This window comes from Parambassis ranga, chromosome 19 (genome assembly GCF_900634625.1).
Source record: "Parambassis ranga chromosome 19, fParRan2.1, whole genome shotgun sequence".
Lineage (NCBI taxonomy): Eukaryota > Metazoa > Chordata > Actinopteri > Ambassidae > Parambassis > Parambassis ranga.
The window spans coordinates 17,932,499-18,004,587 of NC_041039.1; the positions used below are offsets into that span (position 1 = coordinate 17,932,499).

At 41.8% G+C, this 72,089-nt stretch overlaps 1 protein-coding gene across 2 annotated transcripts; it reads left to right on the top strand.

Annotated features, from left to right (window-relative positions):
• Positions 1–3,627: 3,627 nt before the first annotated feature.
• Positions 3,628–29,075, top strand: wnt7bb (wingless-type MMTV integration site family, member 7Bb). 2 transcript variants are annotated; one of them, XM_028431775.1, is made up of 4 exons: positions 3,628–4,260; positions 10,393–10,619; positions 24,185–24,456; positions 27,709–29,075. In XM_028431775.1, the coding sequence occupies exons 1-4, from the start codon at positions 4,190–4,192 to the stop codon at positions 28,186–28,188; spliced, it is 1,050 nt and encodes a 349-aa protein (XP_028287576.1). In that variant the 5' UTR covers positions 3,628–4,189; the 3' UTR covers positions 28,189–29,075. The 2 variants fall into 2 exon arrangements, with proteins under 2 accessions (XP_028287576.1, XP_028287575.1); XM_028431774.1 differs by lacking the exon at positions 3,628–4,260 and adding an exon at positions 6,301–6,388.
• The last annotated feature ends 43,014 nt before the right edge of the window (positions 29,076–72,089 follow it).

Here is a 72,089-nt window from a genome sequence, read left to right on the forward strand (position 1 = left end):
TCAGACGAAATCCAAAGACCAAAGTGCCAAACTGACGTTAGACCTTTTCTCATATCCCCAGGCTTATTAGAGGGCAACGGAGAGTGTTCGCTCCACTGCACACAAGGTCTGGGGTCTTTGCTACAGACACAAGCCATATGTCTGTCAGATTTTATTGTGAATGTAAATGCTAGGGTTCCATTCTTTGACCACGGAGACGGAGTGCGGTTGATGTATTTCTTTCTTTTTTGTGACAACTCTCTTCTTTTGTTTTGTTTTGTTTGTGTATAATAATAATAATTTATTGTTCCTGCATTCATACTTCTATGTTTCGCGTTGTATCTAAATTATAGTAGACATTTTATTTTAGTGAAATAAAAATAAAAATTTAATTCTAATTTTTTACTGATGGTCCCATCGGCACACACGACGTTTGAGCACGGGATACCACCAATTATGTTGTCTTGTGTGTTGCTGATGGTGGCACTAAGACTACATACAGTAATTATCAAGTGTATATTATATTACATTTGTAAAAACATACAGCCACAGTCACTCATGTTTACTCATGAGCCAGGTCCAGACACATGGCACAGTAGCAGCAAATCCTAATCTCAGTCATTCTCAGGCCTCTCCAACTTGAAACTGGACTCTTTACTTTCCTCTATGTCATTTCATTCATTTTACTGAGTGTGCTGTTGAATAGAGGCTACAGCTTTGGCATAGTGTCCCAGACTGTCAGATTTGGGTAAATTGATCCTGCCTCCCTGTTCTGTCTCAGAGCCCTGGTCTGATCAGGAAAACACCCATGACAGTTTGGCTACAGGCTGAGAAGTGAACCTTATTTAAAATAGCAACATTGCAAATTAGTGTTTAAAGGTTTTAACATGAGAAAAAACACTGCTCCCTCTTTGAGCTTTGGTTCAAACTTTATACAAGCTCCGCAAGTGGTATTGGACACAACTGAGAGGGACCAACCCTCAGAAAACCTGCCTTCCATCAAGAAGGCATGGTGCAGCATTTCAGCCCGGGTTAATCAGTGTGTAAGAAACTAAGACTAGGACGCATGCAGAACCAGCCTGGCAGGTCGCTGTGTGTAGGCCTGATATATCGGGGGGGGGGGGGGGGAGATTAATCAGACCACACCCCGTTTTCATGCCACAGCTGTGACTGAACAGGAGAGATGAAAAGGTCAAACTCATTGGTCAGGATGGGAGAACTGCTGGGGTTGGTTTAACCTTTGACCTCACGGTTAGATGTACGAGGAGACATCTGACATGCGGGTCTAGAAGGTCACTTTCTCTCAGCATGCTTTTGAGATTCCTCCTCATCTGGGGTTGCACCATTTTGCAGGATCGCGCTCAAGAAGTAATTGTGAGAGCTGGTAATTGGGGGAAGTGTTAAAATCAAGAGGAACAGAGAGTTAGACTGAGATGTCTGGTGGAGATGGAATGGGGGGACTCTGTGAGAGCAATATAGCCATTTCCCCCTTCTTGCCTGGGGCCCAGTGTAGATGTGGTGGACCCAGCCCCAGACGCCACTCCGTGGTTTGGCACGCTCTACATTTCAGCCCTCTCACTGTTTCCAGCTGAACCAGCTCCCATGCAAACACATGGGCAACCGGTGGGTTTTCTTATTTAGTTGTCGGTCAAGAGTACTTAATAATATTCAAAAAGACAGTGCGACATATCATCCTGCGCTTGCCAAAATATGATCCCCTTCTTTTTCCCCCCTCCGTTCTTCCCAACATTTTCCCTTCTGCAGTTTGGGAAGAGTGCATGCAGATGAAAAGGAACAGATACACAATGGTGCAATCTTGACAAAAAAAAAAAAAAGTTTGGCTGACAGTTATTAAAGTAATACAGCAGACTGAGAATAGGGTAAGTACAGACCAAAGAGGACAGTGATTGCCTTTCAGGAGACTCAAAGTGGAAATATTTCAAATACAATGGCCTGTAATGCAGCAAAAAGCATAGGTGGTGATGTGGCGCATGACTTACTGGGATTGATATGCCCTCACTGACCCAAATGCTCTCATCCCTGCCTCAGCTTTTTGAAGTTAAATAAACAGTGTGTCACAAGATCCTCCACATACCACCCAAGTGCTACAGTGTGAGAGAGTCTCTGTGTGTGTCCGCAGCGCATGTGTCTACAGTTTGATTTGTGGATCCGTATGCACACTGCGTATGTGTGGACACTGAAGACACAAGATAAAGTCTGTTAGCGCGCCCAGAAATGTGCTCGCTGACGAGCAACTGAGGATGCGTGTGACATGTCTGTAATGACAATGGCGGGTGACAAATAACGCTGACGCACGCCGTCCCCAGTCTTGATCCTGCTTCAATAAAAGAAGAGTTGGTCCTTTGAACATTTTAATTAAACTAAACAGGACCATCCCCGCCCAGGCCTATGAGTTATGTACATTTGAAGACAAACAAGACCATCTTTTACAGGGTAGACATCAAATACATGTCTTTTTTATGTCACCCTGGGCCTGCATGTTGACTTTCATTATTTCTAAAATCCATCTGGAATTTTGATGGGCATGTTTTGAAGGAAAAGGCCTTGAAACCACAATGCAGGGATGTCTTGAAACAAAGGTCTCTGCGGTTTTGTCTGTTTCTCGTGGTGAACAACAGCCCAGCAGTCTCTGTGCTCAGATAGCTCATGTCTGTAATTTTAGTTTATGCCATCATTATTACAACACGTTAACCGTTTTTCATGTAGTTTCTTGGAAATATACAGAATTGATGGTTTATGTGTTCTTTTAAGAAACAGTACTGAGACCATAAAATTTAGGGAGAAGAGAAAGATGTTCTTTAGATTTTTTTTTAAATTAGTTGCAGAAAAATGACTTTAACTGATAGCATATTCATATTTATATCGGCCTGCAATATATTTCATTTTTCATAAAGTAATCAGCAATTTAGAAACAATATTAAAGAACAAGAATAAGTGGGCATTTGGTTCAAATCTGAATTCAAACAACTAAATAACAGACAACAAAAAGCCTCAAAGTCTGAAAAATGTTTTAGTATGTTTCTTATTTACACATTTATATATGAGCCTGGCATGTATAAAACATTTAGAAAGATCTGATCTGAAAACAAGGTTAATAAATATACAACTCTAAGCATGAAGATTTAAAGTCTTTAAATTTTAATTAAGTCTTTTAAAAATAGTTCTAGGTGCATGCTTAGTTCACTTCAACAGAGCCTCATTGCCACCAGAGGGAGTCTTCTTAGTCACAAAATCAATCCCAAAGGAGTTGACCCCATATTCAAAACATCTGCACAATATTCAGTCTGACTCTACCCTCCTGAAACGGTAAAATTGATGTTTTGTTTATGCTGTGTTGCTTATGCATCGCACCATGACTGACAGAGCCTCACTGAAATACACGTATCAGTACGCCACTTCATTATTATTAGTCATTATTAGTCATGCAGTGGTATTTTTTTATGCAAACAGCTGGAAAGCCGTTCCTTGTCTCTTTGATTTTATGGGGCTTACTGTTGTGGTGAAGCTCATCCGGGGAGCCCGCGCACTGGTGGGGCAATGCCCAGTGTTGCAAGAGCTATATAGCCTGGACTACAGGCCTATAAAAGGCCATTTCACTCCCTTCCTTTTAGTTTTCTGTACAACAACTACACGTGTTGAGCTCCGTCTGGAAGCCCGTCCCATCCCTGCATATTATCCATGCCGGAGGAGGAGAAGGAGGAGGCGTGTAGCGCTTTTGTTACCTGTATTAGACTACCTGGCTGTTGTAAGATAGTAACTGAGTGTGAGATGTCTTTAACAAATGGAGGCGACAAGCGAGGAACAAAGGTTTAAGAACCCACAGCGGGACGCGCAGGTAGTGTGTGTGTGTTTTTTTAGTGGGGATTGTTAATTAGGTTATAGCGTCAAAGTAAGGACGAACAGGAGGCACTTCCTCCAAGAACTCATTCACCTTTCAGGTCCGACCCTCTCTCAAGTTTCATTTTGGAGTTCTTTGCCACCTTTTCAGGTCGTCATCAGCATCTCACCTGTACACTAGTGGATCATGGATTTCACACGGTTGAATATGGCAAAGGAGCTTCAGCTTGCTGTCGCGGGAAATAAACGCTATACGTGCATCTGGAAGGGTTAGAACAGCTGCCAATGTGATCGGAAACGCGCGGCCACCTTATGTTACAGTGCATGGCCTCTGGACAAAGTGGGAACGATCATGCACAAGCCCCTCCGAAAGCGGAGTCTCTACGTCTTCCTCTGTTTTGGCATCATATACCTCAGACTTGGGTGAGTTTTTTTTAGTCTCTCAACACACATACACTGCTGACATGCGCAAACCTGGACATTAAATTCTTTTTTTACACTATGATAAATAAGCACTTTAAAAGAAGCGATTCAGCTGCCCTCTGACCCCGGACTCACAGTAAGCATGATGTGAAAACTCAGTTTTCATCAGGTGCATTAAAAGCTGCTTTAAACATTACATCCAAACGCGTGCACACGGGGAATGCGTCGTGCGTAAAAGTTGCAGATCAGGTCTCATGGCATTAGATTGCATAAACGATGCGTACACACTGCCTGGGAGTTATTTAGTTCACCTTATGAGACTCTTTCCCCCTTTTGTCGCACAAGATCATTTGAGCCGCTGTCTCTGTTCCAGATCCAGCTCACCCCTGCATACCTTCATTAATAGCGGCAGACTGAGTTGTATTTCCACATTCCATTGCCCAGACGGAGTTTTTTACCTGTTTTGCAATACCTCACCTTGATGCATTAACACAGAAGGACGTCTATCCATTCCTTCTCATGCATGATCATACTTAGGACCTCCGGGGGAGAAACACACAGGGACCATGGTCGTGTTTTTTTTGTCAATGGTGCTGTATAGAGTCTTAATTAAAATGTCTCTTAAAAACTTTAACTATTTAGAAACTTAGCTTAAATGAGTCCCATAGGCCACACGACACAGTGGAAGGTGCCTCTTCTAATCAGTATTCAGACATTTCATCTGATTATGCAATAAGATTTTTTTACTCTTTGCTTTCAGTTGAAACATTCACTGAGATAATTAAATTATAAAATGGCATAAAAGTTGTTATGAAATATTATTATTATATTATTTCCTTAGGTTCCCGCGACCACACTCTGAGAGCCCCACGAGCCCCCATCATGCTCATATCACATGACAGTACAGCTCCATTATGGGCTAAGAGTCACCTATCTATGTGTTTACTAATCCTGAACAGTTAGCTCATTCCTTCCATCCTTTTACTCGGGCTAAATCTTTCATGGTACCCTCTTCATTTACAATGGCGGCAGCCTGCAGGTGTTGAGTGAGAGTCACGATGCTGAAGCGATAGAAAAAAAAATCTGCTTGAGTATTTTATTTCTCTGCTCAGATCAGATAACAAGGCTGCTATTTGTAAGCCTCCACCTTTACATTCATTTTATCAATACAATGTGAGATTATTATTTTTCAGTGTTATCTTCCATCAGAACACAGAAGACAGCAGAAACACAATAGACGCCTGTATTGTTGTGTCATCACAGGAAATAATGCATAATACATCATAATGTTATGATGAAATTCATCTTCACTAATCTCTTCAGCTGTGGACTATAGATACTGTTTCTCTCCCTCACATGGACCATCATTTGGAAATGTGACAAAAACTGTCCGCCACGCTGCACAGACTCCCCGCGTTAATATGACACCGACTTGTTGATTCAAAATGACGCGTCCCGTCAGAGAAATGTGCTGATTTCTGCACATGGTGCAAACAGCCAAGGTCTATGTTTGTTTGTTTTTGGCTGGATGGTGAGTTGTGGTGGTGGTGGAGAGGAGGCGGTGGTCGTTGCAAGGGAGGTGCGTGTATGTGTGTGTGGAGAGGGGGGGGTTGATGATGAATGAAACCTCCTGCACGTCCAGCGGGGATCGGATCAGTGTCACCTTATTGTCCCGTTGTGGCAAAGTGGGCGGATAGCAGTGTCTTTCCCTGCCCAATGGCAGGCACGACTCTCATGAGAGTGGAGAGAGGCACTTTTCTGCCATGCAAAATCCCTAAAACCATCATCATTCCGGCTCGGGAACCCACAGTACTGTGTAACAGCCTCCGCTGCTGAGAGATGACAGAGCCAATCTCAGCGCACACACGGCCCTGGGAGCGTGGAGCTGCGTAGAGCCACCGCACCAAAGACACGGAGACGCACATCAAGTTCTTTTTGATTGTGTGCGAAAGGGGACTTAAAACCGGGAATTACGGGAGTTTTTTTTCTCACCCTGTCCGCGTCTTCTCACTCAATCCGAGCTTGGCCATTTGGTCAATGTCATCATGATCATCCTCTCGTCGCGCAGTGTACTGCTGTCAGTCTACTATCCGCAGATCTTCCTGATCCTGACGAGTGGCAGCTACCTGTAAGTTTCAGCCAATTAACGGGTCCATAATGAATTTAGGAGAGCGTGCGCGCTCATCCTCAGCAGCACGGCACAAAGTACAAATATCTTGGTGGACATCGGGCTCTATTATATGTTGTCCGAATGATTACACTCATTTTCTCTGTTGCTTTACGCACGTACAGATGAAAGATTCAGTGTAAGTTGGATTGTAATGGCACAGGGGGCAGGCGGAGCGGAACAGACAGATCATCAGTTCTAGTGTAGTTATCACACAGTTCTTTGGGTTTAACGTAGAATCCTATAAAGACACTCATCAGTGGAAACATATCCACACAGAAATGCACTAATTAGGTGAAAAGCTCAACGCTGTAAAGGGTCATTTCCACGCGGACAAACATGTCTTGAGAGAAAGCAGCGGCGCAAACATCTTTCAGAAAAACATCACTTTTTTAGTAACTGCTACATGGATTCATTTTGGCCACAGAGTGGCAGAGATGTTCAAGACAAGTGGATGTGGAGACACTGTCTTTTTTCCCTTTAGACGATAATTTAATACGATTTTTTTACGCATGCGAGCAGTTAACCTGTCAGAGCGTGTGAAAGATTATCACCGTGCATTACCTCATCTCTCGTTAATTCTCAGCATTTCGATGTTATCGTTTCAAGCCACATCTTAAAAATATCTTCCTGCAACATGCACGTGATTGACACTATAATGCGCTGCGGCTTTTGAATTAAACGAGAAATCTCTTGCAGGAGAACACTGGCTTTCTTAAAAGTTTCCAAAATAATTACTCACCCCATGCTCCTTCCCTTTGCTGCCCCGGAGACCCCAAACCTGATGCTGAAATAGATGTGGTTTATGGTTTTCAGTTAAAAGTGGGCTACACTACTAAGTTTAGTGATGGCTTTTACATCAAAGCTATATACCATTGTTTGTTTGGATTATGTGAGTATGTCTTCTGAATATATTATGAGGGGGCACAATGCACTTTCCTTAAACCTACATACAAAAAAAAATATTCATGGCATAAGAAAGTGTAATATTAGCAAAGCTGTGGGTGGTTGAACGAGCTGAGAGCCAAAGTATCTGTTCATAGAGCTTCAGACGTTGCTGCACACCTCGCACACAGTGAGGTCTCACACTCCATCTTCTCTGGGCCATTTTCAGGTTGCTTTGTTGACATCACACTGGACTTAACATGTGTGAGGGTGTGTAAAGGGAATTTTGTTTTGTAATAAACATCTCTAGTCTTCACCTCTTACATTTTTAAATGAGCAGCAAAAAGAGGAAAAAGTCATATTCAGCACTAACATAACATTAATTTCCTGCTCCTGGAAAAAGAAGAGCATTTATTCACTTAGTCGAGTTGTGTCTCAGGGATTTTTGTGAGTGCATTCCTTGGTAGAAGATGCGTGCCTGTGAGCTTAATAGTGTGTCAGTAAGGTTCAAAGTGTTCCATGTGATGGAGTAGGTGGCTGTAAGCACACTGCATGCCATGATGTAGAGGATAGCTTCTCTTCAGGCCACGCTGCACTGTGATGGAATCTTCTCATCACTGACACTCTGATTGGAGGTCTTTCACAGACATGTACTTACTGTCATGCCTGACAAAGGCCAACATTTCTATTACACTTATTATGCTGGCTGTCTTGTGATTAATATATATTAACACATGGGATTGTTTAGAAGTGACTAAATGCACAACACTGACCTATAGCTTCCACTTGGTATGGACTGTGTGCAAGCTACAAACTAGGCAAACATTTGTTCAACCTGCTGCTTTGCAACCAACACAGAAATGCCTCTTATCTCCCTGCAACATCACTGCCAGTGCTGCATCACTCTGTGCATGATGCGTCTTAATACACAGTATAAGAATTATGTTCCGTATAACTCCTCATCAGACTGTTCGGCTCTGTTGACATTCTATCTGATGGGAGATCTGTGTGACTGTGGGCGAGCTGTCCCCAAGCCGCTGGCATACACACAGAGTATACGCTAAGCAAACAGAATCGCATTTGTGCACTTTGATGATGCAGGGATTTAAAAGCTTAGCTGTGGAATTCCCTGTTTGGTGTTGTCTGATGGTTTGGGTTGCCTGTTGTAGACAGTGATTCTGTCAATTAGCAGGTGAAGGACATGAGAAAGACTTTAGGCACTGCTCTGTAGGCTCCTTTTTAGCATTGCACTGAAATACCATAGATATAAAAGGCATTTTATTGCATTTGGATTTATAGAAAAAATATCCTTAGCATGCATTATGCAAGAAAAGCAAACTCCTCAAGCTGAACATTACTCGTCTTAATGAGCCTGCCCTTTTGGTTTGTACAGACTGGATGTCATCGTTGCCATGAACAACCACATATACACCAGAGGGTCACAGAGGGTCAGAGGAGTTCAAGCCTCTTTAACAGCACAGAGAGCAAAGAGGGGCTGAAAGCAGCAGCAGGCTGCAGAGTGTTCACTGTGGGTATGGAATGCACCTGATGAATGTCTTGTTTTCAGGTTTTAGGTACAATCACACTTCCTGTCCAGTCAACACCTGGTTTATAATGTTTGAAGATAATCTCAGCTATTTTTAGCATCTTTGCAACCAATTATAATAGTGTTAATGAATATAGTGCCGGCCAATAGTAGTTAACATAATGGTGCTTCAACGACTACAAGAACAAGAGCATGTGCAGTTCTTGGTCTGGTTGGAACTTATGTGTTTGCAATTGAGATTTTTGTTGGTTTGTGTTTGTGGAGAAACTTGAGCAACAATTGGAAAGATTTGAAACATGGTTGTCTGAGAGTGATTTCTAATCAACAATCATGTCTTTGGTCTTAGTCAGGGGTCTATGACTAGGAGTACTGTGAGCTACATCCACAGGGCTGCTTCTCTCTCTCTCTGTCTGTTTCTCTCCCTCACCCCTTCTGCGCTGCTGTCGCTTTTCGCCGACACACAACTTGCCTGCGTTAGTTTGCCCCGTTTGTGGTCAAGATTTTGGAAGGTCGACGTCATTCTTCAAAGGCGGTGTTTGCCTCCACGCTCATTTATGGCTCCTTGTCCCTGACATGTTTGAAAAGTATGTATCTACATGGTTTGGAGGGCTATAAACAGAATCTTGGAGAAAGTCAGTGCTTTGTTTAGTTGTAATAGGTTTTGGCTTCCTCAGTGGTTGCAAATCCATCTCAGACATACAGTATGTTTTTATATTATCACGCTGACTGATCAGATGTGCTGCAGTCTCTCTGAGGAGGACTGAGAAGGCAGTGTGTCATTTACTATACAGCACATTAATACTCTACGAGTCAGGGGCGACCAGTGTTGAAAACCGTACATATTTTCCATGCAAACCAGTCTTAGGATGTGGCTGAAGTAAAAACAGTCTCTCGTGAAATTTATAGGCAGCACTTTACACCATGAGTAAGTTTCAAACACATAATTACACAAATCATGAGAAATAATATTTTGTGTGACATTTGTATAAAAAAGGGACTCTGCATGTACAGCAAAAGACACAGAGCAAGTGTATGTACATACGGTATTTACATAAGAGCCTGGCTACTATTCACACCACTACGTTACCTAACAATTAACACAAAAACCCCCAACTCAAACTCTCATCATCCAAACCAAAGTGGAATGGCGTTGTCAGGAGTCAAATAAGCATCTTGTTTTCTCTCTCCGGGCTGCAAGTTTCCTCATCTTTTAAAAGTTTTAAGTTGGATTAAGTTTTCAGGTTTTAGTTTTACCTCCATTAATCCATTAAATAGTAATACTTACGTGCAGCACAGCTCTCACTTCACTACGGAATGTACATCAATCACTGGTTGAATTGAATTCTGTTCTGGAGAGCCTCACATAAGTGAGTCAGTTTGACCATCCTCTGGAAGTTCTAACTGAGTTTGTGTGTGTGTGTGTGTGTCTCTCTCTCTCTTTCTGTGCTTGCATGTGTGTCCACTGATGTATGTATGAATGCGTGTCTGCCTGTGTGTGTGTGGTGATGCTGGTGCGTTTCTCTTACTTTGGCAGGGCCCTGTCCTCGGTGGTGGCTCTGGGTGCCAACATCATCTGCAACAAGATTCCGGGGCTGGCACCTCGCCAGCGGGCCATCTGCCAGAGCCGGCCAGACGCCATCATTGTTGTGGGCGAAGGCGCCCAGATGGGCATCAATGAGTGTCAATACCAGTTCCGATATGGACGCTGGAACTGTTCTGCGCTGGGGGAGAGGACAGTCTTCGGTCAGGAGCTGCGAGTAGGTCAGTCTGGGTTCTTTAACAGAAGGGAGAGGGCACAGTGTGAGCTTGTTGTCCACATTTGTGTGCTCCTGTATGGATAATCCTTGTGTGACATTTTTGAGGTTTTGCTGTTGGAGCTACGAGGACATTTTTTTGCAAAGTGATGTCATTTGTGCCACTACTTGTTTCCTTAATGTGCAAGATTCATTTAGTGTCAACCTTTGGAGGTGGGTTGCAGTTAGGTTTATTCCGAGCTCGGCTTTGATTCAGAGTAAACCTCTTCTGCACCCTTCAGGACTCTTTAGTCAGATGATCATAACATCCATCACACATCCCCTATTGCTGATGGACAGTTAGGTTCATAAGTAATAGTTGTGTGTAAGCATAAACTGAAATAATCAAGAGTTTAAGGTGAATGCAGGAAGGGGCCTACTAGACCTAACTAGAAAATGAACCTAAATAAAGGGATATTAAATGTTTTGACACTTGTTTTGACAGAAACTGGGTTTCAGAGGGTTAACTAAAGTATGTGTGTGTGTGCTAGCTGATCATCCTGAACACTGAAAACACGTGACAACAACAGGATTACAGCTTGGATGCTGTGTGATGTTAAGCAGAGGGTAGTGTTTCTTTAGCAGCCTGTAATGGCTGATATCCATTTGGTAATGATAATGTAGCTGACAATGATAATACCATTGACTCTGTTATTGAAAAAGGAAAAAAAAAGTTAGAATTACATAACATCTGTCTCGGGCCATCTTATTGTCTCACTTTTATGAAATGGTACCAGAAGAGTATCAAAAACGTGGTACCAGCCCTCGACCCGCTGAACCCCATGAAATATGGCTCTGCACAAGCCAAACCCAGGCTGCACACATCACACAGTCAAAACTCAAACCAGTAGCACGCACACACACACACACACACACACACACACACACTCTTTGACTCTGTATTGTGTAACCATTCATGTTGGTATTGCTGTAGAGGACTTCACATAGGCTACTGCCGATTCCACCCCATCTTATTTGTCCCTATTTCAATTGACAATGTTGAATTTCTCCAGCATGATCTGTTGATGTGGGCTGTATTGGTTAGCAGTATGTCGACTATTGCTGGTTATGTCAAAATTATGGAAAAGCTACCGAAACCCTCTTCAGCTCTAATGAGGAAAACGTATGGTTGAAAAATGATATCGCAAATGAGGAGACAACTAATGGTGTTATTGCAGAGAACTCATGTCGAACCAGAATAGATGGACACATCTGTTGTTAATCGGGCTAAATTGGTTGTGTCCATGCCTGGCTGGTCCATGAAAGTGTACGCATACATGCAGAAAAAGGGCCCAAAGCAGGCAAACATTTACATTTACGATGCTTTTGTTCGAGGAACTTGGCATTCTGTGGATCTCTTTTGCATCGCCTTTGTTTTACAGTGACTTTTATATATTTCCTTTCATTTGGGAGATGCTTTGTTGCCATTACGTTGTGGTTGGGCTGTGCATTTAAACCAGTGGCTCTGTTAACAATCATTCCTCTTAAGGAGTAGCTGAATTAGCTCCAGCTCCCTTTACAAAAGCATTTTTTTTTCTTTGTTGTGAATGTGGCGCTTTCTTTGTAATGGAACTCGTGTTGTTTTCCTCAACACTTAACATACCCTTTTCACTTCCTTTTGGTTTCTTCTTTAATTGATGCTTTGAAGCACTGAGGACTGATATTCGACAGTGGTCCATGTGAATATGTGAATAACCCCTCTAAATTTCTGTGTGAACATTTTCACGATCTTGTAGTATTAAAATTTACATTTAGTAGTTTGACTAGTAATTGGAAAGCGTTGTTGTTTATCCTTTTTGTACTCAATGCTACATGTCCGTCCCTTTCAACAATGCCGTCATGTGAATTTCGTGCTCGTTTTTGCTTTTCGTGTTTGGTTTCCATAGTAGATCTGCACAAATAAATGCTTAATGTGCCCGCACTGAGCACATCGCTGTTGGTGTCCAGTTATGGTTAGAGAGCGATGACTGCTGGGCCTGCCATGATTGTCCAATAATGATGGGACTACATAAAGTATCCCAAAGATGACGTCTTTCTTTAGACCAACATGAAAGTTGTGTTCAGGTTCCCAAGGTTTTTTTTTCTTTTATTAAAATAAAGAAGATAACTAGCTGACGAGGAGCTTATTTTTTATCGGCTTGTTGTTCTCATATCTAAACCACCCATGAAGTGAATTGCTGTGAATAGACTGTGGAATTGTACAGTGATTGTCTGATCACAGATTGCTCTTATAGCCAAAAATGTCATGTTTTATGGCCTCATCTGTGTGTCTGTGCCTGGTGTGCTTTCATTCTGCCTCTCTGGACACGTTTGTGAAAGCTGTTATCATGTTTCCTCCTCTTGTCTTCTAAACAAAAGGGAGAAAGTGTTGCATCATGTGTGCATTGTCCGTCTGGTCAATAAATCTGATGCTTGTGTTGTGTTTAGTTTGTGGATTTTAAAAGTGTTACTTGCACTGTTACTTCTGCATCTGGAGAGAAAAGAACAATAACAATACAATATTTCATCAATTTAGTTTGAAGACATCCAATCCAATGGGAAAAATAGCATTACTGCATGCCGAAACAACATGTCGCCATGACAACAATATCAACAAGCCATGTTTACTTCAACGTCATTAAAAAGGTATTGATCCATATAGAAAGGTAACAGATCATAACACATAATTGCTAAAATATCATTAATGTACTTAATTATTTGCATTATTATTTATTATCTATTTATTATTATTTCTTGATCAGAAAGTGCAGAGAAATTAAAGAACAAAATTAAGAAAAGCCCCAAAACACAGAAATCCTACTGGATCTCTGTTTATAGAGATTTTAGACATTATAAAATAGAATGAATTTACAGGTGAATTTGTTACTTTACAAATGAAAGACCTGTCAGATTTACATTAAGATCACAGATTATTATTACAAATTACCAGATGTCACTAGGTTAAACTAGTTCCATGCAAATAGGGCTTACATTATTATTATTACATTATGATCTCTCATTTTGAAGTGGAAAAGGCAGCTCTGTATCTGGGTCTCTGTCCACACCTTTAAGAGAAGTGGTTGTTTATCAGAGATGATTAATGTAGTGTGCAAGCATTTGTTTTAGATGTACTTTGGCTTTGTGAATGAGTGTTCTGATGTGTTTTATGTTTTAAACTAGTCTTTTACTAGTTTGGTGGTAACAGTTTTTAACCACAGCTCAGACCGAGCTTCTTCTGAGGTTATTGAAACCAGGATGGAATGGAGCAGCTGAACGCAGTGACAAAGTTCTGCTGCATACAGGTGTTGCATATATGGAGTAGATGAGATCAGGCTTTCCGCTACTGTAATGCTACTGGATGTGATCTGGCTGTGCTGGTTTGGTTTAGCACTGTCCCACTAGGTCATCGTGGGAGACCACAGACACCACAGCTACTGCAGAGCTCCTCTGCCATTTAGAAAAGGGGGTGACTGCGTTTCCTCTCAACACCTTAAATTTGAGCCGCCATCAGCCTGCGATAGTTTTCCAGTGTTTGTTGCTCATGATTGAAGATGTAACCATGTCTCCTAACCATGTCTGTGTGTATTATGGAATTCTTTAGCATGGCATATGAAATCATGGAATACACCCCTTCAACAAAATGTTCCAATCCCTTCTTCAAATCTGCAAATTCCCACATCATCATAATCAAGTGCAGGGGAAAAGCTGTTCACGTTCCACTCCCATTTAAGTTTTTCATTCAAATCCCCGAAATTATGAGCACTGTGATCCACTCTTAGTTTTGGACGGAGGGGAGGAGATGTCGGCATTTTCTCAAGAACTAAAGATCAGCCAACCGCAAGTCTAATGCATTCTCTCTGTGCTGCCTGCACTTGGAGGCAGTCTTTCTGTTCTGGAGCTGCTCCATGGTATTACATTTGCTTTCCAAGGGAGCACACATTAATAGTTGGGTTATTGAGCATTACAGAGCTGGAGATATCTTAATTCAGCAGAGGTGATTCAGTTTGAAGCTGAATCACCTCTGAGATATCTCGAGGCAGGCCACTTGATATTTATTTCACTTCTCTACTGTAAACAGAGGAGGACATTCAGTTCGGAGGATGGCAGATCCTGCCGGCACCTCCTTAGCTGCCCGACACTCCGCTGAACACAGTGCTTGAACTTGAAAACCTTGCAGCTCCGTCTCTCAACAGTTGCCCTGTTTTGTGCAATGCCTGCTGGCTCCCCTATTATACTCCTAACTGACAAATTGGACAACAACACTATAAACTCGCAGCGAGATTTGAAACTGCCAATTTAAGTGTGTCTGTTTCCTCTGCAAAAGCAGTTTTAGCATTCTTCCCCTTGTGCCCTGCTTGACTGTTGGCATGAGTTGGTACCTTCAGTGTGTAAAAATGTGGAATGAATTATCCTGCGCTAACAGAAATGGGTGTTATTGAGTGACTTGTTGGAGTCTATTAAGAGGTAATAATAAAATTAGAGACAGATCCATCAGCAGGTCAGGAGGAAAAGGTTTCAGGATGAGATTGGCAGACTGGGGTTATACCCTTCCATCATAATCCCTGGCTTGGTTTCTGGATGAATCGTACTATTTTAAATATTCCTGTCAAGACTGATCCCATGGCTGTGGTTTGTTGATGCCATTTTATTGTGTATAGTTAAGCTTGTGTATCTGCGCGTGAAGTGCATCGAAAGCTCCATGTGGATTTTGTTACACTTCGCACATAATAACTTGGTTTGAGCCTGCGAGTGATCTTTGCCTCATACCTCAACTTTAACACACATATTTACAACCTACTTTTTTTGCTGTTGGATTTATAAGGTTTTGGTATATTATCAATGACGTGGTATATTTACACATTTTTTTTCCTTTTTTAATGACATGTTTTGACTTCATCCTGTGAGCAATCAGGCATTCCTTCAGCTAACCATCTGTAATAGAGATGCCCTTCACTTAAAAGACCTGCCAATGCACACCTTACTGCTCTGTTCAAATTGCAATGCACTTGAAGTCAGCGATTAGAGCTTGAAAATGGACACCTTTCAACGGCTACACTCAGCATCAAAGGCCAACACTGGCCCCCTTGTCATAAAATGGCCTGCTCTGGTTACCTCCCTGTTTGACTTTCCAGCCAGTTTGTCACCGTCCTGATTCATGCTTTTCATCTGAAAGAGGCTTCTTGTTGTCCTGGCAGTGAAATATTACAAAAGTTCAATCATGCTGCCTCTGGCTCATTGCACAAGAATAGGTGCAGCACTTGAGCAGGTGAGCTGCTTAAGGAATAGTGCAGTGTATTTTTTTCATAAAACTGTGAATTTATCTGCCATTTAAAGATGACCTTTATGGCTAAGGTGATGTTTATGAATCTGCTGGGAAACAAGAGGACTTTAAAAGATGCAAAGACTCCTTTTCCCACTCTTGCTCTCTTTTGACACACAGTTGTTGCTCTGGGTTACCAAAAACAAATGAAAGTGTGGCTGCGTGCAGGTCACAGAATAGAGTCTTTTCCCATCGTCCTTTTATAGTATCACCTTCCAGCTAGTCTCTTCCTCCACCCTGAATGTGGTGAAGACAGTGGTCAATCCACCTGCCAGGACTACAGGCAGGGCTGCAGGGGCCAGATCCAGCATCCAGTCAGATAAAGGATGTTTAAGTCAGCAGGTTCATTGAAACCCACTTGTGTGGAAAGAACTCCCAGACAGGCACATACTTGATCGGGAGCTGGGGATCCTTCGAGCTGAGCTCCCTCTCAGAGGAGGGGAAAGGTCACTACAGACAGATAGAGCCAGACATAACTCAGAGCTGAGGTTGGTTTTTGTATTCCCAGTTTAAACAGCGGAGGAGGATAAGTAAGTGCAAAGAGGATGTGGTTGATTGAAGTTTTGGCTTATAGCATTCCCTTTTATAAGACCTGCTTTCATTGACTGGAGGCTGCAGTATGTCAGAGACAATATGCTGTGGATTGAACTGAATATTCAGGAGAGAAAACCTGTGCATTTGTAGTATAAGTTTAAATGGTGGTATTTGATGATTCTTGTGGTGTCCATAATTATTAATTATTGTCATACCCACATTTTATTTGCTGTTCAGGATTTGAGGTTACAGTCATTATCCCCCGCCCCCACACACACACACAAATCTAGTATTTCCCCACTTTCATGCACAGCACTACAAGCTCCTGCAATGAGGACGTCAAAATACTTGCAGATTATAAATGCACTGGCGGAGCTCCTTCCCCTTCTCGGAATCAGTTGATGGTCATTTGTGGTGAAATCATATCCCCGCAGAATGCAAGCACAACATCACAGTCCAACCTAAGTCTAATAATGAAAATCTGTTCAAATGACAGTGTGGTTCCAACCGTGCTTTGTTTCCTCGTCTTGACAAAGTAAAAGAAAATGCAAGTTGAAATATTAATTTTGACCAGCTGAACGTTTTTCAACAAACTGCCTTTAAATCATGTAGTGATGCCGTCTTAAAAATAGACAGACGAGTTAAATATCAGCTACAGGATAAACATTCTTTCTCTGAAAGCAAATAAGTCAGGCCTGCAGTGTAATTTTAGCCATCTACATTGTCAACCCTGTGATTATTCAAAATTTAAAAAAAAAAAGAAATAACATGGCATTACATGAATTTATACTCGCATCTCATATTTTGAAAGGGCATCATTGTTTGAGGAGTGAAACATTGCAGTTACATTCTTGCTACAGTGTTACTGTTACCCTATTTGACATGTGAGCTTAGCCAGTTCCCAATAAGTGCCCTGGACAAGCTTAATGAAGACATTCAAAAACTCATTCTTCAGATCTAGGGTTTTCTTTTCCAAGGGCACACAAGTGGATTCTTTGAGACTGGTGAACTCTCCGAAAATATCATCAATCGTCTCACTGCCGCCTTACCAGGATTAGTTTTTTGTTGTTCATACACCCCTTAAGGCTATGTCAGACATGTAATCACTCACCCAATTCTGTTATCCTATATAGATAAAACAACATTATCTTAAAAGGATCAAATAGATAAAATATCTCTGATCTATACTAAGCTGCCAGCAAAACTGCAGATTCACTTTCGGGCAGCCAAGTACTTGACACCATGCGGATAACTTCGTGGAAATGACGCGTGCATTGTGTTATGGTGGAACGGTGGTGGATAAAAGGCCTATTTTTCAGCCCATCATCATGTGGGTAGCAGTAATCCTCTCTGCCCTCCTCCGTGTGAGTCCAGAGAAAACAGAGCGGTCGTATATATATTCTGTGTGTGTGTGTGTGTGTGTGTGTGTGTGAGGACGTGTAGGATCTTTCCCCTAACTTTATCAGATAGGGGAGTGTGATGCTTTGTTGTTCTACAGTGTGTGGGCTGTGGTCATCATGGCTCAGTAAAGGTCATCTCTTACTCTTTTCTCCCAATGATTCGCCTCACATCTTCTGCCCACAACATGTGTCTGTATCTAGGGTGGGGCCTCTTGTCCTACGTAATCAAACAGCACTATCGTTTCCAGGCCCCTACGCTTGTTCCTTCATCAGCTCTGCCTCTGTCTCAGACTGAATGGGTGCGTTGGGAGCTGGGGTGTTTCTCATTTCCCTCACTCTCTTTCTCTCCTGCCCACCCACTGTCTGTCTGCTGACTTGGCCCAGGGTCGTTCTGGGCCCTGGCCCTCGGGCCCCTGTGTGTGTGTGTGCATATTGTTCGCCCCTCCCTTCCCTGTAGCACTGTGTTATCGGTGGGATCTGCATCTGTCTGTGTCTGCCTCTGCTGCTAGACGCAGGAGGAAACAGGATGCGAGAGGATCAACTGTAATCTCATAGTGCGCTTTGTTCCACACAATCCCAGGCCGATCACTGTATTCTCTACACGCAGGGCCGCCACTGGACATTTACATGTGCCAACAATCACACCGCTACCGACCCACTTAGGTGAAAGCTCAGAGAGAGAGCGAGAGGGAGAGTTACTGGGTTTGAGGCAAGAGCGAGAGGATGTTAAGAGACCTTGAGTCATGAATATCAGCAGATATGGAAATGTTAAGCCTGGTTGGAAGTTTCTTTTGTAATGAGGAAGGAAACATGTCATCAGTTGCATATTTGACTCACTGATTATAGTGATGATGATAATGATATCTTCAATGATATGATGTGGGATTGATATGTATCTCAGTAAACATGTTCCCATTGAAGATGAAACAAAGTCAAATGGAATTGAAATTGAGGAAAATCCTCAACACTGTCCTCAGTTGAACTCGATGATTATCTGGTACAACACACACAGGCCTACATTTCTAGATCTGAGCAGGTGAGGTCCTGATTCGGTGTCATTATTAGGATGAAAGGATGGAAAGGAGGATTTGCGCTTGTTTTAGCAAGTCTCGGTATTCAGTCGAAAAGCTTCATCTCCACCTCAGGGAGATCAGAGAACAATTTTCTATGCCTGGGAGGCAGCTTACTTAAATTCTCAGCATTTAATACTGCACCGGCAACTCTTAAATACTCTCATAATTGTTTTAGCTTTACTGCTCAAATCTCTCCTTATTATAAGAATCAAACTCAGGACCCTACAGTGGGTGGCTGTGCCAAAGTGTGTCACTTCTCCAGCTCTATGATGTGAGTTCTCTGAGAATGTGGAGCCTAGTTCTGGTAAAACAATATTATTTTATTGTACAGGAACACGGCTGTGCTAATTCCTCAAGCTGCAAACCTCACGAACCACAACTTTGTCTATAATTTGCTGGGAGCATATGTTCATAGCAACGGTACATAAAGCGGAACGGAAAACAGTAGTAGAGAGCGCATTAGGCAGTTCAGTGATTGGTATACAAAGCTAGGGGTTTTCCTCCAACTTTCTTCCCCTTCCATGGGGCCCTGGAGACACAGTTCCAGCACCGGCATGGCTTTGGTTAGAATTTATTTTCAGACGTTTTGGTATCATAACTTTGTTATATATGTACAGCATTTTTATGAACGTCTACTTACAAACATGTTTCCATTCCCTCCTTTGCAGATATATATTTTTTTAAATTTACTGTATAATGCTGTGTTTCCCAGTGAAGCATAATAGTGACTTTCTTGGTTTCACTGTTGTGATTTTATTTGAATAACAGCAGCGTGGTAATGCACATTTCATCATCATCAACCTCATCTCAAGTGTAAAGACTGCTGGCCACCAGCAGGTGACACTTTCCCCTTTGTTCACCCTGGTGCCATTTATCTGTGACAGGATGTTCTTGTGCTTCATGGATATGAAGTTTTAAACTGGAGTGTATCGCTGTGTTTTTTAAGATGTAATTTCTTATGCAATCCAGCCCTCCTGTGTCCCTGGGGGTGTGAGAGCATGTCCGGGACTGAGGGGGGACTTTAAAAAGCTTTCCCCTTCACTGCTTCCACCAACAGGCTTGGCTTGTGTGGAGAGTCAATTCAGCTGCACTGCTGGACTCTGCCAGTCACTTTGTGTGTGTGTGTGTGTGTTTTACTGTTCTTGGGTGAGACCCCCAGCAGCAGCTTTCCATCCTAACTACCTCTCTCTAAAAGGGAAAAGAGTCATCTGCAGAATGTCTTCCTCCATGTTCTCACTTTTCTCACCTTTGCAGTAATTAAGTCATGTTGGTCCTTCAACAGATTTGTCTGCATGTTTCACTGCACCTCGCTCAAACCTTCCTGAGAATAAACCCGAATAGTCAGAACTAAGTTTTATGGACAAGTCTTTAAATTTCAAAGTAAAGTGGAAAACCGTGTAGAGTTGCTGTTTATTTTACGTAGAGACAGACGAAACAACACTGACCATGAGCTTGTTTTCGGCCTCCACAGACAGTCCTTTGTCCAGAATCTTCAGTATATCTTTTCTCTTTCCTCTCCTGTCAGCAGCAGCCTAACCGTGGCCTGTGATCAGTAAAGAAAGGCCTGTTGAGGTCAGCGGCAGTGTTACTACATCAACTCTAGTCTATACTACACCAGCGCTGTCTGTATAGTATCACCGGTTGTAAATCTCCTGTGCTGTGTCATGTGAATTTTGGCTCGCCGAGTCTCTAAACACAGATTGCCATTTCGGCGGCGAACCACTACATCCAGAGACTTCTTTTTGTGTCCCAGTTTCGGCAGATGGTCAAAAGACGAGACGGGCATCACAGCAGGGGCCGCTGTCCAAAGTGGTGTGGTCAGTTAATGTGAAGGCCAAAGTATACTGAGTCAGTAGCCTACACTACATTTCCTGTTTTAGCTCCTGACACAGGGATATGACACAGGATGTGTTCTGCTTGTTTACAAGCTTCTGTACCTGTTCTGAGTGGAGCAAAGCTGATCTTACTTTTGCCTACTTTCTTGGCTGCTGCAGCAGACACTTGCCACTAAACTCCATTAGACATCTGGTTTAATATTCCCCCCATTCTTCTTTCCTTGATGTTTCCAAGTTCATTGAGGTTTTTCTGGTCACTCCAATTTTCCACTGGCAGCTAGTGAGGCTATCCCAGGGTGGTTCCTCCTGGAGGGCTGTCAGGACTCTGGGGCCAGCCTCTTTAGGGCTTTTTGCTGCTGTTATGGGTGCTTTTTCATCAAATGCAAGGAGGCCCTTTGTTTCCTGAGGGTGAAGGAGGAAACATGTTGTTTTAACACAGGATCTGCATTGCTTATATTTCCGGCCTGTGGTTTATTTGGGAAACTTTCAATCTGTGATTTCTGCCATTTTGCACACATTCTCAATTCATATGCATTTTAACTTATGGACGCTTTTTTTCACTACAGTTATAGCTTCACATTTTTTGGAGAGGAAAACATGGAATGGATGAACAGGAGGGAGATTAAATGCTCCATACACATGGATATTTTTAAAATCTGATTTCCGATGTCTTCTTTGGTTCATTGCATGGGGAAAAAGGAGGGTCTTGATTGCCTCAATTCCGTGGCTTGTGTAATTGGCTTTCATTATGACCAGACAGAGGCATGGCAGTGCCAGACCCACCAGGGGGGTGACAACCAGTACAAGCCCCATCATTTTCCCCATGAACAGCACAATTCAATGGGCCCAGAAATGGGCATATATCTATGGCTAAGGGAACCACCCTTTTTCTGGAAACTGCCTTCATCCTGTTTTAAACATTACAGTGACGCTCTGTTTGTGTGTCTATGTGCAAACGTGTTTTTAACAGTGTGTGCGTGTGTGTGGGGGTGGAGGGTGAGTGTGAGTGTGTATTTTTATTATGTGGCCAGTCACTTGGTGTTTGTGTGCATGCATGTGAATGCGCCTACATCATGTATGTGTATGTATGTGTGTGTATGTGTGTGAGGTGGGGGCAGCAGAATGTTACCACAAGCTGGTGGGGCACAGCTCTGCTGCTGCTAACCAAAGAAGCAAGTGGTTGTGAGTCAGTCCCCACCAGGCAAACCTGTGGCCATGGTATTAGCGCCACAGCACCAGTGCCAGGATAGGAAATTAACAGTGGCTTTGGGTGAAAACATCTCTGAGAGTTCAGAAATGCCCCTGGGACTAGAATAAGAGGTGTAAAAAGTCCCTCTGTAGGAAGATGAGGAAATGAAATGGAAAACAGCTGCAAACAGCTGTACATGCTGTATATTTAGCAGTACATGAAGCACAGTGCTTTTTAAATGAAAGGTTTGTAAACAGAGACAGTATTTTACATCGTAGAGAGCGGTTAATGCTTTCTGCCATGGTCCAGCACTGTGCAGGCTCATAAATGAGGTAAAAGATAGCTTGTTAAACGTTTATTTGGCTAGGCAAAATAAAACAGCATGTCCTGTTTGTTCTGGTCAGATGTCTGAGGCATTTTATTTGTTTCCTCATTACATTCCCTCTATTGTTACACTTGGCTGCTCCAGATGTAAACATTTGCCCATTCTAGGATATTATTTCTGTTTTTGGTGGACGAGACTGTAGGTATGTCTGCACTCGGAGTCTTTTTATTATTAAATCTGGCAATTTATTCTGACTTTCAGTGCGTTACTAGATTCTAAATGGCTTTAGCTGCCATTTGCACTTTTACCTAACCTACAATTCACTGATAACATCTGACATGATACCAGTAAAATGTAGTCCAACAGAGTACACTATAACTTTGTTGGTTAATATTCACCAATAATAATTCATGAAAAATATTTTCTTCTCTAAAGATTTTACTCTCTAAATCTCTGATCATAGATGGTTTTTTATCAAGTCTAAACAGGAGACCTGTTTAGATCTAACACAATATGTGACCCTTTGAAGAAACGACAAGTCATCAAGGAGCTCTCTTAAGGGCAGAGGAAAAAAAGTAAATTTTACCTAGAGAGATTCCAATAACTGCAGCTGAGTACATTACACAACACACATCAAAAGACTTACGAAACATTCCTCTCCAGAGGCCGAATGGCCCCTTGAAACACTCTGTGGTTAGCCTCGTTTCTGATGCTCGGCCCCTTTCAGATTACTGCCACTTGAAGGGAAACCAGGGTTGTAATAACCCACAGCCTTCTTTAGACCAGGAGATGCCTTTTAAGTCAGATCCCCTCTGTGCCCATTTGGAAGATAGAAGGAAACTCAGTGATATTTAGGAAGAGGAAGGATTTGGTTATTATCATTGTCCTTCCAGCTAAATGTGCTTCCTTTTGTACTTAAATTGATATTTCAAAACTATGTTATGTGATGGCATAATAATATGAGAAAGAAGGATGCCTGACAAATTTATCCACAGAAAATAATTTACATTTGTTCAGTCAAACTTTGAGCCCTTGTTTATGAGGGCTTGTGTTTTTTGAAAATGTGATGTACTTTGGTGTGACAGTAAGAGGATCGAAGACTTCACATTTGGGCTTACTCCGCTTTATAGATTTGTTAGATTTGATTTTTACTGATGTGTCTGTGCATTATCTCAAGTAGAGAATGATCTGTAATCCGAGGAGTTGTATGGTCAAGTACAAGCATGGTATTATATTTAACCCAAATCTGAAACATTACACAGGTAAAAAACAAAAACAAAACAAAGGACCCTTTAGGTCGAGCTGTTGCTCTTATCTTGTGCCGTCCTGGCAGTATGTGGCTTAGACGAAGTGTTCGCTTTCTCGTTTGTGATCAGTAAGAGTGAGGCAGGGAGACCTGCAGACCCCAGCTGTGTGCAGTGTGGGCAGCAGTACAAGGTGCTCCTGCAGAGGAATTCAGCACTTTGGACAGCACCTAGACCAGCTCTCCCCACACTGGAATTCCAACACTGCGCTCTCACAGGCTGCGCCCGAGGACTCTGCGGTCGGAAATATGACCACATCTCTACCAAGGTGCAGGAGGGAATCTGTGCTTGAGAAGGAAGGGGAAAATGGGTGGTTCATCAAGACAATTGGAGGAATTTGGAATATTTGAAACATTTTAAAGATGTAAATTCTCTGCACAGTAGTGAAACTTCAGTGACGTCCAGTCACTTTGATTTGGGATTTGCAAAATATAAAGGCTGTCTAACCTGTTCTTTTTGTTGGCGGATCTTGTCTTGGCTCCTGCTCTGAGTTTAATCTGTATTCTGAATTGTAACAGGCTTCAGATTAGCCAAAGATAAGATTTTTCATTTCAATATCTTTTCTCTCTTTCAGGCAGTCGGGAAGCAGCGTTTACCTATGCCATCACGGCGGCAGGAGTGGCCCACGCCATCACGGCGGCATGCAGCCAGGGCAACCTGAGCCACTGTGGCTGCGACCGGGAAAAGCAGGGGTATTACAATCAAGAGGAAGGCTGGAAGTGGGGGGGCTGCTCAGCTGACATCAAGTATGGCATCGAGTTTTCTCGTCGCTTTGTGGACGCCCGTGAAATTAAAAAGACTCCTCGTCGCCTGATGAACTTGCATAACAATGAGGCAGGCAGAAAGGTAAAGAGATACTGGTGTCTTCAACAACTTGTCATTTAGAAATATAGTGACAATGAAGTCTGAGCAAGTGAGAAAAATGAAACAAATGTCCGCTTTCCTTGACCCCAAGGAGACTTATCATCAATATTTCATGTCTATAGTTAAATAGAGTCATAAATAGGTCAGTTTGCTTGTGTGTGTGTGTGTGTGTGTGTGTGTGTGTGTGTATGTGTGTGTGTTCAGCGCTGGGTGTGATTATGTGTCCCTTTGGAAAGAAGTGAACCGTTCCAGATAAATGGCTTAAAGTCACACAGTCATGTGACAGCACTGTGATTGATCAAGCTGTTGATTGATTGATCATCCAGCTAGCCTTTCAGCAGCTTGTTTTCCTTCAGGCACTTATTGGCACTTCTCTTTTCTGAGAGGGAGCCTTTTTTATTTCTGCGTGTGTTGGCAAACTCCATCATGGACATGTTTGTTTGCTATTACTCATCTCAGAACAGTCGTGGAGGAAAGAAAGAGAGTACAATGTAAATGAAAGAGAAGAGATGATGTTATGTTGACAAATGGATCTAATTAATAACTTGGCCTTTATTGTGTCCACTGGGAAAATGGAGCCTGGCCAGTAGTTGCCAGATGGAGGACTGCCATTCTCCCTTTCCAGTTCCTTTCATGGAATTATGAAGTGTAAAGTCAGGAACAGGATATTATTGCAGTTGTCTGCACAATACCAAAACATGTCACTGCCATTTGACTGCGTCTATTCAGGGTGTGAAAGCAGGCCGACAATGCCGGTGTTAACACAGCAGACTGATAGGGTGTGCAATGCATGCCAGGGTGCTGGCATGTTGGACTGTCAGGGTCAGAGTTGGCACTGTTGCTGTCTGTTGTCACTCCAGAGCTCGGAAACTCAGGATTCTAGGAGGATGTGCAACAGCCAGATTCCTTTTTGGTGAGACAGAAAGAAAGCCTGAATCTGTCTCAGACCTTCAGGCTAGAACTCTCCCTTCATTCCCTCTAATCTATAGAGGGATAGATATATTTTGGGATATCTGTCGATAAGATGAGAGATTGAGATGAAATGAAATCTGAAAAATTCAGACTCACTCTGGCACTAGCCTTCTCGTACTCCATAAAAGCAAATATATTTGTACATTGTGTGGATTCTGAGTGGCTAGTTCAGCACTGATCAGTGAATTGTTCATTAGAAAAACTCAGCTACATATGAACTAATTGGTATTTTAAGTAAACATGGTGTGTGAATATTTAATGAGAGTCCACTGATACTTTAAAGGACACTGCCTGCATCTCTGTAGAGAATCTCTTACATTGAAGTGGCATCCACTTGTAAGCATTTGTCTGGTTGTAACCTGCACCCTCACATGCAGGTGGCAATTCATTCCCCACACTTTTTCTTTAAAGCAAAAAAGAATATATTGAAAAAAATATGTTATGTATGCATGACAAATCTCAAACCTAATTAGCTAATAAGTGACCCTAATTCTGTTGCGAACTGGACCTCCAATGGGACTTTATCATGCAATCAACAATAAGAGCTATAATTACAGTGTAAATTACCATGTAAAAGAACACCCACTGAATGGCTACATCTCTCAGCCTTCCACGGGGGGTATGTTTTCGACAAGCAATCTTTAGATGGGAAACTGGTCATATTGGACTAATCAGTAACAGATCAGAGGCTTTGATGGACACAGTTTAAGTAAATGTTTCCATGCATCTGTCAGACTCTCTATGCCAGGCATTCCTTGTGGCTTTTTTGTGCTTTGCATTTTTGGAAATCCTCATTCTGAATCAACATCCGAGGCAAGATTGACAGCTGACCCTGGCTTTTATGTAGCCATGTTTTTTGAATCAAATGTCCTCAGATTGGGAAACTGTGACCGCATGAGTGCACAGACAAGACAGACAGAGATACTGAACATCACTTGTGTATGTTTGATGAGTGATAGAATGATGACTTGTGCCGCTGGCAAGGCACTGTGCCAGGAAAAAGCTGCACAACCAACCAACATCTTAGACAACAAAGACTCGCTCTTCGTTCAAGCAAGTCAGAGCTTCTTAATTGGGTCAAAAGACTCATGTCAGGACTATTAGAAATGTGTTAATAGGACCCATTCGAACTCCACCCCCCTCTCTTTCATCTGTTCCTTTGCCTTTGAGAAAAAAACCCAAGAGGGTACAGTTTTTTTGAGGTCTTTTAGTTTCTTAGTCTCGAGGGGCAAAGGATTGACACATAAATACTGACGACAGCATACAATATTTTCCATATGTTCCAGAAATAGGGAGCAAAAGAGAAGATTCTCTGCCCTGTGTACCACATGTTGGAGATATCCACAAAGAAAGGCCAAGCATGAAGAAGGGAGAATCTGAAAAACATGAAGATTATCGTATTATCACTGCCATATTCATATTTAAACCCTGTTTGTTCCTTATGGGAAGTTGGTTTATTTATCAGAATTTGTTTAAGGAGTCACTTAAACCTTGAGTGTCATCCTCATCTGCAAACAATTGATCCGAGTTTGTTTTAAACTGCATGTGCAACACATTTCCTGACACAATAATTTGGATTCAGATTTACCAGGATGATTGATGGCTGTATGAGATCCATGTATATTTTTCCCCTATTACTGATGTGGTTTAGGGAAGGTAGACAAAATTACAGGATGGGATATTACCAGTAAGTAGAATTTTCCCTCCTTCAGGACATGCAGCTGCATGTCAACCATGACTGAAAATTCAGATATGCTTGGATTTGTCTTCTTCACAGAGATCAGCGCTCAGCCAGATTGGTCATGTCTGACCGTCAAACGTAAGTGCCTGCGGCAGTAAGTCATCAGCACAATCACCACTTATCCGAAGCATCAGTGGAGATACGAAATGCTCCACTGCCAAGACAGTTTTGACATTGCACTTCAAATAGATTTGCTCTGTTACACAAGGCAAAGCCAGCATGTGCAAAATGTATGTTAGCGCCACTTAACATTGTGAAAGAGAGATTATGTCTTGGCCTCAACCAAAGCAACTGAAAAGCATAGAACAGGAAATATGTTTCTCCACCCACACCTCCAACTTCAGTTGTGTCAGTCTTTGAGCCTAATTCTATGCAATTTAATCAAAAACTACACCATAATAATATGTGCATAGAACACAATAAAGCCAGAATCAGTATTTATCTTCCCTTATTTGATTCAAATGAAACAGTCAGCTGCATGTCTAATTTACAGCTTTTTTCTCATCTCTATCACCCCTCAGGTTTTAGAAGAGAGGATGAAGCTCGAGTGCAAATGCCACGGCGTCTCAGGTTCCTGCACCACCAAGACCTGTTGGACTACACTTCCAAAATTCCGAGAGATTGGCTACGTACTCAAGGACAAGTACAACGAAGCCGTACACGTGGAGGTAGTCCGGGCTAGCCGACTGCGCCAGCCCACCCACCTTAAGATAAAGCAGACTCAGGGCTACCGCAAGCCCATGGAGACGGACCTCGTTTACATTGAGAGGTCACCCAACTACTGCGAGGAGGACGCGGCCACGGGGAGCGTGGGCACCCAGGGACGTCTGTGCAACCGCACCTCGCCACATACAGACGGCTGCGACCTTATGTGTTGCGGTCGAGGCTACAATACACACCAGTACACCAAAGTGTGGCAGTGCAACTGTAAGTTCCAATGGTGCTGCTTCGTCAAATGCAACACGTGCAGTGAGAGGACGGAGGTGTTTACCTGCAAATAAGGACACGGGGGACTCAGTGCCAGGAAGTGAGGCACCACAGACTAGCTGAATAAAGAAGAACAGAGAGAGAGCAAGACTAAAAAGTGTGTCTTCTACCAGTGAAAGATTTTGAAATAAAGGAATGGAATTAACACTATCAGCTCTTCATGGCATCGTTTTGCACAGCAGAATCTATCCTATTGCTTTTCTGAAAGTAAATGCTAAATATCAGTAGGTAATACCCAGAACTTTACTGTCACGTAGAGATTGTGCTCAAGGACTGATGCATCCACAACGAAGTTGGGACTTCGGTGGAACCTGTGCTCTGCACTCTGGGATTTGTTAATTCACAAGAGACTTGGCATGGAGAAGAACTCACAGTAACATGAGAGTTGATCAAAAATGACAGCAGCTGACGGGAGACATTACAGACTTTTATAGGTTTTGTCATATTTTCACTTAAGTGGAGAAAAAGTGAATCTTGACAGACACACACACACAAACACACACACACACACCTCGTAGGTTGGCTGGGGCTTGTGTTGGAGGTCTGTAGAAATGAAGAACATTTTGTAAGTATGGTGCGTTGCGGTGCGCCAAAATCTTGAGTGGAGAACTCTGTTAAACCCTCTGCTGCCAACTGGAATATGGTGGAGTATGTTAGTTTTCCAGTCACACTGGAAATGTCTGTTCTGAACACTGAAAATAAATTGTCTATTTATGTTATAGTATCTTAAAACAAAGCACTAACGGGTAGAGATGTCTTTTTTTGTACTAAATGTAAAGAAAAATACTTTTTAGAAACTCTGACTGAAGATGTGTGTCTATTAGAGGATGACCCCTGCAATCCCTGAAACAACTGATCTTTTCTCTAAAAAAAAAAAAACTGGTTTCATTGCTACTGGTGTGTTGACAACAAACATCATTACAGTGTGTTTCACATTCAAACACCTTGGTTCTACTTTATTGTAGCATAGTTCTGTTTGCAGACCATTCCCCCTCCTTCAGCAGTAATATCTATTTGGATGGTTTTCAGTAGCAACACATTTAACTGCAGAGATCCTTCCTTGATTCATTAAACATGAACATTAAAACTGTGCTGGATGTGTTGTCGAGTTACGCTTATATTTTCTATTCAGATACATGAGAACTAAATAAACTCCCATTGGACTCAGTTTGACAGTTCATTGCTAAAATATCAACTGAAGTTGAACTTATCTGCCTTAATTGTTTATCCTGACATATTACCAAATATGACTTGTACGTTCAAAGTATCTTTATTTTTATTTTATTTTTTTTTAATGTAACACAAAGCCAGCTTTGGGTCTGATGATTCACATTTGCTTGTTCTCATTAGAGCTCCTGGGGGAATTTTGCTCCTGGCTAAAATAACTCTCTTCTGCCACAGCAATAAAGAATAATTTCAGGTTATTATTTCAGGAACTACAATACAATTTCTATCAGTTGTGATAACATTAGACTCCCCAGTGTTTTGTAAAATGATGAAAACATTTTTGACACAAAAAGGTTGTAAAACTATTTACATTTAGCCACATTATTTAAACCACTTTGTTAGTAAAAGCACCCAAATTGACTTCAATTATGTGCTGTTATGCAGAGCTAACAAAGTATAGCACAGTTTGTTGTTGTTAAACCATTGGTACAGATCACACTTGATATCTCTTTAGCTCATAGGTTGCAGTTTCTCAGTGTTTTTTTGGGAGAACATGTTATCATAATTAATAGAAGTATCAAAATAAATTGCGGTAACTTGTAAATGTGGTGAAAATTTATGGTCTTAGGAGAAAATTGTGCTTTTATAACCTTTACAAATATTTGACAGAGGTGATGCACTGTTTTCATTGTTTCTCCGAGTTTTTAGGTAAAATAATCTTAATATTTCTCCAGACAGACGATAGATAAGACAGGTGAATTACTCACCATAAAAGTAAATAACTCCAACAACTCCTAACAATCCATAATGCCAGGCTTTTCTTAGAGCTGAGTGTGCATTTTGTTTTTGTGGCACTTTAACTTAAAACCACTTTTTGTGGTGGTTGTTGTCATCTGTTCTACTTCAACCTACAACACTATAGTAAGTCTTTGGAGCTTTACAGACTATATTGGCCAGTTTATATCTTATATGTTAATTAGAATATAATATAAATTTTAATAAATTCGGTGATGATATAGCCCAGTCCTGCAGGATTAACGCTATTTAGTGTGTAAATTATTTTATTTTATTAGAGGTGAAACTCAGAATGTGTAAATAGTGAAATAACTTATTAATATAACATATCTAGCATACATTCTCATTCTGACATTTATTTTCTTCTGAAATAGATTCAAATATCTCCCACTGGAAGCATTAAAAACATATTTTTCCTTTGGATGTAAATACATTTCCACACATGAAAAACCTGATGTGTCTTTGATTTTATGATGAATTGTATTATGAAACTTCTATGAAAGTTTATCCTTGAACCCTGAGTAAGGAATCCACATTCTTTGCTTTATTGCTCGACGCCTGTTGGTACAAGAACGTTCCTGCTCAGTGTTAAGTTGCCCATATCGACTATGTTCCAACAAACATCCCAGGCTATTATTTTCATAAATTTTCTCCCTACGATGAAAAACACACACATTAAATCTGTTCATTGTGTGTGTCCAGGTTCGAAGCCAAACTTTATGTAGAAGTCTGTTATTCAAACATTCCAACCACGCTTAATATAGTAACTGGCAAATGCGTTAGGAAGCATAAATCATTAAAAGTCAAAAATAAATAAATCAAGCAGTGTGCTGACTTTGACGTTATTTTGTACACAGCACATGTTCGTAATATGCTGTGGTCTCCCGTCTTGATTGTGGCACGCATGGAACAGAAGTCAATTATATCTCCCAGAAAGGAGCTTCTTTTCTGTGTCTGTGTCAAGCAGAGATGTGATCCGAAAAAAAAAAAAAACACAAAAAGGAAAAAACCAAGGAGGATAACAGGGATAATGGAAAAGCATAAGAGCACCATAACACACACAGACACAACTCCAGCAACCCTGCAGTGTTCTCAGTTTTTGTTTCAGGATGTAGAGCTGTTTTTGTTTCAGATTAATTGGGGCAGTTTGACTTGGGTGGTCACAGCCACCTGTGACAAACGCAGGACGTTGTGTTTATTTTGTGTCTTTATGGTTAAAAGTGCAGATATTAGAGGTGTATTCTCAAAGCATGATATGCTACAATTCGTAACAAGGATGAACTAAATGAGGATTTAGCACGCAGGATGAAAAGGATAACTGGCTCAACACTTGAGCCTCTCATGCTTTCTGTGCGCTGGCAGAGCCGCTCGGAGTCACTAAATGGGAAGAGGACCTTCATGCAAATGACCCGATGTGAATAGGAAGTGGCTCAGTGTGCCTCTTGTTTTTTAGACACACAAACAAGAGTGTAGTTCTTTTGTGGGGGTGTTTTTGAGATGGATGGGATGACTTGATGAAAGGAGGTGCATGTGTAGCCGGAAACTGCAAGTGAAAAGAGTGGTTATTTAGGAGAGGAGCTAATTGAGAGTGGTTTGGAGAAAGAGTGGGTACACTCTGTAAGTAGGAGCAGCTGTCGAGGCGAGTTGGGGACTGTGTGCAAAGCAGAGTAAAAATATAGTGAAAACTGTTACTTCTTCAATTTCTTCCTCACATAAATTCACAGAAGATTAAAAAAATCCTTCGAAACTGAGAGATATGTGAAGCAATAAGACACTATACTTTTTAGCTAGGACATTTTCAGCATCAGTGGTTTCAACCAACTCTTTCTATGAAGTGGTTCTGTGAAAGAGAGCTGTGCTACTTCATCCATTTGCTGGACACTCACACTTGTCCTCCTGTATGTGAAAAGCATTGTAGGTGGGCAGCAGAGCAGAAGTAAGATGTGTTTTGTTAGTTGTCTGAAGCCCAGGGGACCGGAACCGCATAAGCTCCCCATATTATTCCCTGGATTGAGAAAAATAAATCCATTTGTTTCTGACAAACATTTTGTCATTAAAAATATGAGATAGAAAAACAGAGTCTGCTGTGTGTGCCTTCTTCTAAAGCAGCTATTGTTTGGGTGTCAGGATCATTAGTTCATTGGGATATATTCTGCAAGCTAATGCTTCTGGTCTAATTCACACTGGGAGCCACACAGCCACTTTTCCAATTCAGGAAAAGGTAGCATAACCACTGGAAAGGATGAAGCTTGCGTCTGCATTAACTTTATGCAAATATATCATATGAGCCCGCTATTCAGAGTTTACTGGCAAGACGTATCAGGGTCTTTAGTGCATTGGGAAGCTGCTATAAGACTCCAAGGAGGATGTGAAGGAGTCATAAGGCTGCCTGATTTCATTTACGCAGATGGAGGAGAACAGGGATGGCAGAAAGCTCTAAAGGTCAGTGTCAAAACGGAACCAATAAAGTAGCACAGAACATGCTGATCCTCCATCTGCTGCAGAGAGTATTTACAATGGCTGTCAATGTAATTAAATGGATGTTAGCCAAAGGCATAAATGTTCAGCTTTGATGTACACCAATGGATGGCACCCGGTCTAGATACTACAACAAAGTTTTCTAGTTTTTCTTCCCTCTTTTGTGAAGTGACAAACGCCCTCCCAAATTCCTTTGAATTAGCTCCAATGTTCTGCCTCCTTTTTGTAATTTGTAACTTCAGATCAGAAGCCTCTCAGTGATAAGACACATCTGGCAGAGAAGGAAGAGTGGCAAAAAAAAAGACTCAAATGAAGTGGTGAAATTAAAAATCAGAGTCAGAGGTCTACTGAGCTGATTCGTGAGATTAGCCAGACACCAAGTGAGGAAGGCTGTTGTCTTCCAGATGCCACACTTCAATTACAGACTTAAGGAAAGGGATGTTTAACAGTCCCATGGATGACGGATTATTCAGGAGCAATCCTTTAAGTCTTGTTTGTTATTTCAGGATGTGAAAGCTTTGGTTAAGGTAATACAAAAGCATGGAAGTACTACTGTGGTGAAAACATCTCTTAGTGCGACAGATAGACTTTGTGCCATGATAAGATGGGTTTACAGTGACATTTTCAACAAAGCAGAGGAGCACACCATGCAGTTTAAATGACGCTGTCCACAGCACAGCCTGCAGCAATTAAGAACGCATAGTCTTTTTTGTCATGGGATTGCTCAGAGTGCTGTTTTTCTGTGTTCCTATAACTTTGTTTTGACTGCTTGTCTTCGTGAAAGACCATCATTTAGAGGTTTCTCATCATCTGTTTGATATTAGTGGTGAGGAACACATGGCCATTCAAAGGCAAAACCCTGTGTGACATCATAAACCACAAGGCAAAGTGGGGATCGTCAAGACCCCAGACTGAGGACTCTGAACGCTACCTGACTGCCTTCATCCATCTGCAACTGTATTGTCAAAATAATGAACCAGCATGGGTCTTTGTTTCTGATCTGTGTGGGTTTTTTTTCCTCTCCAGACAGCAAAGATCATTTTCAAAATATCTTCAGTAGCTCACAGAGCAAAATAAACTGAACTAAAACGAACAAACTTCAAAGTAAAGTATCTGCATGATGATTCAATTAAAAGCATCAAAAGTCAAAATGGGGTTTTAATTAAACAGTCTTGATGTAAATCCCTAATAAAATTGTCCCCCCTAAGAAACTTTATATGTAAGCAGACAGGACATTACCCTGGGGAGCAATAGCACCCAATTTGGCGTGCACACCTGTTTATGTTGGACTGGCGCAGTAAGCAGCACTTGTAAAATATGAGTGAGGTTAATACTTATGCGGTGACGCCCTCAGGCCTCACAGCTACAGTAAGGACAGCATCAGCAGTCTGAGACACTGGGATGGGTCTAACCCCAGGCACTGCTGTATTTGTGTGTCTTCATGTGTGTGCAGCTCATTTGGTAGATTTAAAAAGCACATTTATTTGTCTGCTCACCTCATGTTTCTGTGTGTGTGTGTCCATCTGCCCTGTGTGAAAAGACAGACACATCCCTATGGGAAGTGGGTTTCTACGTGGACACATTTGGTGAAGGGAGTTCGAGGACAGCCCACACGTGCTTTTGTGCTGCTCAGTGTCCAGTGGTTGGCTAGGCCACGGCTTCTCCTTGAGGTTATTTTTCTCCTCATGTTTTGTTTTCATGAAGTGAGGTCGGGGTTCTAAAAGCAGACTCCACCTAAGGAGAAACTACAAGACCCTTGAGGGCCCTTTTCTTAGCACTTCACCCCTCACCCTTCTGCGAGACAATGAAAAATAAATATATTTTGGTAGAAGCAAATTACAAATTTGTCAAAAATGATCATGTGAAAAAATATATCCTTGTAATCCATTTTCCATGGTCTGTTGCTTTTACATACTGAGGAGCAGTTTTTCCAACGACACGGCATGAATTTTAGCAGCTAATTGCTGAGCAATTTATGTTTATAAACCACAATTCAACTATTTTAGCAAATTGAATTTACCATTTTATTTTAATGCTGCAAATAAGAAGCTGAACTAAAGTCAGTCCAAAGCAATGAAAACCAGAAAGACTCCATGTACTGCACTCTAAATGATCTCCTCTGATAAAACAACATCAGTATTCTACAGCTGAAACCACAAAACTTGACACTCCACAGCTGCCATTTGTAAAATGAAGGCCTTTTATGGTTGTTATTAACCCACACAGCACCAAATGTTGTCAACAATTTGCACACCTTCATGTCAAAGTTGGTTAAGTTGCTACTGCAAAACACAAAATTGTAGTGCCAGCAACAAGTCGCTTGCTCTTTCTCCATTAAGTTGGGACACTTTAGAGGCAGTTGCCAGGAATAGCTAACCCCAGCACACAACAAGAGCCAGTGAGATTTCATTGCCAGTGTACCATCCTTCCCCGTCTAGCCTGTGGAAAGAGCAGAGGTGAAGAGGTTCCATGATGTGGGTCATATACATGGAAAGTTCTGTTGAATTTCGTTGCTTTTCCATGGGGATGGAAGGTCACCGGAACAACACACAAACAGATCCAGCTCAACATGTAGCTGAGTGTGCGGCGAGAAACACTGGGTCCTGTTGTTCAAACGAGTCATCGTACTGCATTTAATGTCTTTTTCAGCTGTGTCAAACCCAACAGCTACTGCAGACATTGAGTGTTTCTGGCAGGTAATGATGAGCAGCATGTTGACAAAGTTTGCTTAACACAAGAGAACTTGTCCATCTCCTGCTCAGCGAGTTGATGGCTAACTCGGTCTGTCAGCAGAGTGCACCACAGAGAAAGCAACATCAGAGGAACTGGTTGCCCAGCGCTTGTATATTTCTATCTCCATCTGTGTCATGGGCTGGAAGTGGGCTCGTGTACATGCCTTTGAATATGTAGGGCATTGGACACCAGCTCCATGTGGTTTGGGAGAAGTTAAAGGCTGGTTGGGGCTTTAATCCAGCAACCCTCCTCCCAGTTTTTCCCCTCTTTTTCTTGTCTCTGTGGGTCTCATTCCCCCCCTCCAGCTCCTCATCTACCACACGAGCCCATCAGCACCCCTGCTCTCACAGACCTTCATCTCCCTGCTACCCCCTCCACTACCTCCACACCAACTGGGCCCTGCCTCGCCACAGTCCTGACGTCCAAATGGCTGATGGATGCATCGAGGTCACACTGATGATCTAGAGAAGTCCTTTGGTCCGTCATTGAGTCTTTGATCAGCATACTTAACCCTTTCTTCCAGAGAACCCCCCTCAGTGGATGAGAATGTGGGGAGATTGAGTTACACAGTGCTGGGTAGCAGCAGGCTGACATCCCTTTGGTAACACATGTCTTTGTTTAAGGCAAGGCTCTGGCACTGACAGTCCTCTTCCAAACTCCGCTGCTTCTTTCATACCCAACCAAAGTTAGAAGGGAGCAGATACAGCAAAAAGAGACTATAAGAATTCCTTCAATTTTTAGTAAATAAACTGTCCACTCATAGGTAAAACAACTATTTTCATATAGGTTCATTAAAGCCACCAAGCTGAACTTTTGTCTCTCCTTCCTGATTGTGAGCATAATTACACAAACACTGTTGACACGTGTGCATGGATGTGAACTCGCCTCAGATGGATCACAGAATATCTTTCAACAATGGAACTGAATGTGGCTCAGCCCATTGGATAACCGCTGATCTAACTAAGCTTGAACATCTCTAAAAGAGTGACTGAGAGAAATGATTGATCAGTCCATTTGAGTTTCCATTGGGGTGTGATGAGCAATGCTAGCCAGCTGGCTCACCAGTGGTGTGGCTTTTCCTCATTGGAAACAGTGAGGGCGGACATGGATGCTGCCTTACTGCTCTTGGACAGATTGGTACTGTATAATACTTACAAAAAAGCTATGCAGCTGTTCATGAACATGATAATGATGGCATTTGTGCTTGATCATTTTCTCAGTTCAATTCTCAAATTCTCAAATCAGCATTGTGCGAACTTGTTTTGCCAGAGCTTAAATAAAGCATTCATTTATTCATAAATATAACAGTTATGCAATATAACTATGTTTTTCCTGGGACTTCATGCCAGAATTAGGGAGAAGTGAGGCGTTAAATGGTGCTCCACCATTGCTAGAAGGCAAATATGTTAGTCCTATTGATGTATACCTAGCTCTCAGAAAAAAAAATCACCTTGAACACTGCATTTCTTACATTATCTGCAATAACCTTTACATTTATGCTGTTACATAACTGCTAATTGTCCCATGAGAACTTAAATAAGGCCAAATAACCTTGAAGTGTGTTCCATTAGTCAGTCTCAGTCAGCAATGTGAGTAATCATTTAATTTGAAGTGCAGGTGTCAACTTGTTGAGCAGGATCCACACTGGCACCAAAGCAGCACTGTGTTTTCTTTGGATCCAGACAGCTGTGTGCTACCACAAAGTAATTTAATTCAAAGAGGCTTCTCAGAAATAGGGAACCAGTTTTGCTTAAAGCCACAACTTGGTGTTTCTAATTATTTATCTGAATTATATTTTTTATAGCATTCTCTGTATAGCCCTTATTTTTTTTAATCAGTCAACTTCTGTGAGATTTTAACGTGACTATGAAGTGCCACATGTGTTATAAATCTCATAAAAGGATGAAGGAGTGAAATGGTTCATTGTCTGGTTTATATCAATCAAAGCTTTTGCTTTGAGTTTTGTAAACACAACAAATCAAATTTATGTTCTCATGTAATAATCTCACATAATGTGTGTTCTCACATTTTGTTTGATGTTGTGAAAGATTAGCAAATTAAACTCTTTACTTTGAAATCACTCAGGGATGAAATTAATCCGCCATTCACAACATTAAAATGTGAAAAGAACAGTTGCTCAGCTTGTGCACTTCAGGATCACCTTACCGGTTTTCGGATATGTTCTATCAATTAGCGGGCTTGGGCAGAAAGCAGAGGAAAAATTAATGTGTTTCTAATTTTGAGTGCCATGGTTTCTACATGTGGACCTGCATATCATCCTTCCAAAGAAAACTTCTACCCTTATATTTCTCTGTTTTATTGAGCTGAATTGCAGTAAAATGTGATCCACAAATACATAAACGCATTAGACCTCATAGGGAAGTGCTATTAGGTCCTGAAGCAGCAGTAAAATCCATTTTAAAGTCCTGCCAGCTTTCTGGCCTGCAACCTGCAGTTACACCTCTCATCACTCAGACTATTAAAGAACACTGCCTGCTCCACGTGGAGCTGAAGTGATGGGGCATGCAGACATTCAGGCCGCTCCTGTCCTGTCATGTCCAAATGGTCTGCTTGGCTTTCTGTGGACTTTTCCCATGCGCACAGGTTGTTGAGGCAACAGCAGCTGTCAGACAGTGGTTGTTGGCAGGGCGTGGTGCCTGACTAGCAGGTCTGACCAGACACTTGTGCTGCTGCACTGAGCCACGGGCAGAGTGTTGACCCCAAAGCCTGCCTCAGACTACTGGTTGACGTGCTGTGGTTGTCAGGGGCCATGACAGCTTGGGTGAAACACAGTGGTGTGGATGACCTGGACTTCCTGTGTGCAGATGGCCACATTAGGATTAGCTAATTCTGAAAGAAGATGTCTGGACTTCTACCGTGTGTATTCATCTTTCTTTGAATAATCTTTTATAAGCTGGCTAAGTAGCTTCACAGCTAAACAACCTGTGATTTGTGACCCACAGTAATCCTGTTCTTGGGTCAAATCCTTTCTTTTCTCTTTCCTAAAATATGCCACTTGGAGTACCCTTAGAAAGATCTTCAGATCTGGCAGAAGAATAATGAACACAGCTTGAATCAGCATTGGTCTGAGGGATGACTGTCACTATGGCAACATCCTCATGTTTTTAATTTTAAGCTGACATCTCAATAGGTCCGGTTGTTCACTGATATGTGGGTATAGTAAATGTTATAAATGTATGAGGTGAGTTATTAGGAAGTTTGTTAATTACAGGGGTGGGACAAGGTACACAGTAAATCTCATAGATTAGAGGCTATAGCCAAAACTATCTGCAAACTCAACACTTGGTACCTTAGAGGCCCCATGATGGCAGAGCTGAATAGCCACAATGTCAAGACAGGGCACGGAAGACCCACTTACCAAAGTCAAGCTGAGTCTGCATGACTGATCTGATGAATGTAGATTCATAAAACACATGGGGGTGGCCATAAACAGTGAAGGAACCAAGTTTTTTAGAGTTTCCATGTTATACTGAAATAACGCAAATGGTGTGTGACCTCAGCATCAAAGTACAGCAGTAATAACAAATAACTACCAAGGATAACTAAAACTGTGCCTTATAAACCATACAGACACATCTCTTTACTCTTGTTTTCCACTCTCACTCAGTGTGCCATTGCAACTACTTGGTTAAACCCATTAAACATGGTGAGCTTCTTCAGCCTAATTTAAGCATCTGCACTATTTTCTTAGCTGCCATAAAGTCAAGTCCTGCCTCAATCAACACATATGACATGCTCTGTATTCACAAAACTCTAATTGAGGATCAGTTGATGTTTATTTACTTTATTTTCTGTACAATAAGCACACACATATCTATGCGTGGGCATAAACTCACAAGCACATACAATTCAGGGATAAAAACGAACCAACGAAACAGCCATTCCAGACACCAAGAAAAAATTCTTACATTGAAGTTTTCCTGGTGAGGATAGTTTTGAAATGTTTCATATATTGTCATTGAAAGGTCCTGGCCAGACCTGTTTAATAATGTAAATCATTATGGAAATAAGTCTGTGTAGTGCTATATGTGTCAATAGAGGTGAAATAAAGTGAACGAGGTGCGCAAACAAACACAAACATTCCTACAGGGTGAGAGCAGGACAGCCTGGGTAATGAGCGGGTCAGGAGGGAGACAGGTCTAGAGGTTGGCGCATTCATGCACAATGGGCCATGAGAGGCTCTTTTCTCCCCTGTGGCAGGCCCTTTCACAGGTTTCTCCTCCCCGGCCCTGAAAAGGACCCCACATGAGTCCTCACTGCCCTGTCAGTCCACTTTGCTTTCCCATCATTCCCCAACAGCTGTTTCTGGGTGGTGTTGTGTCATTATTTGGACTCATTTACAGCCCCCTGCCTGTGAAGAGCTTGGTTTTGTTAGGGTTGTTGTGGTAGCCTGCTCACATTTGGTTTCAAATATGTTGCATGTCAGTTATTTGATGGTTTGGCAGTTGACAAGAGTTGGTTAAACTAATTTGGGTGCTCAGAGGCCTCCAATGAGACTGAACACTTGAGTACATTTTTCAAAAGTGACGTATTTTTTTTTCAGCACTGCTGTCTCAACATCGCATGAATGGTTTCCTTTAACCATAATATAATGTTGCTGGCACAAAACATTCTAAAGAAATATTTCCTAATTATGACTGGGGAACATAATCTGTGATCAGATATCAAATGAAACCAACGTGGCATGTTTTCGTGTGGAGAGCAAAACTCCGCTCTGCAATTTTGGCGAAGCAATGAGATGTCTCAGACACTCACTGACACTCGCACTGACTCGAAAAGACAAGGAATCATCTACCACAGTAGCTCCAACATTTTCTGGGCTTTCGACAAACAGGTGCACCACCGCGACTCTCATGGAAAGAGTCTTATGTCTACGACTAACCCACTATCACTCCCAATCCACATAAAGACCTTGCGGATTGCGCAGGAGGACAGTGGCTAGATATATCACGTGAAAAAGTGATATGGTTGTATGCCAGAGGTGCTATAAGAGAGCCACGTGTGGTCAAAGTGGTGAGGGGAGGCCTCACAGTGTTGGCAGGCACACGTGTTATACTCCACCAGATGCTACTGTCATTTGTTTTAGCAGATTTAATCACATTTATTCCAGACACTTTCAGGACACGTCTGATTTGTTTTCAGTTTATAGAAATCAAAAACATCAAACTTATTTGCCATCACAGATCTTATTCACTGGCAGGCTTACAAATTTGCTTTATGTGTGGCTCGTGGAATGCTTTTAGATATAATTAGTGGCTACATAAAAATGTTAAAGTTTGATTTGAGTTATATATTTTGCATATTTCCCTAGGTTTTCTGTTGACTTTGTTACAAGCTGTGTTTTGTCAAAGTGTTCTGGTATGGCATCCACTGTGATCAGTAATCTTAATATTTTGCGACTTGCAAATGTTTTTCATCACAGTGGGAGATGAGCTGTAAAATTGGGTGAAAAGCTATGGGTGAAATTGTTGCTGTTTGGAACATACTGAGAATACAGATGGAGAGGAAAGAAGTGGGCTGCAGTGTGTGAGGAGGATTTGAAAAGTTTGTGTGGACATTTTTGAAAGTCTAACAAACAATCCAACTCAATGGATTGTAGCGGTGCGTATTAAAAGTTTCAGTGTCTAGTTTCAGTTACAGTTTTTGTGCCCTAACAGATCTCATGCTTTAAAAAAACCAAATACGTCTGATGCAATAATGTCTACAGATTTTTATTTAAAACTTTAGATGATGTCCTGAGTTTCCAGCATTTGCAAAGAGACAGACGACAACAAATTAGAGTTGTTGTTTTCAATAACAAGAACATCACACCACAATCCCACACATCGTTACCACACGGATTACTCATTCATTAAGCAGCATTCGACAGCTAAAATAAGACACTTCATTCCCATTCTAGTAACAGGAGGGTCTGTGGTAATAGTGGATTTCCCTGCCTGCATTATGTAAATGGCCATGCCGGTCATGAGGCCTGGGTCACAACAGCCATCAGTGTTGGCGGTCACCATGGTCCAGTTGCTAATGATTGTGTTCCTTGTGCTGACACTAAGTGGTGAGTCAGGTCAAACAGCCACTCAGAGGAATTCCACCTCGGACATTCCAGCGCTGCCGTTCCCCTCATGGAGGGTGTGAGGGAAAAAAGGTCGAACAATGTGATCTGAAATCTGGGAGGGAGTTCGCCACTGCTTGTTCACGGCTCCCGAGATATGAGTCTAACATGCGGAATGTTAATCTGTCAATGTGTGGTCATGGTGCGTTTTTGTAAGCGGTTGTGATTTGAATCACGAGGCCCTGGGGTTGTGCCCGAGCACTTTCTGCCGATCAGGAGCGATTAGAGGTAACTGGTTCTGACACCCTGATGGCCATGAGAGACATCCCTTGCTCGCCAACAAAGCCACATGTCACACACGGCCATCTTGTTTTCTCCCAGCAGGCCTCTGGAATGTAGTTCATCCCTTCAGCCTCCTCAATGAGGCCATTCTACAAATTCAGGGTGAGAGGCTATTGAATCTTAACCCTTCAGGGCGATGGATGCAAAGTGGTGCTCAGCATGTGAAACTATGTAGAACGAATGCATTTTAGCACCTTTTATGTGACCTTCAATAGGCTGTCTTCATTGACACTGGTACTGTGAAGCCTGTCTCTGTAAACAGCCAAGCACTGACAAAAACATCCAACATATTTTCAAATTATTTGAGACCCCAATCCATAATGTACCAGTCATAACCTTCTCTGGTTTCTTATTTGAAGGAAGTGAAAAATGCATTTTTTAATCTCAGTATGAAGGGATAGATCCATGCCATGTTGGAAAAACATTTGCACCACAGCTCTGGTTTGTGGCTGGCTATTGTACAGGGAGTGGTATTTCACTTATGAAGTGATTCCGTTACAGCTGTCCCCTCAACCATCCCCCCTCTGCACGCAGTCACTTACTCCCATTCAACCACACACACACACAGGCAGTACTATTTAAACACAGTTCTCCATAAACATATACAAATCAGATCCAACGGGTGCTCTAGGAAAACTCAGGACCCAGACCCAGACCCACAACACTCAAAAACAGGTTATTTTAGAATTGTCACAATATGCCAAGTTGCACATCTGCAGTAAGATCCTGCCAAGCTGCCATGTGAAACACAATCTAAAGTTGGTCTCTTTGATTCCAATGAATGACATCCTTACACTCCTATCTGCTGAATAATGCATTTCACTTCAGTCCTTGTATAGCAGGGCTCTCTGGCTAGTTGAGAGGAAACTAATCTTGAAAAGATTATTGTATTTACTTTTTTTGGCGAGGCCCTGAACTGGTATGGGAGGTAGTTGTGGCTTTTGTGGTCACGTGTTTATTGTTTATGCTTTGTATTTATCCCTAATTAATGCTGTGCCGATGAGTGCTGTCACAGACACCAGTGAACAACGGTCTGGTCTCACGCAATGTGCGGATGATTTCCTCCCCACATTCAAGGCCTTGGAGAGCAGCAAAAAGCTTCCTCCAACTTGTCTCTTTGAGCCCGAGCAGGAAGACAGATGCTCTACAAAAACACACACAAAACCAAAGACTGTCAATCTATGATCCCGCTACTCCTCGACTGCATGTCCTTTTTGTAAGCCCTCTCCATGTTTTCAGTATGAGCTTCAGAGCAAAAGCTAGTTCAAAGACATGTTGTGATTATGTTATTCATAATCACAATTGTTGAACATGTTTTTCCCAGATGAAAGCTTGGGATCCTCATGCAGATCAGTCAGAGGTCACTTCAAGGTCCCCCTGCATGTGGCTACTCTATCCAACAAATCTCTGTCATAGGATTATTGTTTTCAAATGATCTGCTCACTGACAAATGATGTGTGACCAATTTTAAAATAATGCAACTTGTCTTCAATGAAAAATGGAGCTGTGAGACTTTATACAGTTAGAAGTTGAATGATGTGTGTGATTAGAAGTGACTGATACTGATTAATGGTCTATTCTGACACATGATAATAGCCTCCATTATTTCTAATGGTCTCATTTGTGGAATGTATTTGTGTTTCTGACTCAAAGTATGATTAGATTAGTGTAGACGCTTTGGTGGAATTCAGATCTAGTTGAAATAAATTTGTAGTATTGAAGGGATGGCTCCTCCTCAAAACTTAAAAAACTTCACACAGCAGACAGACTGGGGGCAACATTTGTAGTCCATGATGGGTTTATGTGTTTTGTCTTAGCACCAGCTAGCTGGCTTGGATGCTAATTACCACCAGGTCCTCACAATTGGTCAATGATATGTCCATCAGATAGGACTATGGTTATGTTTCTGCTTACAGAACATACAGACATTATGTTATGTAAGAAGGATGGTGGATGGGTATCCAAAGCATTGGACCTCGGGAGTCCAAGGTTGGAGTTCCTACACACTGCCAAATTTGGTTTTTAATTACCGTTTTAAACAATGGTTAGGGTTAGGCATTAAAAACAGGGGTTAGGGGGCAAAGATCATCATTCACAACAAAATTCACAACATTAAACATGTTTTACCAGGAAAACCCTCCCATCAGACCAGTGGGATCTGTCTCCAACCCTATAAGCACGTAGAGGTGCACCCCAAGAAATGTTTTAAAAGACAGAAATATTGACCTCATGTCACGTTTTCCTGGTGAGGACGGACAGGCTGGCAATTTCAGTAGATATCTCTGCGATAGTATATTTTGCAACTGTTATTCCTTCACAATCTGTGGACTTATTTATTTTCGGGTCTTTTGACAGTTTTTTTAAAAAATGTCCCTGCTGCTCATGTAACTTCAGTATTTTATTGGAAGAAACTGTTAAAGAAAACAATATGTGGAACAATCCTCTGTAAAGACAGCACCATGTGCAGTGTATTACTCATTTCATCCTAGTTTTTGTTTCCTCTAGAATTTACTGGAGGTAGATCTTTTCTATGCAGTATACAATAAAAAACATTATGTGGTTTGCTCAGTCAAGCATGGGGGACAGTTTTCTGGAGATGTTGACTCACCCTAAATATACTTTTCTCTATTTAGGTTGAAGGCTTTAACATGTCACGGCTGCTCTACCCTATAGAGTAAAACACCGCTATGCTTCATTTTTGCCTGGGGTCATGATCTCCCCAAGGGAGCGAGTGGACGGCTTCCTCAACCCGCCATATCAGCAGGGCCCTCCCGACATGTATAATCTGTAATGCATAGCTGCGTTTTACTGCATGCGATGGTTCTACCACTGAGGCCTGACAGTGCCAAGGCCTGTGGTGGCTTTGGGCGTTGCAGGCCTCTGAAGTTTGTTCTGTCTTGCACGGGTATACCACCTGAGGACTGGAGTGCTTGGCTGCATGATTAATTAATGTGTGGTGGAAGAATTTAGGAAAAGTGGATGTGTTGCAAAAGTGGATAGTGAGCAAGAAATTGTCTGTTCTTATCAAAGGCAATGCCTTAACTGTACAGTCAAATAGAAATCCTTTGACAGACCACATACAAAAGAGCAAATATCATTCAACCACAGCACAATATTCAGACTCATCAATGCAATCTGTTGTTGTATCTGAACATATAATACTACAGGGTTGTGGATTTATTTGCTCATGTGTATTCTGAACCTCTGCTAGACCATACTGACAAGTGGTGAAACACAGAACCTGGAAACCAGCCAGGTCTGCTAAAACTGGACCAGACCAAGCCAGTCCAAAGTAGACCTCGCTTTTTCCAAACAAAAACAGAAGTTCAGACTGCCAGACTAAATACAATGCTTGAAAGACATGTGATCAAAATTACATTAAAAAAAGGATGCCTCCATTAAGAAATTATCATTATCATAGTATCCAGTGAGGCAGACAAGCTACAGCACATTGACAAGACAATAAACTGGTTTTATTTGCATGAGGAGGAAAGTGCATCTTTCATCACTTCTTCCACAGCGCCCAAGGCAGCTTCCTCCTCCGCGGTGCGGCCAGCACCCATCCAGCCACACAGGAAGCATCTTCCACTGCTTCCTCTCTTTCTCCTCCTTTTTTCTGTCGGTCTACTCCTGACTTGCCCATGGTGGAAACTATTAACAGGGCAGGGTTCCATGGAGCAGTGTGGCGAGGTTATCGTTCACACAGCTTTCCCTCTGTCTCTCTCTTTCTCTCTCTCTCTCTCTCAGCACTGCAATCCTCAACACGCAGCCCAATATAGCGGGGGGAGACTCGCTGCCCTCTGTTTTTAAACCTCCACAGCCACAGGGTAACGATTTTTCCTGATACAAGCGCGGTGAAAATGCGTAAGACTTGACCTTTTTTTCATGGGGCTTGGTGTGTCACAGGCAGGGGTGACAGGGGAAGGAAAATGTGATCGCCAGCCGACTGTGAAAAAAGTTCTGACAAGTGTCAACAGAAGAGCAACGTCAAGACCCGAAGATGAGATCCTAAATAAACGGATCAGGGTTTCAAAGAATAGCAACATTTTGGGAAATACACTTATTTTCTTTCCTACAAACCAAGATGATCCATATCAATAAGTAAATTCCCACAAGCTTTTTGAGATTATTTTGTGGCATTTTTCTTTATTTAAACAGTGAAGTAGAGATAAGTAGAAAATGTGGGGAAGAGAGCACAGAAATAACATGTTGCAAAGGTCCAGCCGGCCAAAAGTCAAACCGGGGACACAGGGCATTCTGACCCATGTGGTATGTGACCTAACCACTCAGCTGTTGGGACCCTAACTTCCAGTCATTTTGTAAATTAGAAACGCACATTTTATTTAAGTGCTAGACGACTTGTCACTTTAGATAATTCATGGTTAGATGAAGGCACTGAGCTACTTGGTTAGGTTTAAAAGAAGAAAAAGAAACTTCTCCTAAGCTCTTGAAATCACAGAGACTAAGTCTATAAAAGCCTTTTAACAATTTTCTCTGCAACCAAGTCATGCATTTTTAGGGAACACCTGGCACCATTCTGTCAAGTTCTTCCAGTGAGGTCAGGCCAAGTGCCAAAAACTGCAGTTCCTTTAATGTCCTGACGTGAGCCTCCCATGATGCCCAATATTTTCAGCCTGGTACAAAATCCCTGCGTTAAACATATAATCTCTGATTTGCTGTGTGCCCTCCTGAGGTCAAGTGAATTAGGTGAACTCTCATAACCATGAAAAAGCCTTCAGACTACTGAGGATTGTCAAAGTTGGTCATGTAAAATGCTAACAACCCAAGTAGTTCTGGTTATGTGTCCCAAAACTATTTAATGAATTATTTATTATTTGAGTCAGTATGCATTAAAATTCACTCTCCCTGATGGAAAGTACCTGCTAAACTCTGTGTACTGTAGTGCCATCTGTCCTCTCACTTCTAATCTCTCAGCCAGCCTCATCATCCTCCTTTCCTCCTCCTTCTGCTCCCCAGGCTGCTGAAAAGCTGTCATTGATGAAAACACTGTGAGGAGGTGAGAGGAGCTCAGGCCCCATGGGCTCGTGTAGCAGCTCCACTGAAAGACTTCCATTTAAACACACACACCTGTTAACAAATACCAACAATGGACTGCATGGCTGCCAGTTCAGTGAGCTATGTGCTCTGACCCCACTCCCACCTCTCATCCCCCTGGCAGATATTAAAGAACCTCTATTTACCCATCCTGGCACACAGCGCACAGGCCCCCACAGAGGCTGGTCTGCCCAGGGTGCCCTCAATCCACTATTGTCCAGTGATGGAGGACAAGGCGGATAGATGGCAAGGAATGTGAAAAACAGATTTTTACATTGGCTTAAACATCAACTTGACTCACACGTTGCCCTGTTGGTCTCCATGGAATGTGAAACTGAAGGTGTCGACACAGTCTGAGGAACAAAATGATGTGCCAGCTGCATGTTTCAGCGCTTTTAAAATGGGGATAAAATGCTTATTTGCTTTAAGGTGAAAGTCTCCATATTTTGTTGCTCCTTGCCATTTTTTTCCCCAACAATCACAGGACCCAAGATTTGTCATTGCCTTCTCAAAGAACACATACTATGCGAGTGTCTGTTGCCAAGATGACCTTGTTTGTCAGTGGCATCCAAAATGCATATGACCATAACAAAATTGATTCATATGACTGTTTTCTAAACTGCCACCACCAGAGCTTTGGTTCAGTCTAGGAGTCTAGAACTCTTTAATTGTGGTCAGCAGAACAATATTGATAATAGTTTAAAGAAAACAGTGCTAGGAGACAAAAAGCACACAGCAGTGCATGTTAAAGTTATAGGCTATGATCCAGGCTGACAGTTTTTTAAAAACATATCACTCAACCTCTGCTTTCGCAGGCAACAGTCATAATTCACACAGCCACAGACAATACAGCAGATTATTTTAGGCAAATATATGTCCATTGTTTTTCCTGTTGTGGACAGAGCTGGTACTTTGATCATAACTACTCTTACAGCCTATTCTTAAAATTATTTATGATTCATGTATTTATTTATTACTTACAGTATTAAATAATATGTTGTTTTTTTAAAATAATAGAAATTTAAATATCTATAGAGGGCATGTTCAGAGTGTTAAAGCACAAAAGGTCTGATGGAAAATTAGACTATTGACACATGATAGCTTGGCAAGGCAGTCAAAAGAGGAAGGCAAGATAGATGGATGTAGAATTTCTAACCCAGGAGGGTGGGGTTTGTGTGCTTTTGTCAGACTTGTTCCTTTTTTTTTCTTTGGTTTAGGTCCCAAACTACTTGGTAAGGTTTAGGAACAAATCATTGTTTCATCCCAAACAAGTGTTTCCACCATCTTTTGGCTGTCATGGTGACAGGACAACAAAAGATTTGCAATGTTTGGCACTGGTTGTTTTCCTTACTGGGATGGACAGGACTGACCTTCTGCTTAAAACTGTTGGATGATTGAATAATATGTCATGGTAGAGACCAAAACTTTTTGCAGGGTGAACGCCCTTGGCAATAAGGCCAGTAGGAACCAGCTACCGCTGATCGCCACCATTCTTGAGATGGGGCCGCTCCCCAGTTCAGCTCTGACCACTCCTTTTGTGTTCACTGAAGGTGGTGGAGGGGGCTTGGTGGGTGGGGGTGGACTCAGCCATTCAACCCTATGGGACAGATAATAGCTTCGCTGGCCTGCTCACCCTCCACTCCCCACCACTGCTCCATCCTCCCATAAAATTCCACACTATAATTGCGTTCCCTGGAAGCCAGGAGGAGAAGAAGAGGAAAAAGGTAGAGGGAGGAGGGAAAAGAAAGAACTCTATAGTAGGGAGCCGGTATTCATCCCAGGCCTATGCACAGCAAACAACAAACTGCGAACCACAGTCTAGGAAGAAAGAGCCACAACGGTCAAAAGCAGTGAAGGACTGGCCCACCAGTTTCCAATTCAGTGGGGCCTGGCTTCTTTAATAACTGATTGAGTTCACAATTAGACCCCGCTTGCTGGTAATACAAGTCTTCTTAGAGGCTCAATTGCTATTGGTGGGAGACAAGGCCACTGTTGTGTCCTGGGGATTAAAGCAGGCAGGGGGAATCAAAAGCCATTTTACAATACAGTAATCAGCATGTTTTCCCTCTGAAAGGCCCTCTGCTCCCCCATTTAGAAAACACAGAGCATTACCTCCTTTCTGCTCCCTACAAAACCCATTCAGCCACCAGCTTTATTATATGGATTAATCCTATGTGTTGTTGGGGTTCTGGGGTTCAGCAAAGGAGGAGGGTGTAGGTGAAGAAGTGTCCACTCCAGATTGGTGAAGGTGGTTGATGAAGACAAGGAAATGACCCAGCCAAGATGTCTCCCTTGTACCTAACCTGAAGATTGGTTCCTGAATTTACATGGGTCGTTTACACTATTGTGAACTGGGGCAGTAAACCCATTATATCATATTTATCATTTTATTGAAGTAGATTTCTTTGTAGTGTTCTGCTGTGATGGACAGTCAAACTTTGTGTCAATTTGTGATCAATGATGTGTTTATAAAGGGTGATTACTTAACTGCTTACACAACACATAAACAAAATTCTCCTCAGCAGGCAAGCTGATGGTCATTGTTTAATAGGATGCAAAGTAATTTAAGATTTACTTTAATAATTTCCATAGGCTAAATACTGCTGGTGGAAAACGTGAGACATCTACAGGACAAAATTAGAATCAGTATAGGAGACTTTCAGGAGAAGTGGATAAACATGGTGATTCTAGATTAGCAATCACTGCACACCCTCCCCCAGGTATGTACTTTTGAAGAAGATTCCTCAACCTTTAACCTACAGTCATTTATTGCCCACTGTGTAGCTACCCCTAGTGTACCACTCAGAGAGTCAGACGCAGAAAACCAGAGGTTTCTTTGTTGGTGATAGAAGCGATAAAACTGGAATTTAAGCATGTGAATAAGGTAATGTAACAATAACAAGGAGTCAAACATCCAATTAACATTGTGAGAATTATGACTGCTGCTGAATGACTGAATTCATTACAATGTTATTCAAGTGAAAGCTATTTATAACTCTCAGTCAAGATAATGATTGTGGTGTAACATGAAATTCATTATCAGACTTTACAAGATGTGACGGAAAATGCTCACTAGATCAAAAAGTCATTTTAACATTCAAAATGTTAACGTAGGATCTCATGCTTCCAAAAATGAAAAACATCTGGAAAGAAAAAAAAGCAGACAGATGTGTTGCAGCAGTGAAACAACAATGCATTTTTTCTTAATAATGCTATCAAAGGATCTATTATTTGGCCGTTTTTTTCCCCCTTGTGTCTGGGAATAATGCATTACGAAAGGCGAGATCCATGTACTACAATGGAGAGAGGAAGTATTCCATGTCGCTCTCCTTCGGCTTCCTGATCAAAACCACATACATCTGATTCAGTTTATCCTGCGTCATCCACAGCCGTTCCTTCATTGATCTCCCTGAAAAAACACTGCTGCATGTCATAGACTTCACATTCTTGACTGCAACGCAAATCAAGAAACACAAGCTCTGATTGTTAGTGATGGGGTGTTTGCAAGTGCACACTAAGGATGGAAAAACTGTAGAGTGACAAACAAGCTAACAGCTGTAATCTAAAACACTGCTGTTCTGAGTCACTTAGTTACAAGGCCGACCTTTTGTTTGTTAGCTTTGTCAATTAGTTGTATCACACTCAAAGCAATGTCGCAATGGATGAAAACTGAGAAAAGAATTTAATGCAGCTTCCGAGACCTAAGTCACATGCCACTAAGATACTAAGAGGTCTGAGTTTTTGTCGGATTAAAGCCACCATCAAAGATAAATTAATTACACAAGACTTCTATGTTGCATGATTCAATCATTTTGATTTTTTAGTTACAGCATTTTAAGGTTTCTCTCTACAGTATCTGGCTGTGACAGTCCTGGTGTCACAGACAATGGCAGCCTACAGGGTGGCAGGTAAGCTTATCTAAACATAAGAGCAACTGAGACAAATGTGACATCGATTTGCTTTGAAAATGCTCCAGTCCAAAGAAATCTGGGTGCTTTGGTGCACATTTTTGTGCACCAAAGTACAAAAAAGTGTACTGTAAACGTGACCATGACGGGATCATAGACTGTATATAAAGATAGATGACATGGCATTGCCTCAATCTGTTGTACTAAAAGTTAGGCCAAAATGGACAAAGTTGGTACCTCTCAGCATAATAATAGCTGAGAGGTGAAGCACACTCCTGCATCACTTTGTCCTTTAAATAATTAAACATATTGCAGAATAACATTTGAGTGTAGACTGGACTGATTTATGACCTCTAACGCAGCCAGTCAGTGGGTCAATCCTGATGTTTTGGCCTCACTTTTGTGGAGCTGTCATGGTGACACATCCAATGACATAGGTGGCGGGCAGTTTCCAAAAGAGGTCCTACATCAAGCTGACCAAAAACGTTGCTGCCTGGAAGACAGAGATCTGCTCTGTATATATAGTGCGCTGACAAAACTCATTCAAATATTATTTTACATCTAATCTGCACCGTCTGTGGCTGTTATCAGTATGTTGAAACAGCTAAATGCATATTAATGACCTTTGTTTCACCGCCCACCACGTCTGCATGTTATCTGCTACATCGTAAAACATGTCTTTGCACAAAAGAGAAGCACAAGTACGAGTACAAATCCAGCTGACGCGTGGGCAGAATGGCCAAAAACCAACTTTTATCATTTTCGTTCCCCCACATTCCTAACCAGCCCCCTGCTGCTGTCTGTGCAGGCCTGTTGTAATAACCTTACTCACAACCTCTGCGTTTGAATCAGAAATGAGGAACTCATTCACTCTTGACGTGCTTTTAGGCAATGGAAAGGATGATATAAGATGTCTCCATGCCTGTTCTGTGTGTGGCATACCATCTATTATGACAGACTGTTTTTTCAGACATCTCCAATCTCTCTTTCCTCTATGGTGGGCTGTTTCTTTCATAAGAAAGGTAATAGTAATTTGTTGGAGGGAGGGGTAAGGTTTTAAGAGCAATTTGCTGAGAGAAAGGAGAGAGAGAGGGGACAGATGATGGTCAGAGGAGAGAGGGAAACACAAAAAAAGTGGGAGGGATGGAGGGAATACCGAGTGAAAGAAGAGAGATCTGCAGTGAGTTTGGCAGCTTTCCACAGAAACCATTAAGTATGATGTGCATGGTTGTGTTTGTGTATATGTGTAAGTGTGTTATTGCAGGTGCATTTGTAAGATTTTTGTGTGTTATGCTCTTCTTTCTCCCAGGTAACCACTCAGTCCACCTGGCTGGAAAAATCACACACTAGAAAGTGGTAGCTTCCTCCCTTGGGGAGAGTATGTTCAGTACTGTATACCTGAAGATGTCAGCACTAACATCTGCAGCAGCTTTTAGTTTAGTCAACAACAGCTTGGATGCCTTAAATTTACAATTTGAAAGACAAAAAAGTCTAAAAGATTTTGGAATTGAGTAAAATTATTAACCAAATGGAGGAAATGTAACATAACAGCTATGACATTATATTAAATGACATTGATGAAGTGCGTTGCAGGCATAACCAGTTAGCCCTGGACCATACTATATATGCATATTATGCATATTACCACTTTGTACAAGATTGAAAAGCATCTAATCTACCCAACAAGAAAGGAAGGAGTGCTCCCAAGAGTGTCATTTTCGTTTTGAAATATAATTGCATCCACTGCTGACCTCTTCCTGCTTCCTTGCACCCCAATACTCCAACTCAGTGAAGGCTAAAGCTCGTTAATAGGGCCATTTTCGGCCGAAAATTTTCGATGGCCACAAATTCAGTGCATCTTGCTCTCAGTCCAAGAGCACTGGTTTGGGAGGTCTTGCAGCTTGTTCACTACACATCGTCTGGGTGGAACGTTTTCGTAGTTGGGTCCGAGGACTATCATGTAATGGGTTAGAATCAAGGTAAAACAATATAGTTACCTATAGTTCAATCTATTATCATGCTAAGCGCCCACCTCCATGAACATTATCGGCTTGTTATCATCCCTCTTTCAGGTAAACAGTTATTTGGGAAAACAAGCACATAATAGCAACATCTTCCTCCATGTTCACCTAAACTGCTGCTTCTGAAATGAATTCAAAAACTGTGTGTGCTCACTGCAGTTCTTTCTTCTTGCCACCTCAGGAACACAAACAGATTTCTCTGTTCTTGTGGAGTATCTAACAAGCTTAGGGCCCTGAAGAAACTGTTCAGCATTATGGTGGCTGGTTGAAGGATGATTTAAATATAATAGAAAATCAGATTTAGAGATAGATTCTTCATTTGATTTCATTCTATCAAAAATGTATAAAAGTTTCAAAAACAAGACCAGTTACCACAAACTACTGTTTCTTTTTTGCTAGTCAGTGTATTTCTCTACTGAAACCAGCAGACATGAATCATCTCGTGTTTGGTGAGCACAACCTACAGTAAATCACAGTCAATTGGCGGACCTACATTAATGTAAACAAACCATGTGCACTCAAAGTGGATCAGCTGATCCAGAGGGATTTCCAGGGAGCGCATTTGTTGCCTCAGTCAATGTTTTACTGGAGTCCATGTTACCCAGGAATGAGTATGAAAGTCATAACAGACAAAAAGATCAAAATTAGACCCTGGTTAACAAAATGCTGGAATTTCCCTTTATGAAAGCAAATTTCTGGATCATATCAGCATGTAATGAAATGAGTCAAAGAAGCAGTTTGTGAGTTACTGCTCAAGTGTGGACGTGCCATGAATGCTTTTGTCAGTTAAAGCAGTGTTGAAGCTAAGGACTCTGATTAATATTCTGTGGCAGCACTTGTTAGCATGCATCTTCTGGTCCTTACTCACTCTCTTACAAATACACACTCACGCCCAGACCCACACACACACACACACACACTGTCCTCCCACTCTGCTGCTTGGCCTCAAGTGCTGAAGGGAGATTAGATTCTGGGAGAGGCAGTGCTCCCCATTACTCCCTTGTTTGGTGGCCCAAAAGCAAAATGAAAAATAGCCCTGTGGTCCTAATCCTGAAGACACTCAACACACTCATATTGTCCTCCCAGGGTGCACTTCTTTTGGCTTCCAGTGCTGCCATGGTGACTGGCAGCTATAAAACCATTAGCAGATTTGTTATGAAAGCAGCATGGATGCACGCATCAGACGTACAGTGCATGCATGTTGTAACCGCATCCAGACAAACTCTGGTCCTCTATGGAAGCCTTTTTTATGTATCACCGTGATTACATTGATCACTCTTCTTTTAGCATGTGCTGTCAAGATGAAAACACATGAGTTTAGTGTAAGAAAAACACTGCGGGGTGAAGTGAAAATCCCCTCGATATGGGATCCCAATGATGAGTGGTGCTAGAAGCCCGGCTCACTGCCAAGAAACCATTACTAATCCCCCAGGGCTGTTAGAGCAAGGAGTGTGTGTGTGAGTGTGAGTATCATTTAGCATGCCTGTAGCCTGTGAGTGTGTGTGTGTATCCCTGGCTCTTGAATTTGCGCCTTCCATGACCACCCTCCCATCCGAAAAAAAAGTCCAGTTGAATATTACAAAAACAGGAGAGGAGCTCCAAACACCTGGTAGGAGTGGAACAAAAAACTGTCCACATGTGTGTGTCAGTGTGCGAGTTGGACGTCTCATAAATCTAAATTTATGCAGCAAGTATATTGCTTATAAATTCAAATTTCATCTCGTTTAGAGCATGAGTAACTAATCAAAATTGTTTATTTACTATCATTTATGGGTTCCTTTACAACTCCTGGCATATTTATAGCAAGCGCAAAATATGCCGTGACAGCTAATGTGCGAATAAATAGTTATCTTTCAATCTCTTTTTCCTTACAGTCCCAGTGACAGCCATAAAATGTGTTTTTGAAAACACGATTGTGTTTACCAATTAAATGCTGGCTGCAGGTCCGTGAACTTTGTCCTGCAACTTGGCAAAACCCAAACAAAAACACCCTAACCCTGTGTTGCCACGAATAAATGCACATCAAGCTTCGACAAACCATTCCCATGCACGTCTCCCATATCCTCGCAGAAACCACAGGAAGATGAATGAACACCCACACAGACACAGCATAGAAAAAAAAAGGGAGTGCCAACATCAAGCTGGTTGGTATAGTTGAGTTCAAAGGTCAGCACCGGACTGCTTTGTGGTTCAGTTTGCCATTCGGGCACTAATTCACAACATACTGAGTTGTTACAGTTAAAAGGCTTCTTTGGTCTTTCAAGAAGTGCATAAGTCCATTTTAAGTTCTAGTTTTTAACAAAATACAGATTGCACATTAAGATCATCTGCAGCCGATTAGCTAACCATGTTTTGATCATATTCCAGTAAAATTAAGAGCAGGTGGTTAGGTTGTCTTTTGTCATTTTAATTCCTTAATTCAACCATTCACCATCTCCTTTTTCTTTTCTTTCCTTTTTTTGTCTTCTCAGAAAGCAAAATATTGCTTTTTAGTTTGCCAAGAGCATAACATTTGCTTATTTGCTAATCATATGTTCAAAACAAAATACAGAGTGCACGCTGAGCTCACAGGCTCGACCGCAGGCATGACAAAGACATTAATTCACCCAACATCATAAAATGCGCCTCACAAGAAGCCAAGGCAAAGGCAAACACAAATAAAATGGCGTGCAAGACGTTTTTTTTCCCCTCTCCTTTCCTCCTGTTTGGAGGGAAGCACAACCCAATGCTCTGTGCTTGAACCCACTATAAAAACATCCTTAAGGAGTCTGCCAATTTAAACATTAAGAGAGCAAAAATTACAAGGACACCTATCGCATCTGTTTGGCTTGTGAAGCTAAAACTCAGAGTTCAACACATTTAGCTCTAATTGAACGAGCTGGACTGAGATTCTTTGTTGGCATCAGTTCACTTTGTAAATGTCTCCTAATTCACTAATTTATTACCACATCTCCATGGAGCCAAGATTATTTCACACACACACACACACACACACACACTAGCCACCTCCACAGCTATAGTACACATCTCATTAACCATGCCACTAAGTGTACACTTATCTGTCTAAAACCTTTTAGATCTGCCTATTTGTCACTGTGTCCTTATGTTTGAATCACACTGCTGAGCTATTAATTAAAGCAGCTAGACAGGTCACAGGTCAAAGAGAACGGTGTGGTCACATGCTTTAATGTCTGCAAAATGTGAGCTACAATGTATAAACAACTTCTATCAGCTACATGAAGAACGAGGAAACTCAGAGTTGTGTGTTTTCATGTCTCGGATGTCCTTTTCCATCTTTTCTTATGTATGGCCTACTTACATCTTTTTCACAGCACCAAACATTACACTGACAAGAGGATGATCAGAACTTTGTAGTAAAAAGTCAAAGCTCAAAATTACTGTTTGATGGACAACACCTAGTGGAGCTATATGTAAAAAGTGTCTAATGCAGATGCATAAGACATTATTCTACAAGGCCTTGGTTAAAAAGTCTGTGTAGTGTGTGTGACTATAGTACATGAAAATATGTGTTCTCTATTCACAATATGTGCTTCCTTATGTACTGCTTTTGTGCTGCAGGCACCTTCCCCTGCTTAAAGCAGCTGGAGTTTTTCCAGAAGTGATGGAATCTAGCATGGACAGTGTATCGCTAATAGACTGTCTGACTGCATGTGCACAAAGGGCATCGTCTACATCTTGGCTACTGCTCTGGGTTCAGTAAGAATGACAGCTACCCATGCATAGATAATGAAACTGTTTGGTATGTTCTGGAGGTAACGATGACACTCGCAAAGATTGTTACAAATTGCAAAATAATATGACATCTGATTACTATGTAATGGTGAACAACAGCTAAATCTATGACTGAAGAAAAAAAGCCTAACCTAGCTTGAATGCCCAAAACAGAATTTACTCAAAAAGATTATTTTATCCCTATCTAATCAATGAAACATCACACAAGCGACATGGTAAGCTCTCATTGACTGCTGTCTTTTCATCCACACCTTCCCAGGTCAGAGGACCAAAAAAGACTCCTAACACTTTACTCTTTCACTTGCTTCAGGTGCCAGAAATTGATGTAATGCCAACATTCACCATAAATATTTTGAGGTTAAATCATTTAATAATAACAAATAATGTGCATAGACAAGGCAATCAGAAGGAAACAAATTGGACTGACAGAGCAAGCAACATCAAAATAATGCAGAAACCTGTGGCTACATGTACATGTGTGACTGGGAATCTTCATCAACACATGTGAACATCCAAGTGCCTAAGAGGAGAGTGCATTTGTCCTTCTGACTGACTCTCAGTGGATGTGATGAGAGAAGAAAATGGCATAACTGCAGGTGTGCCTCATCTTCACCCAGTGTAAATGGATGCACCTGACTGCCATCAGTTCAAACAACAGTCCTGCTTTTGATAGATCAGCGTTGTTGTTACAGTATAACTTCCATTTATAGCTTTCAAGTGAGTTAATACTGAATGGGGTCAATTCTGTCAGGGGATTGTCACATGTCCATAATAATTCCATCATTCCTCATATCTGACAATCAAATAGGTTCTGAGTCCCACCCCTATTGTACCAGATGTGTCACTCAAAGTGAGTGCAGGCTCATTACAGCAGCTTTCTAACACCTTCTTCAGTAGTAATGGGTGGTCCACTATTATCCTCAGAGAGGAATTACAGAGTGAAGCCAGCAGCCCTTTATTGCTGGATTCATGTCAATACCTCCATCTTGTCAGCTTAGCTTCAAACATGCCGATCATTTAAGTGGAAGAGTGCGCCAGCATTAAGAGTGGATTATAGTCTTAAAGGTTAAACATAAACCTGACCCCGTTCCTTTTTTCCAGCTAGAAGGTGGACTGATTAGATGTTTCCTTCATATGCGGCAATGTTATTTCTTGGTTTTGATTCTAGGGATGTTAAAAGACTTTAACTAGAACTATATGCATTCTTTTATCTTAGTATTCTTTAAAAATGCTTAGTGTAGTTAAAAATTAGACAAAAACTAAACACTTCTTTATCAAAATAACACAAAATCCTTATCAAGCATTTGTAGATTAATTCTTAACGCCACCTTTTTACTGCACGCACACCATCTGATCTCCTTCTGTGTCAGTCAGGCAGTGCAGCAGTCAAGACCTGTGCACTCTGTGCATAGAGCCAAAGACTGAGTGAAGTCAGAGTTGAGTCATGCTACAGGAGCATGCTACTGGATGTAAAACAGAACAGTTGCTTCCTGCTGAGTCAAACCCGCAACTCTCATTAAGTCATTAAGCGGTAATTAGCCTGTGTGTTAGTGGATAGGTAGCAAGAAAGCAGGAGCAGGAGATTACTACTGAAGTCAGTAGCCATATCAAACCAATGTAACTCCACACAGTCCATTAAAGCTAGTGATTTGATCAGGTTATTGATCCAATCTGTGCTGACTTTCACATGCTGCATGCACACTGGCTATAAATTGAGTTTTTTTGGCTAGGTTACAGTTACTGCAGGTCATTTTGTGTACGTATTGATGTTTGGCTCAGACCACCTCCTCCATTCATAGTGATGAAGAACCACCAAGTGTGCACCATAGCAACCAACAAGCTCATAAATCCGTACCTATAGAGGGGAAGTGCGGGACAAACTCAAGACAGTGACATTTTTCAAATGAATCACTCCCTTCTTTTCTCTATGCCATAACATAAATACTGTGGCTGTCTCTTTTTACGTGTAACAACTGATCAAACAGGGCCTGTCAAGCATTCACTGGAAGCAAGTAGGTAAGTAGAAAGTTACTTTAAATATCATAGAAAAGGGACTGTAACTGCCTATAAGTACCGTTTGTTTACACATAAAGATGTATTTCCCCTAAAAACTGGGAGTTACCACCCTTTTTGCAAAGTCCAACAATGCACTGACTGATCAGCTCCAGTTATCCTCGGTCTGTATTCAGGGGAAGCTAGCCAATATCTCAACATGGACAATGTGACAAGACCCCAAATGCTTCAGTTCATCCTGTTCTTTCTGTTAGCTCTCTTGACCTATTGACCTCAACACCACCTGGGAAATCCCTGATTGCACCATCTACAGATGCATCCAGCACTCATTCTCCATTTGTGGTTAATAAGGCTGGCACGCATCAAAGCTCCGGTTGGAACAAGATATTTAGAGCTGTCGTGAGCTGTCGTGAACCGCTGTGAGGTGTTATGATGTGGTGTTATGATTTTCCATGACCTCAGGGGTCATTTGTCACCAGCCTTAATGCGGTAGCTCTGAGTGAGTGTTGATGGTAAAGGGCTTCAGGGCCTGGAACTGAACCAACACTGGGCCAGTCAAGGCCGCAGCTGCACATCGCACATGAGAAGCTGATGGCAGGTAGAACAGGTGCTCTCCTCCAAAATGAAGAGTTTTATCAAGGCTTAATGACACGAAGATTATAATTGGCTGGTAAAAATAACTTTTTTTTATTTATTAATAATAATAATAATTTCAAACTTTAATCCTCAGGTGCCAAAGGGGAAGGGTGTGACGGTAGTGAGAGAAAGAGTGCCAGGAAAAACTGATAATGATGATTGATTAAACGTGTGCCGGAGATCAGAGATCAAAGATGTGACACGGTTTTAGTTGTCCCTTGGCGGCATATGAACAGCTTCTTTTTTTATTGTGTAACTTCACATTTACTAGGCTATGAGTTTAAAAGTATAAGCCTCATTTCCTTCCTGTTTATTTCTGCCACAACTATAGTCTGATTTCATGCAAACAAAAACAGAAAACAAATCTAACATTATTACATTAACCCCTTTTTAAAAACATTAATTTATGAGTGCATCGTTTTATTTTGCAGCTATGCACATTACAATAGTTACTCCGATTTCATTTTCACTACAAATGTACATCTACTTTCATCTTAAAGGTGAGGTGTGAAGTGCATCTCACAGGCATGAGACTGGCTGCAAACAACCTTTTTAGAAAAGTACAAAAATATGTGCAACAATGCCATCCCAGCCTCCACACAATCACAGTAATACTCACACACATCACAGAACAACCACAGATTATAGGCCACTTCTTCAGTAATTACTACTGGCCAAGCCTAAGGCATAATCTTGCAATTTCCTCTATGACGCGCAAAGCATGCAACTTCATATAGGCACCCAACTCCACATGGATCCCTACGCTCTCTTCAAACTTGGAACACATACTTGTGATTCTTCAGATAAAAGATTAGCCATTACCTCAAGTGTGTGCGTGTTTGAAAAACAAACACTGTTTATGTGGGTTCATTTCCTCGTGACCATGACAACTGAGCACTCGCCATCCCTCCTTCTTGGCATCACACACCTTGCTGCACTACCGAAGAACGCAGGGTGAACCACACACAACTCATGCCTCTTTACATCTCTCATAAACAAGTAATACAAGGAAGTTTAAATGATGTCTGATTTCTTGGAAATAGTTTGGTCACATTGAACTTTTCATACATGCTGAAGTAAATATTGATGAATAAGTGGATATGTCTGACACCAACTTGGCATTGCATCAGTATGTACAAAGAGGTGGAGGATGAGTGTAGCTGAGGTGGGCCAGATAAGCAAACAGTAATGAGCCTGTCAAACTGTAGAGTACAATGGAAAAAAACGGTATAAAGACCAAAACAGACTTAGAGGCCAAAGAAATTCAATGCACCAAAGATAAAATCACAATTGTTGCCACTGTTCGACAAACTTTACACTATGTTCCTTTGTCACGATGGCTAGCACAATCATGCATTCTTCTTCTACTTTCAGCTGTTCCCGTCAGGGGTCGCCACAGTGAATCATCTCTTTCCACCTAACTCTTTTTCCACTGCACAGTCATGCATTATGGAGGGTTTATTAGCTTTCATTTTGGGAACCCAATGGGCTATCGTCTGACAATTTGAGAACAATGGCCAGGGTTTCAAGGCGGTTCTGGACTCGGGTCATTAGAGTCCAATGAAGACTGAGACTGAGACTGAGATATCTATCTATCTCAGAAGTTCTAACCATTTTACTGGCTTTTGTTTAAGATATGTTCTTGTCGAATGACAAACATGCAACACTACTCTGACCTCCATTGGAAAACTAGACAGCACTAAATGTTTCCAACAAATAATCATTATAATATTCTACTGTCATTTCTCTTTCCTTCCTCCTCTCTCCAATTCATTCATGACAAGATAAATGACAACCTGTGAAACAAACTGAAAGACATTAGTGACATGATAGGGAACGCAGCCTGATACTCTGATCTTTCAAGAAGAAATAATGGTGATCTCCACTGAGCACCTGTTAGTACACTACTATTGTATGTGCCAACAGTGGCATGCTTCGAAACCCCAACACTAGAGTGGCCGTAGAAGGAGTGCAGTCTCTGGCTTAAAGTTTTAGTATATCTTCTACGTGGCTACAGTTTTAAACATATACTACAAATAAGAGCAGCCCCCCGGAGTTTGCTGGCACATACATGCCGGCTCAGCACCTCTTTCACAAATTAAAGTGCTGCATTTAATTGCTCTGAGTAACTACCTTGAGGCTTTGTTGGTTTGTAAAACCAGGAACAACAATCCTCTTCCTTGTTCCAGTAACAATACCCTGTAGTCCAGAATGAACTAATCTGCATAAGCATCATAAGCTGAGCTACCGGCAGCTGCTGAGCCTAAAACAACTGCGCTGTGATTCCAAACTAAATATTACACCCGCAAAAAATAAGAGAGACAGAGAGAGGAGGAGGAGGAGGAATGGCTGTGAAGGAAGAGGGTAAAGAAAAATAAGATCAAAAAGAAAAAGGAAGCAAAGCTGATCAGATGTGAAAGTTCAGACATTCTGCCTTGTTCCTGCAGGAAGAAGCTGTTGCCCCACAGTTCACCATATGCTGCTGATATTCTGCAGACCCATCTTCCTCTGCTTTCTGGCCTGTAATGTGGATGTAATGGAGCGTGTTCTTATCAGCACACCAAGGTCTTTATTGAGAGGCCCCTAAGAGAGGTCGAGGTGCTCACTTTGTCTATTCAATGAAACATTGTGTTGTTTAAAAATAGCACATTCAACAAGTCATGCACTTTCCTGCTTAATCATTTACTTTTTAACAGTACAATAACAAATAGGTCATAATATGTGGTTCTACTTTATGGACTCTGAAAGGAATGTGAACCAACTGTATTAATCTATAAATGAGTTTTAATAGAGGAATTTTATTTTAAGGATGTGTTTGGCTTTTTATGGGGTGTTTCATAAAACTTGAGACAGAGGAGTACAGGCCTAATTGATAAATTAATCAGCAAATGCTGCACTTCAAACACTTTATTACAAACACATATATAACCCTTTACTGCAGGTTCTTTGTTGTATGATGGACTTCTCAGCATAGGGGAATGAATAGTCATAACAGCACCAGGTCATCATCCAATTTTCCTCCTAACGAGATCTGCAAAAGTGAAAATTAAATCTGAGCATCTTTAAATATACTGTCTGTGTCATCTTGTGTTTTTAAGTTTAGTGAGAAGAGACAGAAATAAAGAGGAATGAGCTAGACACAACACTGACACCTAGTGTTAGAGCAGGAGACTCAGAGCTGCACCGCACAGGCTGCACACATCCATTAATGATGTGTTGCAGCGACACAAGACGGTACCTGTAAGTGATACTTTATAATACAAGAAGATTCGTGTAGGTATGAAAAACACAAACAGTTCACTGTGAGTTTGTGTTTCCCACGCTGAATTGTCAAAACAAACAGAAGACAGGCTTCAACCAAAATATGAATTAAGGAAAGAGGTGAGTGATGCTGATACAATTGAATGTGACATTGTTCTCAAAACCACACAAAGACAAATACACATGCCATCATACAGGCTGGCTTATATACACAAATATGCACGCACACACACCTACAGAGGGCCTCTTAAAGCCGGAGAGCAGAGAGTGATAATTATGCGTGTAAATTCCAGGACCCCTCTCTGCAGCTCTGCCGGCTGGTGTTGAGAGCTGTGTCCTACTGGCCCTGCTGGTAATGCTAGCCCACATACAGCCAGCTGTCACTGCTTCTAGCCCATATCTTACACTTTCACTACATCGCTGAAGGGTTGGCACAGTCTCGTATAGACTTGTATGTGCTAGTAGTATGTGCTGGAGGTGAAAGAGAATAAAACATAATGATGAACACTCATAGCTGTGGGTAAATGGACATTAAAACTCAGAATGAGCTTGCTGGCTACTTTCTGCTCTTGCTAGTGAAATTTAAAAAAAAAAAAAAAAAAAAATCAAGGCTCTGGGAATAATGATGCAAAAAATAAAAATGCTCATAATAATACATTGGGTTTTCACTTAGGTAGAGTACTTGAGGAAATATACGTTCCACTGTTGATTAACTGTGTGCTGGTGAAAGGTTGCTAAAGTGCAGAGACACTGCAGTGACCCAACAGTTGTGTTAGGTGTTTGACGCAGGTTCCTGCTTTTCAAAACTATGTATATCTCTTTCGCCATGGTGCAATGACAAATTGGCTGTATTACACATACAATATCACACATATCTCCTGAGTGTGAATCATATCAACTGCTGTATTATCTGACGTTTTATGTAGCAACAATCTCAACTATGACACGTGTTAGCTAAAAGTGATTGCACTTTTGTCCCATGTCTAATATGACAAAGGGGACAAAGCGTGTGCAGCTCAAAGGAAGAAAAAAAATTCCCCATGAAAAAAAAAAGTTGTGGTTATTCAACAATTAATATACACTCACACTGATGAGGCGCTTAGAAATGACCAAACGGGTCTTCTTCATCATGAAGTTCTGACTGAGGCCAGTAAGACCACCACAAACAGAGAAAGAGGTTTTTCCTCCTTCACTTTCTCTCATGGGAATTACAGCAGCATGTTTTCCCTCTCCTCTGAATGTTTATTCTGGTGGGCATGGTGGTAGTTTGATGTCTGAGGCGCAATGAGCCAAGACTCCTGTGAACGCATTCCTCCTTATACCTGACTGATGAATGTTAAGCATGTAGATAAAGTGAGCGCTGCTGAACCACACTGAGGCCACATCTCTGGCCTGCTCTGCATCCCACTTAGCTGAAGAGAAAATTGTGCGTGACAAACATCAGGCCGAATTCACATCTGCATTCTTGAAGTAGGGTGTCTGGGATGCTGAAAAGAAGAACACTCAATTTATTGAACACAGCTCATGTCTGGCTGGGCAGATGGCAATCACATAATGCAACTATTTTAGCAACACAGTGGCAAGCAGGAATCAGCTGGTTTTGTCTGGGAGGTGACTAACAGGCATGAACAAGAAGAAATAGAGGACTGGCCTGGACTAACCTGGCCTGTACCAAGCTGTCAGCAAAAGAGGCAGAGGAGAGAAGGCGAGGTTTTGGTGGGTGGTGATGTGGGGAGTTAGGGTCAACCTCCTGTTACATCATCTGCGCCTGACAGACAGTGTGGCAGACTTATCTGTCTGTGGTCTCGGGTGGCATTTGTCTGGACCAGCAGTGAGTCACACTTTCTGTTTACCTCAACATGAACCCATTCCTGAAACTTCTCTTCCACCATCCAACAGCCTCCATTCACCAGCCGCATGAGGGCCGGTAGCAGGGTGGCTTCCACCAGCGGGTTGCCAGGAATGTGCTGTGCCCACACCTTGCTAAACCATGACACCTTTCCTGTGGCGTAGGAGCTGGTTTCTTTCAAAAACGCTCTCATCTGGAACTGAGAGAGTAAATATAGCCCTTCTACTGTAACCTCTCTTTCTCTCGAGCAGACTTGGGTCAAATAGTGTTGAAAATACTGTTCGACTGTTTGTTTTTGCCTACTGAGGTCCCACATTTGTAGGATTTGCCACATAAGATAATACATTAATCCAAAGCTGTTTAGACAAGCACAGGAAAGTGCTTGGAAGAATGTTTATTACACTTTTGATGACAACTTAACAGCCTATCTGACATGACCTGATGTGGCAAACCCCAGCCACCTGGTTCCCTGTGACTGTTTAAATAAACAAATGTCTATGCTAATATCAAGTCTGCTCTGTAGAGGTTTATATGAAGTGTTTTGATTTGGCACAGAAGGTTGTAATGGAAGAGAGAATCCACAGAATATGTGGGAGAAAAAAAACAAGCAATACCAGAAAAGAAGAAAACAGTCAATAATTAATTTCACTTTTCAAGTTTATATTGATTATATAAAGACATGGAATTAATCAATGTTACATTTGCTTTTTACAAATCAAGCTTGTAGGTTCCTTAGCTGAACATTTCTATTTGTTCAACCACCAGAACACTAATTTAATCAAGTGGACCAGACAAAATAGAAAGTCCAGCTCACAACGTCAGAGATGCACACACAACTAAGGGTCAGAAAGACAACTCTGCCCTACTAGATTTGTCATACAGTACACTTTCCCAAAAAAACGCAACTCCTATCACCATATCACTGCTAAGGTCCACTAGACCCCCAAAGTGGTCCCAAAGTGGATTAATAACTGATTTGTGGCAGCAGTGGCTCAGTGGTATAGCAGGGTTGTCCAATAACCGGAAGGTTGGTGGTTCGATCCCAACTCCTCCCTAGTCACTGTTGTGTGTCCTTGGGCAAGGCACTTTACCCACATAGCCTCCAGTGTACTCACTGATGTATGGTGCTCTTTACTGGGCTGCCTTAAGCAATTTCCCCATTGTGGGACTAATAAAGGTTTCTTAATTTAATTTGTGTCCATGTAACGGTCAGTTCATGCAACTTTCTGCTAATAGGTATGCACAAAGTGTTATCATCATTAATTAATCTGCACCCAACATACAGTGCCAAACAAGCCTAACTTTCCTTAGCCTTCTAGTTCTTCAGACAAACAATGCTACTGCGCCATCCTCTGAAGCGCTTGATCCAAAAATGTGCTGCAGTCACTCTCATTTCCCATTTTTGTCCCATTTGACAAGTCTTAAGTGGTCTCACAAATATCACTCAGCTACTTACGCCACCATATTTTTTACACAGGCATGAGACTGGCACATCAATACCTCCGCTCTTCTAAAATGTCATATTAAGCTGTAACATTATTGATAAAGCATGCATAAGGAGTTTATGTATACCTCTGAGAATGGAAAATGCACAAGCCACACACCTTTACTCATCACAGCAATAACACATTATTCTTTCCTCCTCTCCTGCCTGCCTGCAACAGGAGCCCATGAACAAGTTCAACGTTACCAATGATGACACAATCCTCAACTAGTCAGGAAGTCCCATCGGTGGGACAAAAACTCAAGATTAGTGGTTCATCCCTGGTTAAAAGAGCCTCTGGCACTTTGCCTTAGCTTCCAAATCTAAACCAGCAGTGCTCTCATGAGAATGACAGGGCCTGGGCTGCTGCTGCTGCTTTAGTCCCCATCTACCTCCGCCAGGCAAAAGGCCTCACCCATATCTTCTTATGGTATCCCTTCTCAGGTCTGTGTTTTTGTCATCGACTTATAATATTCATAACAGTTTTTCTTCAGTGACATCAAAAATGTGATGGAAAAAAAGGGCTGGGGAAGGCACACATGATTCATAGGACCGGTGTTTGAAAAATTCCAAGAATACCCAACTCTAGACTTGGCATGCATCAAGCTCATATTTTGTAACTAAAATCTGGGCAATAGTATCCACTTCACTATCTGTAGCCATTTACGACTCTTTCTATCTATCTTAGCTTACAGAAGAGAAAATCAGACTCTGCATTACCGTTTACTAGTCTTGATGGAGGAAATCACAGCCACCAGGACGGTGACAGAGCCAATCAATAAAGGCTTTGCATTTATTGTAAGAATCCTAACAATGGCCCTGGATTCATGCTGTGGAGATGAGGCCACACTTCCAGTAGAGCAAGACTAATCACAAATGCAAATAAGCACAATGAAAGCAATGGGAGCAAAAGAGGTGCTGCAGCGTTCTTTGGTAAACGTCTGGGAAACAGCACTTGGCACATCTTAGGGGGTTCTACTCATCACTCAAAGGGAGACTAAAACATGCTATAGCTGCTGAAACAATGATGTATTCTTGCCAACCAGACAGTGAGAGTAAGACGGTAAATGAGACTGAGGGAACAAGAGATTAGCAGATAAAGCTTGCAGTGTAATCATTTCTGCTAATTTGGTTGTTGCAATTCGAGGCAACCAGATACACTCTTTATAATCTCACAACCAGAGCGTGCTATGATATGTATACATTGTAAGGAGACATGTCACTGCACTTTGACAGAGTACATAGGAGAGATGAGCAGGCTGTGAGGAAGATATCTTTATGTGCGATGTGACAGTTTTATGGGGATTGATCTTGTTTGAGTTGTGTGGTGAAACCTCCAGAGGGGTATCACTAACTCGTGTCTGGCAGGGCAATGAATTTTGCTTCATCTCACGCAAAACTCTTAGCCTGGCATACCTCACCATTACCAGAGATTGTTGTTTATGTCATCACATGCAATTGGATATATTAACAGTAAAAGACTGTAAATTGCACAAATGTCCGCCAGACGCAACAAGCACCATACAGACACAACAAGTTGTGTGCACATAGATGACTCAAAGTTTACTTCTCAAATATGCGGCCAGTCATGCAGACATAAAACAGAACTCACACATACTGAACCAAAATGCATAACACAAGCATTTATAAACAAATAATCTTTGTATCAAGGAGTAAGGATGTCATTACACTTTATTACGTGACTAAGGTTGAAGAGATCAAGCACAGGTTTAAACCATTGTACAGTCCGTGGTTTAAAGAGTTGAAGATTTAGAGAAGTACACAAGGGCTGTTGGCATGGAATTGAACCATTCAGAACAGGGACCATGTGGAACGCGGAAGAGTGTGCCAGTTCACACTAAAACATAAGCAAATACTCAATGAATGAGCCAGCTTCCAGGAAAAGCCAGAGCCCGGTGGAGATAGCTGCTAATCTGAGCATGAAGCAGAAACCCAAACAGAGGGCGACCGCAGGGCAGGCCACCCGAGCACAACGGCCAAATGCATCAGACACCTTTGGGTGATACCAAACCGCAGGACGCGCAAGAACCCTGGGAGCGACGGGAAAAGCAGAGCAGCTGTAACCCACCGCTGAAATAACTGACCACACTGAGAACGTCAGTGAAGAATAACTATCCAGTCGCTGAGTGCATGGAACTCTATATGTTACTTTAAAGCATGTACAAAGGGATTCACAGAGTACGGCCGCCAAGCATTTTACAAATGGTTGATATTTCGACAGTTTGTCAGTATAAACAGAATCTTAAGGCATTAAAGTCGACATTCAAATTCAGGGAAAAGCAGATATTATTAAAGGTTTGTTTGCCAAATGAGACAGACCGTTCAGAGAGGAAACCACATCGCATTGTGTAAGAATGTGTGGTACTACGGTTCATCATTAACATTTTGTCAGTGGGTAAAATGTACTGTTAGGGTTATTTGTCGAATTATGCCTGAATTCAGTCCGCGGCCTCAGGTTCTCTGCTTTGCATCTGCCTCGTCTCATACATAGCCTACAAAAGAAGAACTCCAGGAACTGTAACAGGCCCAAAGCCTAAGTCCAAAGGCAGTGGTCACACACAAAAAATCCAAAGTCCAAAATCAGTTTAAGGTGCAAGGTGGTGATTACAAATCTGGTCAGATGAGCACACTAACAAGACAATCTGGCAAGTAGAATGAAGGACGATGTAGATGTTACAGGCTTTACAGCGTAACAGGTGTGGTGTCCTGTTTTATACAGGCGAAGCAGAATGTGTCCATTCAGCAGGCTGTATCTGTCTTTAGCACTCTCAGAGTTATTATTTCCCATAAAACAAAATCGAGTTTAAGTTTTCACATAAGCCATTTTAAAAATTCAGCACTTACAAACAACAGAAGTTTATAATGTACATGACAGCAACTGAATCAATCTGAATAATGACATAAAACATTCTTACAATTACTTTACAAACCGCGGGTTAACATGTCCAACAGCTTACCGGATGTAACCGTTTTACACGGAGGCCATTGTGTTGCGCAGTTTACGTGGAGCCGCCATTGCAATCGGCCACAAACTTAGTAGTCTGTAAACACAGTTTCCCCTATTAAGCGTCTTCATCACAACATCTGCTAGTTTCTACAAAGTCCTCTGTAATGTTCCTGCAGCGTGTGCACACGTTCCTCACCTGCTTTATACAAGCGAAGCAAAGACAGGCGACGTTTGCTGCGTCCGTCCAGCAGGGCGCGTCTGAGTGACGATGGCGGAAACTGCCCCGCAGACCTGCTACAACTGGCGCTCACCTGGGTGAACGCTCCCCCTTGTGGTACAATTAAGGCACTGCACCTTCTTGTACATAACGCAGAAGAAGAAAAAACACATTAAACTTTCCATTTACACAAATAAACATATAAACACACCATACATTTGTGTGTCACAAAAACAATATGTAGCCTACACATGATCTCCAACTCAAAACAACAAAGGCTGAGAGCAGGCGTGACAGGAAACAAAATCAGGAACAGGAAGAGGCATGTCAAAATAAAACCAGACATTAACTAATAAAACCGCAAACAATAACACATCACTTTGTAATATGGATTTTTTAGTGAATTTGCTGAAAAGCCCACTTGGTCCAGGTTTATAATCTGAAGTGATCTTGTGTGACTCTTGAGTAACTCAGCTGTTGTGTGAGCCACATGCTCACCTGCTAGAGGGATCATCATGAGGCTACTCTTTAGAATAAATGCATTCTAAAGAACACTTTTGGAAATCAGTGTGGGAGGCTGCAGCCATCTCAAACCCACATCCACATCCATCCATCCATCCATCCACTGTCTTAACCTGCTTTGTCCTGTGCTACAGGGTCACAGGAAGCTGGAGCCTATTCCATCTGTCAATGAGCGAGAGCTGGGGTACACCCTGCACAGGGAGGAGGAAAGGAGGCCGAGATATGTTTCATAAGACACAGTTAACTTTTACATGTGGAGCAATAAGCGATTTTTGAAGAAAAAAAAGCATCCTCAATAAACTCCAAACCAATTACAAGCCGTCTGTGGTATATCTGGTCAAAACTCTCATGTGAAATTGATATTTATAAGTATTCACACTGCCCTATGGTGCCTGTATTATAGTGCTGTAATGTTGCATACTAAATTGGATTATAAAGAAATGGGGAAAAACTGCAAAAACATTATTATTTTTTTTTCCCCAAACCAAAACGATTATGGACGTTCATGATGCCATAAGGTCTTTCAATGAGTTACCCTCAGCAAAGTGTCAGAGGAAATGGACAATTACAGAGGACAAAAAGTCTTCTCACACCATAGCAATTCATATAGACAGGGAAACAATAACAGTGTGGTTCTTTCACAAACAAGTGGAAAACAGAAGTGTGGGCTTTTCCCCATATTTTTGTTTGTGGAAAAGCCTGTTTGTCCTCAATATGTCACATTCTTCACCATCAGTGGCACAACACACCACATGGCCTTGACCTAATGTTGTGGGTTTTTTTTTTTGCTTTTTTGCAACACACACATTTTACACAAATGTGTGTGTTGAGCTGATAAATTTCTGCAAGCAATTTTGCTGGAATGTTCACACAGTTGTTAGAAATAATATGCTCGAACTTAAGAATTTAATCCTAAAGAGATGCTTTGAAGCAAACACACACACACACACATCACACAGGAACGCAGAAATGCATCCAGAGATACTGTAGGCCACCCCTAACTAAGTGAGCACCACATAAGAAAATAATACAGTAAACAGGAAACATGGGCGTAAGGAAATGCATTCTGCAGTTTCAGCTCCAGTCTGTCCTCAGCACAGCAGTTATTTCTGGAAAGACTGTGAAAACACTCAGTAGGCTAAAACTACTGAAACAGCAAATCTCCTGGTTTTGAAGTAAAATGATATAAATGACAGTTCTAATGAGTGATAGCATTGTTAAAGACCGTACAGGAGGCCAGATTTCCACGTTATTGTCCACAGCTGTGTAGTTGAGTCACTGGCACTGTATATATGGGCGAGTGGGCAGCTTTGTTTTTTTTTTCAGACCTGGCACTCTGCCAGCTTTTGGTTCCTGTCATTATCTGCGCTTTGTGTCTCTGTGAAGGCCGCATGCACGTAATGAATAGGCCACTCTTTTCCATTAAAATAATACCCTCATCAAGTGGGCTCCTGTCAGCGACGCTGCATCTGTGCCCAACTGAGCTCCATGCTTCAAGAAGACAGCTCACAGAGCGTGGGGCCCAAAGGCTGGAATTTTAATTGTTTCGCGGGATTCAGCTAGTTAGCCATTCAAACATGCCGGTGCAGGACAGCTTTCCACGAGGGATGATGAGCAGATAGAAAGGAGGGATTTAGGAAATGTTGCCGTAAATTAATCCCGGACAAACCGCAGCTTTGGAAAGTTTTTGCTTTGTTGAGATGAACTACAAAGGCTGCGCTACAAAGAGGAGTGGAGGTTAGAGGAGGAGGGGGGGTGGCTACTCATGAAGTTTGCTAAAGGAAAGGTGGATCCTTTTCAGTCTCAGGGAGATTAGACATTTTCTTCAAATGACAAAACACCTTATTAACCTCCGCCTGACCTCTGAGGATTGACCTTTGACTTGTGACCCCAACACCACTGCACTTTACTCCTGTTGGGAGTCATCAGTATGAGACTTTTCATTACAACTTACGGTTTTGTGCCAAATGCCGAAAGAGAAAGAGAGATTGTGAGGATTGTCTGGGACATAAGATGGGGGATAGAAGGGGGTGGAACAGAGAGAAGAGTTTAATTAGAGACACAGCACCTTTGATAATCCACTCTCCCCCTATTCATAAAAAGAACAAGGGTGGGAGGGAGGGATGGGCAAGGAGAGATGAGAAGTTTTTAACAAGAGGTCAGAGAAACTTTGGCTTAGAACATGGGCCTTTATCAAATCCACTGGCAAATCCGCAGATTAGTCCGTTCCATTGTTTTCAGGAAGTCTGCTCCCACCACCTCAGAATGCAGGAGGCGGATTTAGAAACTCTGCAAGAGCTCCAAGCCACTGAACTGGATGGCAGAGTGTGCATGTGTGTGTTTGTGTGTTCACGTGTTACTGTGTATGCAAGTGCAGCTACACATGTGTGTGTGTGTGTGTGTGTGCGTCCGGGGGGATGACACAGTGAGGAAGGGGTTGTCAGAAAGCCTTGAGCTCAAACACAAAAAGCTCTGACCAAAATATTCCAATGATCACTGATTTTCTGGCCACCAAAAGAAATGCAGACGGATGGCGGGCCACTTTCCCACTGTGACCTCTCCATAGATAATATGTACTTTGGAAACTGTCATCCCTCATGGTTTCATTAAACCTTTTTTGATATTTACATGGCCTGCTGAGCTG

Coding starts and splice junctions, on each gene's coding strand:
- wnt7bb (XM_028431774.1), top strand. CDS start 6,306: ATGATCATCCTCTCGTCGCGCAGTGTACTGCTGTCAGTCTACTATCCG. Junction 6,389..10,392: donor CTGACGAGTGGCAGCTACCT/GTAAGTTTCAGC, acceptor TTACTTTGGCAG/GGCCCTGTCCTCGGTGGTGG. Junction 10,620..24,184: donor CGGTCAGGAGCTGCGAGTAG/GTCAGTCTGGGT, acceptor TCTCTCTTTCAG/GCAGTCGGGAAGCAGCGTTT.